This window comes from Nicotiana sylvestris, chromosome 2 (genome assembly GCF_000393655.2).
Source record: "Nicotiana sylvestris chromosome 2, ASM39365v2, whole genome shotgun sequence".
In the NCBI taxonomy this organism is placed as follows: domain Eukaryota; kingdom Viridiplantae; phylum Streptophyta; class Magnoliopsida; order Solanales; family Solanaceae; genus Nicotiana; species Nicotiana sylvestris.
This window is the reverse complement of record NC_091058.1, coordinates 192,418,238-192,490,326: the sequence shown is the minus strand read 5'-3', so window position 1 is coordinate 192,490,326 and position 72,089 is coordinate 192,418,238. Positions and strand designations below refer to the sequence as shown.

The 72,089-nt window shown below is 41.2% G+C and overlaps 2 protein-coding genes across 2 annotated transcripts; both read right to left on the bottom strand.

Moving 5' to 3' along the window:
• Nucleotides 1-23,707: 23,707 nt before the first annotated feature.
• Nucleotides 23,708-31,178, bottom strand: LOC138886101 (uncharacterized). The gene is made up of 2 exons (XM_070167132.1): nt 31,014-31,178; nt 23,708-23,905 (listed from the first exon to the last, which is right to left on the bottom strand). The coding sequence occupies exons 1-2, from the start codon at nt 31,176-31,178 to the stop codon at nt 23,708-23,710; spliced, it is 363 nt and encodes a 120-aa protein (XP_070023233.1).
• Nucleotides 31,179-46,549: 15,371 nt separating this feature from the next.
• LOC138886100 (uncharacterized) lies at nt 46,550-47,548 on the bottom strand. Its single transcript, XM_070167131.1, has one exon. It carries the CDS (start codon nt 47,546-47,548, stop codon nt 46,550-46,552), a length of 999 nt encoding a protein of 332 aa, XP_070023232.1.
• Between the last annotated feature and the right edge of the window lie 24,541 nt (nt 47,549-72,089).

Sequence of the window (72,089 nt, the reverse complement as noted above, 5' to 3'; positions counted from 1 at the left end):
CTATAGGCATGGTATCTAGGTGACTGAATTAGGAACATTAAACAAACCTATAGGCAGGATTTCTAGTAAAATTTAAAGCACAAAAGACCTATAGGCATGATCTCTACCCTTTGATTTATGCAGGCAACATAAACCCCTCCCACACCCCTTACTAATATTTTTCTCGAGTTTCTTTTACAAAGTTATTACAGAACTAGAAGGAAAAGACTAAAAATAAAAACATCAAAACTACAAACAGATCCGAGGAAGCCCAATGCAACCTTAATGTCCAACACATGTGTTTCACCAAATTCAGATTACAGTTCCAAGGCCTTCTCCTTACTCAGAATGTTTTCAAAGTTCCAAGGAGTCATAAGAACTCCAGGCAATGCTTAACACTCTGAGTAATTATAATAGCAACAGAGTAGTGCAGTGCGGAAATGCTAGCCCTTAGGCATCCAAGTTCAGAGGGAGCTCAAGGGTCCCAAAGCATGGCTTACCAAAGGGGGGCAGAACTTAAGGAACTAGGAGTAAGTGTAAAGTGAGGGGAGTTGAGGGAATCAGAGCAAAGGGTGGTCATACCCAGCCATGAGTATAGGCTGGCACATCCCCGACCCTTTACTTGATCCAAACAAATAAAGAGCAGACTTTTTAAAGTCAGACTTGAGCCTGGATGGTGATTAGGACACTACCAGACTCTAGTCAAGGCTCAGCACATAAATGGGGAAGAAGGGAATGGGACTGATTTGAGTAAGGTTCAAGAGTACCGGGTCCCAGGTCATGGATAGCAATGGGATGCTACCCTAACCTAGAACAGTACTCACACATAAGGGGTCAAAGGGAAAGGGTTCACATGGAAAGCATGTATAGAAAAACTTCAAGGAATGACAAGGAAGCATAACAGAACTTAAAGGTGCAGAAACATGAAGAAAGAACATAACAGACTAAAGTATAGATACAGAATGCAGGAAAGCACAATACAAATATATAGTAAGGGACATGTGAAAGGGAGAAGTAAACACATAGTTTTGGACAATGTTATTTAACTTATGGAGACATACCAGTTGCAACTTTCAAACAGCAGAACAAACAAAGCAAGAAAATAGCCAGAGAGTCCACTCAAGCCTCAGCAAACACTTGAGAAAAGCAAGCAAGATTTTATAGTCTTGCCTTGGCTTTCAGCCGACTAGACACAACAGTAGTACTAATAGTGGTAAAGAGAAGAGAGCTTTTAGTGTGTGTGTGTTTTTGAACTCTATTGTTCGTGTGTTTAAAGAAAAAAGAGCAGGGTATTTATAGTTTAAAAACCAGGCAAGTAAGCAAGGCAAAGAATAATTCAGTATCAATTAGAATCAATCAGGAGAAAAGGATTCCTTTAATTAAGAAGTCCGAATTTGAACGGTAAAAGGGCAGAGTTTTATTTAAGGAAAGGGGATCAAGTAACACATTGTGCATAGCATACAAATAAGGGGTAAATACATAGGGGAGGATTTGAAACACACGGTTAAATAAATAAGGCAAGGAGTAAATCAATTAGTACATAGTAAATCAGGAAATTAGAGATTCAAAATCACTAATGAACTGAGAGAGAAAATAGGGGAATCGAAAGGTTAGAGAGGGTCTTCAAATTAAACAAGGAATGAATCAATCAGGCTTACACAAGGAAGTTTGAAATCAGTCCCAAAATCAAAGGTTATTCTGAGTGGGAAATTCTACCTATAAAGAGTGCATAAGCTTTAAACATGCGAGGCTGGATTTCAATCAAAAATCAGTGAGTAGTGGACTATAGGCAAGGGGGAATATCAGAGAGCATGCAGAAGGTCAGGCAAAGATGAAACAACTTCAAGAACTCAGAAATTAGGGATTTGAAACCAAACAAGTTCAGAGATGGGAAGCAAACAAGTCACGTAACAAGTGGCCTCAAGAACTCAAATGAAACCCCCAAATTCTAGGGTTTTTACCATTAATCGAGTGTAGAGACGAAAGCAAGTAAATCAGGCCAGGAATAACAACAAAATAAGTTCAGAAAACCCAAAGGAACTTAAGACCTTACACATTTCATGAAAACATAATAAAAGAACAAGATACAGTAAAAGAAATCATAAGGAAACGGTAGAAGAAAGTATAGTCGAAGAAAAACACACAAGAATTACAGTAGAACAAATACAGTAAGAACACATGAGAGTCACAGTAAAGCAAGTAAAGCTAAAGAAACCCTAAGTCGAAGAAGATGAACGGTTTTGAAAGCAAAGTTTTGAAAGAAACTTCGAGAAATCGTTTGAAAACCTTTAAATAAACATAGATCTAGAATAGATCTAGAGAAATTAGGAGAACCTCGAAAGGCTATGGTTTCGGAAGAACCCTAGAGGCGAGAAAGGCCTGGAAAAGGTCTGATCTGAGTCGGATGAGTCAGAGATAGGATCAGGACATGCCGGAGCAAAGCCGAAGATGACCGTGAAACTTGAATCGGCGGAGATCTGAGCTAAAACCTTCAAGTTCAGACCTCGATTCTTCAAGCAGCAAGTGTACAAGAGCACATGGAGGTGAGTACAGGACACCCAGGGCTTGGGATGCCATGGGTTCCGGTGAAACAGGGTAGAAACCGGTTGGGAAGATTAGGGTTTCGGAGAAGGAAAAGAAAAATGAAAAATTGGGTATCAACAGCTGCCCCTCTTTACCCGAGGAGGATGAAAGAGTTGTCGGGTAAAGACAAGATGGCCGATTTTGACCGGAAACGGTGATTGAAAAAGAACTTTGACTGCGATTTAGTTTCTGAGATGCCTACATATCCCTGGTTTTACAGGAATCAGGCCACATGTAGTTCAGGAACCATTGACAGAAAGTGTCGATGGAGATTCGAAAAGACGGACGTGATGGTCAGATTTAAAAGGTGTTTGGAGTCGAATAGATTGCGGAGAACCGGAGTGGGATCGCTCATGCTGAGGCGGTCATGGTCCAGCCGGTGTACCTGCAAATGAGCAATGCGGCGTATATTGCATAATTAAAACATGATGCAAGTTCCCATTGGACCATGAATGTTGTCTTTGGATGGTTAGGATAACGTCCTCAGACTATGACGTCCTGGGCCATGAAGAGCATAAAAATAAAGATTCGCAGGCCATGAAATGGTGTTCTTGGGCTATACAAGTGGTGCCTCTAAACTATGACGCCTTTGAATAAGTTGGCGATCTTTCAGCCCATGAAAAGGTGGCCATCTTTCAGCCAAATGAATGCAAAGGGTGGCGATCTTTCAGCCCAAAGCGTGAATTTAAATGCAGGTGGCGATATTTCAGCCGTTTGAAAAAATAATGTGGCGATATTTCATCCCAAGTGTGATGGAGACAATGCTTAGTCTCGGAAGGCAGATAGGTAGCCTTATGCAGGATGGAGGTAGAGCTTAACCTCGGAAGGCAGAAGATAGCCATATGCAATGCAGGAAATGCAAATGGAGACAGAGCTTAGTCTCGGAAGGCAGATAAGTAGCCTTATGCAGGTGATGATGGAGGTAGAGCTTAACCTCTAAAGGCAGAAAAGTAGCCTTATGCAAAATGCAGATGGAGGTAGAGCTTAACCTCGAAAGGCAGAAAAGTAGCCTTATGCAAAATGCAGATGGAGGTAGAGCTTAACCTCGAAAGGCAGAAAGGTAGCCTTATGCAATGCAGGAAAGTCCGGATGGAGACAATGCTTAGTCTCGAAAGGCAGATAAGGTAGCCTTATGCAGGTGATGATGGAGGTAGAGCTTAACTTCGGAAGGCAGAAAAGTAGCCTTATGCAAGAATACAGATGGAGACAGACCTTAGTCTCGAAAGGCAGATAAGTAGCCTTATGCAGGATGGAGGTAGAGCTTAACCTCGAAAGGCAGATAAGTAGCCTTATGCAAGAATACAGATGGAGACGGAGCTTAGTCTCAAAAGGTAGATAAGTATCCTTATGCATGATGGAGGTAGAGCTTAACCTCGAAAGGCAGATAAGTAGCCTTACGCAAGAATGCAGATGGAGACAGAGCTTAGTCTCGAAAGGCAGAAAGTAGCCTTATGCAGTGCAGGAATGTAAAGGATAAAATAGTAGTAATTTTCTTAGCTGATAGACGGTTGCGATATCATGGCTGCTGGGGAATGTTGGGTGTAGATAGTAGACCTTTGTGAGTTGAGTGATTGTTTCGGGGGTTTGACTTTGAAGAGTGAATGCGTTTTGCATTGCGATCTGAGTTGTTGCATCCAAAGAAAAATCGTGAGTTCTGTAGAGGGGGAAGGTTAGTTCGTATCCTTTGGCTCCTGACGTTACGTATCATTGGGGTAGCATTGCTAAACAATGGTGATGCAAATGATGTTTATGCATGATTCAGTAAATGTAATGTAAGTATATATATTTTGAAAAAAATGATTTTATTTTGGATGAACCAACAACTGCAACGTGGTTCAAGACACGACAACCTTGCTTGCTCCGAAATTTTGAGGGTCCTCCTCAAAATTCTGCCCCAGTTCACTGGGTTGGCGTTGCTGACCGTTGTGCTGAATAACTGAAAGCAGATCGGTTCCAGAATTTTGAGGGTCCTCCTCAAAATTCTGCCCCAGTTTACTGGGTTGATGTTAATGTGAAAGCCGATAAACTGACTTCGAAATTTTGAGGATCCTCCTCAAAATTCTGCCCCAGTTCTAATAGCGGGGAAAATGGAATTTTTATTAAAATGTGACCGAACCCATAGGGCTGCCTACGTATTCCCTCTTAAATGGGAATCAGGTCAGGCATAGTTCAAATTACATCATAAAGAAAAGCATACGATCAAATGTAGTATATCTTTACTGCGCCTGAGTTGATCGGCTTCGGCCAGACTTCTTCGTCCATTTCTGCAAGAATAAGGGCTCCTCCGGTTAGAACTCGGTGAACCATGTATGGACCCTGCCAATTGGGAGAGAATTTCCCTTTGGCTTCGTCTTGATGTGGAAATATTTTCTTCAACACCAACTGTCCTGGTGTAAACTTCCTTGGTTTAACTCTTTTGTTGAAGGCTCTGGACATTCTGTTCTAGTATAACTGACCGTGACAGACTACATTCATCCTCTTTCCATCTACGAGGGCTAACTGCTCGTAGCGACCTTTTACCCATTATGCGTCATCTAACTCGGCTTCTTGTATGATCCTTAATGATGGAATTTTCGGGAATGACCGCCTCTGTACCATAAACCAGCATGTAGGGAGTTGCCCAGGTTGATGTGCATACTGTGGTACGATAACCCAATAAGGCAAATGACAACTTCTCATGCCATTGTTTGTGCCTCTCGATCATCTTCCTTAGTATCTTCTTGATGTTTTGTTGGCCGCTTCTATGGCTCTATTCATCTGCGGTCTATAAGCTGTAGAGGTCTTGTGTTTGATCTTGAAAGTCTAACACACTGTTTTCATCAGGTCGCTGTTAAGATTGGAACCGTTGTCGGTGATGATTGACTCTGGAATTCTGAACCGACAAATAATACGGTCGCGGACGAAATTTGCTACCACCTTCTTGGTAACTGCTTTGTATGATGCTGCTTTAACCCAATTAGTAAAATAATCAATTGCTACCAAGATGAACCTGTGCCCGTTTGACGCGGTAGGTTCGATTGGACCGATAACATCCATTCCCCAAGCGGCGAACGACCATGGTGAGCTTGTTGTATTAAGCTCGTTTGGAGGCACTTTTATCATATCTGCATGTATCTGACAGCGATGGCACTTTCGGACATATTGGATGCAGTCTGTTTCCATAGTCATCCAGAAATATCCTGCTCGGAGCATCTTCTTTGCTAAAACAAAACCATTCATGTGTGGTCCGCATGTCCCTAAATGTTCTTCCTCCAATAACTTGGTTGCTTCCCTTGCATCGACACACCTTAATAAACCCAAATCAGGAGTCCTCCTGTACAGGATTCCTCTGCTATGAAGGAAATTATTGGATAGTCTCCGAAGCATGCGTTTCTGGGTAGCATTGGCAAGATCTGGATATTCTCCTATGGTCAAATACTCTTTGATGTCGTGGAACCATGGTTTCCCGTCGGCTTCTTCCTCAACATGAGCACAATAAGCTGGTTGGTCATGAATATTGACCTGGATGGGGTCAATGAAATTTGTATCTGGATGCTGAATCATAGTTGACAAAGTGGCAAGTGCATCGGCAAACACATTCTGTACCCTAGGAACATGCTGGAATTCTGTCTTTCTGAACCTCTTTCTCAATTCCTATATGTGATGCGGATAAGGGAGTATCTTGAGATTCTTGGTTGCCCATTCTTCTCGAACCTGATGTATGAGTAGGTCCAAGTCTCCAATTACTAGTAACTCCTAAATGTTCATATCAATGGCCAGTTTAATCCCTAGAATGCAGGCTTCATATTCGGCCATGTTGTTGGTGCATTGGAACCTGAGTTTGGCAAATATCGGGTAATGCTGGCCGATTTCTGATACCGGGACTCCTCTTATGCCAACTCCTTTGAAATTTGCAGCTCTGTCGAAAAACAACCTCCAACCATCATAGGATTCTGCAATATATTCTCCTATGAAAGATACCTCTTCATTGGGAAAATACGTTTTTAGGGGCTCGTATTCTCCGTCTATGGGATTCTCGGCGAGATGGTCTGCCAAGTCTTGCCCTTTGATTGCTTTCGGGGTTACATAAACAATGTCGAATTCACTTAGCAGGATCTTCCACTTGGCGAGCTTGCCAGTGGGCATGGGCTTCTAGAAGATATACGTCAGAGGGTCCATTCTGGATATGAGATAAGTAGCGTAAGCACATAAGTAATGCCTCAACTTCTGCACGACCTAATTCAGAGCACAACAAGTGCATTCTAAAAGAGAATACCGGGCCTCGTACAGTGTGAACTTCTTACTGATATAGTATATGGCTTGCTCCTTTCTCTCTGTTTCATCATGTTGTCCTAAAACACAACCGAATGCTCTATCCGATACCGCAAGGTAAAGCAATAGGGGTCTTCCTGGCTCAGGTGGAACCAAGACCGGCGGCGTTGATAGGTATTCCTTGATTCTGTCAAAAGCTTTCTGACAGTCATCAGTCCATTTGGTAGCAACGTCCTTCTTCAACATTTTGAAGATAGGTTCACAAATGACCGTGGATTGAGCTATGAGCCGGCTGATATAGTTGAATCTTCCCAGGAAACGCATCACGTCCTTCTTGTTCTTTGGTGGCGGCAATTCTTGGATAGCTTTGACCTTTGATGGATCCAATTCTATTCCTCGATGATTCACGATGAAACCCAATAATTTTCCAGCAGGAACCCCGAATGCACACTTGGCAGGATTCAGTTTCAGATTGTACCTCCTCAGTCTGTTGAAGAACTTTCTTAGATCTGCCATGTATCATGTCATGAAAGATGGTAGTCATGGCTCTCATGTAGGTGGCACCAGCATTCTTCAAACTGAATGGCATCATTTTGTAATAGTACATTCCCCACATCGTGACGAAAGCCGTTTTCTCTGTATCTTCCTCATCCATCCATATCTGATGATACCCAGCGAAACAATCAACAAAAGACTACAACTCATGCTTGGCGCAGTTGTCGATAAGAATGTGTATTTTAGGCAAGGGGAAGTCGTCTTTGAGGCTGGCCAGATTAAGATCCCGATAGTCAACACAAACACTAACTTTCCCATCCTTTTTTGGCACTGGCACGATGTTGGCTAACCATGTCGGATACTCTACTACCTTGAGAACCTTGGCTTTGACTTGCTTGGTAACCTCTTCTTTGATTTTCAAACTTATGTCGGGTTTCAATTTCCTGAGCTTCTACTTTACCGGCGGGCATGTTGGATCTGTTGGCAGTTTGTGAGCTACAATGGATGTGCTGAGACAGTCATATCATCATATGACCAGGCGAATATGTCTTCATATTCCTTTAGGAACTCCGTGTACTCTTTCTTTTCTCATGGTGACAAGTGAACACTAATGCGCATTTCTTTGACATTCTCTGCATCTCCCATATTAACGACCTCAGTTTCATCCAAATTAGACTTAGGCCTATTTTCAAAATTCTCAACTCCTCTAACAACATCTTCTGGTATATCATCCTCTTCGGAGTCCGTATCCGTTTGTTGCGTTGTCTCGTTGCAAGTCACAATCAGTGGTTCATCATCAGGGCAAGTAATAGTAATGCTGTTTAAAATAAAGTGAATGATGGGAAAATAATAAGAACGAGATATATAATAAACTGAAATGCTTCGATTAGATTCATAATTATTTTGAATATCAGAGCTCTTTTTAGAATTAAAGACAATGCAGAAATAAAATCAGCTAGTAAAAGTAAAATGCGATGCATGGTGCTTTTGCTTAGCCTTGCTACCCCGAAGCTTTCCGGGCCCTGGTGGTTCTGATTGACCAATTGCTGAGGCACTCTCCTCGGTTCACAACTTGTATAGAAGGGCCTTCCTCCCCTTCCTCCTTGAAAATAACACTGCAATCCATATCAGCATCTTCCAGGAACAGATTCTTCACGGCTGCCAATGCTTCATCTTCCTCCGACCCATATATAGCATCTGCCGGCTGGAAAGTCTGCTCCAGGTGAGGTATTGGGTGCTCCAGTGGGTAGTAGGGACCGCGCCATGGTGGCGACCAGTGATTGAACTCCTCCCAAGTGTACTTATACCCCAAACCAAATGTACTGCCATGTTTCTTCAGCTTGATGGGTTTGGCGATTCCCTGGAGGTTTTTGCCGAGTCCCTTTCCAGGTTCGTATCCACACCAATTCAGGATACTTTCAATCTTGTTATCCCACCATTTATCATTGTCTACAGTGGTGACTTTTTCAATGTGGTGGTATGTTTCTCCTCCTATTCTCCTTCTGCCACCAATTATCGGGATGGTCTGGCGACTATATATGGGATTGCTACCATCGCCATGAATGATCACCTCTTGGTGATTCCATTCGAACTTCACTGCTTGATGTAGGGTTGATGCTACAGCTCCAGCGACATGGATCCACGGTCTTCCCAACAGCAAATTGTAGGATGCTGGGACATCTATCACTTGAAAGTCGACGTCAAACTAGGGTGGCCCCATTTGCAAGCATAGGCTAATCTCTCCGATAGTGGACCTTTGGGACCCATCGAAGGCTTTGACGTTGATGGCCCCATCTTTGATCTCGTGCAGGCTCTTTCCAAATGTTCTGAGAGTTATCAATGGACAGATGTTGAGGCTGGAGCCTCCATCGATCAAGACTCTAGTGATGAAGTAATCCTCGCATTGCACGGTGATGTGTAGGGCCATGTTGTGACTCAGTCCTTCCGGTGGCAGTTCATCTTCGTGGAAGGTGATTTTGTGGCTTTCCAGTATTTATCCTACCATATTTACTATTTCGCCCCCAGTTATGTTGCTGGGCACATAAGCTTTGCTCAATATTTTCATCAAGGCATTTTTGTGTGCGATAGAGCTCTGTAGGAGAGCTAGGATGGAGATCTGTGCTGGTGTTTTGTTCAACTGTTCCACGATCGAATACTCCTTAGCTTGTATTTTCCTCCAAAGATCATTGGGACAAGTTTTAGTAGTCCGTCCCGAGGCTTGCTTATTGGACTCAGCTAGGTGCTCTGTAGTGTAAAACCTGCCTGTTCTGGTCATACCCTGCGCAGCAATTGCTTCTCCCGTCTTGGTCTTTCTTTTCCTCCTTGCTTCAGCTGTATAATCCCATGGTATGGAATTTGAGTGGAACGATGTTACATCTGACATTGTTACAGGCATGGGTACCCTCGGTGGTAACACATCAACTTCAAAGGGTACAGGTGCCTTTGGAACCCAAAACTCAACCTCAATTGGCCCGGCCACCTTCGCAGAAGAAGGTGCTTCAAATTCTAGAGGTATAGACATGTCCACTTCATCGCCCCTGGAGGGCTGGTTCTGTACAACAATCGGGTTAAGTGTGACTATCGGTTTCTTTGGCTCATCATCCTCAACAATCAATCCTATCGATCCCTTGGGGTCCCAGTCATCTTCGATCTCGATCATGTGAATGTCCCCACCTCTGTGATCAGGAAGAGGGTTGTTGCTGACATTAGGAACAGGCTCCTTTGCTATGATAACCTTATTGTCGATCATAGTTTGAATCTTGTCCTTCAACGAGCGGCATTCGTCAATGGTGTGACTTTTCATGCCGGAATGGTACGCACAGGTCTTATTAGGGTTGATCCACTGGGAATGATTTTCTGGAGTTATGGCAGGGATAGGGGAGACGTAACCAGCAGCTTTAAGTTTCTCATACATCTAGTCAATTGGCTAAGCGATGGCTGTATATTGTCTGGGAGGTCTGCAGTCAAAATTTGGTCTGGGTCTAGGGAAATTTTGGCGAGTGGGAGGTGATTGGTAGTGAGAGGGTTGGGCATTATAGGTTTGGTAAACAAGTGTAGGTTGAGAGTATCTGGGTAAAGTGGATTGATATGCGGGAGGTGGAGATGATTGGTAAACGGGTGGTGAATTTTGGTAAGAGGGTGCGGGTGGAGGTGGAGGTGATGGGTAGGTGTGGTATTTTAGTGGTGATTTGGCTCCCTGTGCGACCATCACTACATTGACATCCTTTTTCTTGGAAGTGCCACCAGACTGTAAAGCCTTGTTGGTGGCCTGCAATGCTTCAAGATTAGTAACCATACCATTCTTAATGTCTTATTCAATTCTTTCTCCCAGCTTGATGATATCGGAGAATTTTCGGCCCTCGATCAGCAACAACCTCTCATAATATTGTTGGTCTTGAGCCTGGACGAAGAATCTATTCATCTGTTCCTCTTCTAAGGCCGGCCTGACCTTAGCAGCCTCTGATCTCCAACGGGTAGCATACTCGCGGAATGTCTCGGTAGGCTTCTTCTTCAGATTCTTGATGTAGAATACATCCGGTGCATTCTCTGTATTGAATCGGAACCTATCCATGAAATATGATGCCATTCCTACCCAGCTCGTCCATTTCTTGGGGTCCTGACTGATGTACCAGGATAAAGCATCCCCCTTCAGGCTTCTCATGAAGAGTTTCATATGGATTTTCTCATTCCTTTCGACTCCGACCAGCTTATCACAATATGTCCTCAAATGGACTCTGGGATCTCCCGTGCCATCGAACATTTCGAACTTGGGACGTTTGTATCCCTCAGGAAGTTCAACATCTAGCTGAATGCAGAGGTCCTCATAATTCAGCCCCTCTATGCCTTTGTTTCTTTCCATGCCCTAGACCCGGCTGGTCAGCTTCTTGAGTTCTGCTGCCATGTTTCTGATAAGAGAGTCCTTGTCATCAGACTCAGGTGCACCTGATATTGGTTGAGTGTAGTGGGGTATGGTATCTACGTAGATGGGAGTGTTGTGGAGGTGGTTGTTTGTGGTGTTCAGTGGTTCCGAAATGAACAGTGGAGTGTTGTTTTGAGTGCGGCATATGTTGCAGTGTTGAGTGGGTTGCATCTGTGGTTGTGGGGTGTTCTGTGGAGGTGCGCGATTTTGAGCATTTGGAAAGTTGACATCAGGAGCGGTGAGAGAGAATGACAAATTTGCCAAGTTCCGAACTTGATCCAGTTTTTCTCGGAACTTCAATAGTTTTTGCTCAAGTTGGGCAGCAGTTTCCTTAGCAACCGAGGTACCCTGAGGAATCTCAATTCTTTCAATTTCCTTTCTGGCGCTTGAATCTCCCATTCTACCTTTGCTCTTGTTCCAGATAGGACTTGGAGGAGGAGGAGGTGGAGGTCCCTTTGATCTCGTACTGTATGATGATGGTGCCAGAATGCACGAACTAACCTTTGGGGAGGGGAATAAAAATAAAGAAAGATAAAAAAGGTAACAAGTTAGTGCGGGCTATGAGAAGAAAATGTTGCAATATTTAAACACATTGTGCAAGAATATAAATTGCGTCCTAATTTGGGTGCCTCGTTGTGCCTGAGGTAGGCCTAGCGACAAATTAACTTGGAAAACTTATAATGCTAAATGCCTCATTTTATTGATAAAAAATAAGATGACTCCAAAGCGATGCTAAATAACGGAAAATAAAATGTCACTAGTGGCCCTCGGCCTTATTACATCATTAGAAGCAAAATAAAAGACTCCTAACTACTTGGTCCCAGACGGACCTTCCCCATATTTGGTATCTTTATCCCCCTCGAACAGCTTCACCAGCTCGCGTAGTTCTAGAAATAGATAAGCTTGGGCAAAATGTCCGCCTGCATTCCCTTCAGCGTTTCGACAATCTTCAATCCTCTTGAGGAACTTTCCTTCTAGCTCCACTAGACCCCGCTCCAAATACCCTAGTCGCTTGTTGGCGCTGACAGCCATATCATTCCATTCCTCGATCAATTTCTGATGGGCTTCTTGTATTTCCCGATGCTCACTTTCACACTCTCGAATCCTCTTGCGCAGTTGATTGTACTTAACCCGTGCTTCACCTTTCTCGTCGATGATTCTGTGTCCATGAATGAACCCGGGATGACCCATACCATTGTGATTATCTTCCAACCAACCCGAATAATGTGGCACGCAACCAGCGTGATACCTGTCTGGCTCAATAGATTCTTTCCCCAAAACGAGCTTGCAATGCCACATGTGTTGAGCTTGGCATTTTTGAGGGCTATCATCGTCTTGGAAATCGGCCCTAAAGTGACTCATTTTGTCGACCCTTGGTATGATTTGTTTTCTTCTAGCCTGCCTCATGGCTCGGAGGGGAACATAGGGATAAGTTCCTCTTAGACCAATGAGTATGAGAAATGGTGCATCTCGGGATCGAACAATGAATTCTTCCGTATGGAACCATTCGACCATCCACTGTACCTAGTCTTCTTTTAGATTCTCAAATAGCTCCACCCATCTTCCAGCGTCCTCTGGCTGAGCGAACATGTTAGGCATATAATTCATACGCCTTGGCTGGTGGAAGGCAATGTGATCATCCCAGTCTCTACATAAGATCTCTTGTCGGTATTCTCCTTTCTGGAGGTGCTCCATGAGCCAGAGCTGAAGTAATAAATTGCATCCCTCAAAATGACTAGCCTTTCGCTGACAGTTGTCCAGAGCCCGGTATATCTCAGCAACAATCATGGGCATTATGCTGAAAGGTTGTCCGTTGATTCCTTCCATCAGAGTCTTGGTTACCATGGCCAATCTGGTGTGGATCTTAGCCTTCTTTGTAGGGAACACTATCATCCCCAAGAAACAAAACATGAATACGAAGACCCTTCTGTGAATATGCCCTAGTGAGGTGAGGGCAAATTCATCTGAGTAGGTGCGGTATGACTTGCTATGGCCGTACCTCTCGTACAGATAGTCGAATGGGATGTAGGAGTCTTTCAAACAGGTCAAGTCTGGGTTCTTCTTCAGTCCCATCATCTTAAGGAAACCCCTACCCTTGCGATTCTTTGGCATAAGCAAACCCGGAGTCTCCCAAGGAATAACAGCTAAGCCTCCTATTTCTTCGAGCAAAGGAGTCATTTCAAGGTTCCCGAAGCGGAATACAGAACTGTCACTGTCCCAGAACAGAGTTGTAGCCTCTATGATTTTGTTGTCAGGCTGGATTTCTAGAAGAGAAGGTAGATTCCCTAAGTATTTGCGGACGAGTGTCTGATCACTAGAGTGAAGATCTTCCCACCAATTCAGCAGCCTTGGATGAATGTTGGTTACCATGCCGAATCTGGGGACTTCGTGCCTCATTTTCTGCAAAACAGAGTGTTAGACCCTTACCCCGCCAGACTCGACTATTTAAACCAATAATTAGCATAAAAAAGATTTAGTTCTCCAAATAAATGCACAGAACATGTAAGTGTCCGTTTGGGTTCCAGGGAAATCCGATGGACTTTGGACAAGGCTATCTTAATGAGTCATTATGTGGACAACATAACTGACTCGGCGAGGTTTGACCATGATGCATGCACAGTTAGACAGAGTAAGGATTCTATTGGGTATTAGACAGGTACCCTTGAGCGGACAACTCAAGAGGGAAAGGCACGGAACCATCGACTGCACCGCTGATCGACTGATTTTACCGCAAATACGCCTTTGCCAAATTTAAAGGGTGATAATATTGGAAGAGCGCAACCACTCATTATAAGCGTTGCTATGGTGTTTGTTTGGCACGAGTGGAATATGATGTTGAAGATGTAGTTTACAAGAATGAAACAAATTGACATGTATTTTCACGTTTATAAGATAAATAATTACAATAATTGTAGTAATTATAACAGCATTGAAATAAAGCAATAAAGGAAAGCAACTAAAGGAAAGAAAAGACATGGAGAGCCAAGCCAGTTTCGTAGTGAAAGAATAAAAGATAGTAAATAAAGCAATTAATGAGATAGTAAAGTCACAAGCAACATGCAATGGTAAAAGCCTAAAGAAAATCCCCAGCAGAGTCGCCATGCTGTCGACGCCCCCTTTTTCTCTAACCGTGGGGTCAGAAATCAGGTATACGACATTGGGAGGACAACTCTATTCCCTTTCGAGAATTGGGTTTGGAAGTTGAAGAGTCGCCACCTAATGATTATAGTGCATTAGGACACTTTAAGAAGGGTTTGCGATGAAGAGACCAGAGATTAGGGTAAGGGTTAGAAATTATCCCGAGGGGAAGGTGTTAGGCACCCCTTAAGATCCACTAGTGTGGTTCCCGGCCATGTTGCAATTGTGACTTTACAAGTAAACAATCAAGGCTCAAATAAGGATTCGCACATAAGATTGCAACCAAGTTGAAAATTTTCAAAGATAAGAAGAAAAGGTAGAAATTCATGAAAAAGAGATTTGAACAGTTTTACAAGAAGAGATGAAAGCAAGTAAAGGGAGAGGAGTCCTAAGTTTATAATTAATATGGATCACTTCAATGCAATACCCAGCGATCACTCCTCAGAAGAGGGGTCGCACGTGATATTAGCGCATCGGTCATCATATCCATATCTACCCTTCCCACCCTGTTAAGGTGTTAAGGCGCGAAATGGTATCGTTATTTATTGCATGCTATTATCCATCCCAAACTATCAGTCCCGGGGTATCAGGACTTCTAATCCTAAAGGGGAAAGAAAGGGATGTAGGCATATATGGGGTTCAAAGGTTAAAATTCTAATTGCGACATACAAAACAAGTAACAAATATAAGGATGAACAAACAAATAGGTAAGGCTCAAGTAAACCCCTTAACCAAACAAACACTTAGTTTAGCATGTCTTAGCATATACTGATTTGGTCTTAAGTTAAAAAAAATTAAGTGGCAAGCGGACTAGTTCAACACATACATTTAGACAGAAAGTCTACATTAGGCAACTCGGATCCGATTGTCAGAGATTAAGGTATTTCAAGCGAGTGATTTAAAGGTACTGGTTTCGGGAAAAAGAAGTCCAGTGCAGAGGAGTTTTGAAAAGAAAGTATGGACTGCAGTAAAAATAAAACATAGAAATGGTTGTGATAGAGTTTCAGAGATAGAAATATCTAAGGAAAAGGGTAAGTTGCAACTGTTTTAAAAGACAATTTTAGGGTCTGAGTAAAACATTTAGACAGAATGTTTAGAAAGAAACTGTTTCAGAAAATATGCCGATTTGAGGGATTTAAAAGCATACTGGTTTAAAAGAGTTTTATTGAAAGCATTACATCAAGACATTAAGGACCAGTTAATGGATTGCTACTGCTTAAACAAATCAGACAGGTTTGAGACGAAACCCTATAGGCATGGTATCTATACTTGATTTTAAGGCTTGTTAAAGAGTTGGTAAATAGATGAATGTTTAATTACCCTATAGTTTTCCTAACGCATATGCATTTCCTATAGGCATGGTTTCTATATGCAATTGATTACATGAATGTTAGAATCCTATAGACAGGATCTCTAGTGATTTGCAATATGATTAAACGTTAAACCCTATAGGCATGGTATCTAGGTGGCTGAATTAGGAACATTAAACAAACCTATAGGCAGAATTTCTAGTAAAATTTAAAGCACAAAAGACCTATAGGCATGATCTCTACCCTTTGATTTATGCAGGAAACATAAACCCCTCCCACACCCCTTACTAATATTTTCGTCGAGTTTCTTTTACAAAGTTATTACAGAACTAGAAGGAAAAGACTAAAAATAAATACATCAAAACTACAGACAGATCCGAGGAAGCCCAATGCAACCTTAATGTCCAACACATGTGTTTCACCAAATCCAGATTCCAGTTCCAAGGCCTTCTCCTTACTCAGAATGTTTTCAAAGTTCCAAGGAGTCATAAGAACTCCAGGCAATGCTTAACACTCTGAGTAATTATAATAGCAACAGAGTAGTGCAGTGTGGAAATGCTAGCACTCAGGCATCCAAGTTCAGATGGAGCTCAAGGGTCCCAAAGCATGGCTTACCAAAGGGGGCAGAACTTAAGGAACTAGGAGTAAGTGTAAAGTGAGGGGAGTTGAGGGAATCAGAGCAAAGGGTGGTCATACCCAGCCATGAGTATAGGCTGGCATATCCCTGACCCTTTACTTGATCCAAACAAATAAAGAGCAGACTTTTTAAAGTAAAACTTGAGCCTGGATGGTGATTAGGACACTACCAGACTCTAGTCAAGGCTCAACACATAAATGGGGAAGAAGGGAATGGGACTGATTTGAGTAAGGTTCAAGAGAACCTGGTCCCAAGTCATGGATAGCAATGGGATGCTACCCTAACCTAGAACAGTACTCACACATAAGGGGTCAAAGGGAAATGGTTCACATGGAAATTATGTATAGAAAAACATCAAGGAAGGACAAGGAAGCATAACAGAACTTAAAGGTGCAGAAACATGAAGAAAGAACATAACAGACCAAAGTATAGCTACAGAATCATGGAAAACACAATACAAATATATAGTGAGGGACATGTGAAAGGGAGAAGTAAACATATAGTTTTGGAGAATGTTATTTAACTTATGGAGACATACCAGTTGCAACTTTCAAACAGCAGAACAAACAAAGCAAGAAAACAGCCATAGAGTCCACTCAAGCCTGAGCAAACACTTGAGAAAAGCAAGCAAGATTCTATAGTCTAGTCTTGGCTTTCAGCCGACTAGACACAGTAGTAGTACTAATAGTGGTAAAGAGAAGAGAGCTTTTAGTGTGTGTGTGTTTTTGAACTCTATTGTTCGTGTGTTTAAAGAAAAAAGAGCAGGGTATTTATAGTTTAAAAACCAAGCAAGTAAGCAAGGCACAGAATAATTTAGTATCAATTAGAATCAATCAGGAGAAGGGGATTCCTTTAATTAAGGAGTCCGAATTTGAACGGTAAGACGGCAAAGTTTTATTTAAGGAAAGGGGATCAAGTAACACATTGTGCATAGCATACAAATAAGGGGTAAATACATAGGGGAGGATTTGAAACACACGGTTAAATAAATAAGGCGAGTAAATCAATTAGTACATAGTAAATCAAGGAATCAGAGATTCAAATCATTAATGAACTGAGTCAGAAAATAGGGGAATCGAAAGGTTAGAGAGGGTCTTCAAATTAAACAAGGAATGAATCAATCAGGCTTACACAAGGAAATCTGAAATCAGTCCCAAAATCAGAGGTTATTCTGAGTGGGAAATTCTACCTATAAAGAGTGCATAAGCTTTAAACATGCGAGGCTGGATTTCAATCAAAAATCAGTGAGTAGTGGACTATAAGCAAGAGGGAATATCAGAGAGCATGCAGAAGGTTAGGCAAAGATGAAACAACTTCAGGAACTCAGAAATTAGGGATTTAAAACCAAACAAGTTCAGAGAATTGGAAGCAAACAAGTCACGTAACAAGTGGCCTCAAGAACTCGTATGAAACCCCCAAATTCTAGGGTTTTTACCATTAATCGAGTGTAGAGACGAAAGCAAGTAAATCGGGCAGGAATAACAACAAAATAAGTTCAGAAAACCCAAAGGAACTTAAGACCTTACACATTTCATGAAAACATAATAAAAGAACAAGATACAGTAAAAGAAATCATAAGGAAACGGTAGAAGAAAGTATAGTCGAAGAAAAACACAAAAGAATCACAGTAGAACAAATACAGTAAGAACACATGAGAATCATAGTAGAGCAAGTAAAGCTAAAGAAACCCTAAGTCGAAGAAGATGAACGGTTTTGAAAGCAAAGTTTTGAAAGAAACTTCGAAAAATCATTTGAAAACCTTAAAATAAACATAGATCGAGAATAGATCTAGAGAAATTAGGAGAACCTCGAAAGTCTAGGTTTCGAAAGAACCCTAGAGGCGAGAAAGGCCTGGAAAAGGTCTGATCTGAGTCGGATGAGTCATAGATAGGATCAGGACATGCCGGAGCAAAGCCGGAGATGGCCGTGATACTTGAATCGGCGAAGATCTAAGCGAAAACCTTCAAGGTCAGACCTCGATTCTTCAAGCAGCAAGTGTACAAGAGCACATGGAGGTGAGTACAGGTCACCCAGGGCTTGGGATGCCATGGGTTCCGGTGAAAAATGGTAGAAACCGGTAGGGAAGATTAGGGTTTCGGAGAAGGCTAGATAGAGTTTGAGAGGACGAGGGTTTAGAGTCGGCGTATCTGATAGAAGTGATTTAGGGTTAGGGTGTAAGTGAGAATTAAAAAGGAAAGAACTGATCGTGGCCATTGATCAGAATGATCAACGGCCTGGATTAAAAGGAGAGGCCGGGCGGGTTAGGTTAGTTGGGTCAGTGGCGGGTTAAATTGAAATTGGGTCGTTTGATTTGGGGATTGAAATTGGGTCGAATTGGGGTGCAATTTGGGCTATAATTGAAATGCAACTGGGGCTAGGTTTTAAATAGCCACTTTTCCCCTTTCTATTTTATAAAAATAGTAATAACGATTTTAAAAGCAAATTAAAAACACTAGGTAGGCAAATACTATATAAATATTAATTTAAAAATATTTGAGCAAATTTTATTGTTATAAAATGCTATTATATAGAAAATAGGCTATAATTGCAATTATGTGCAATTTAGCTTTAAAAATGTCAAATAAATTGGTAAAAATATGCAAAAATCACCTTAATTATATTTTGGTGTAAATATGAGAATGCAATAAGTTATTCATCAAAAATGATAATTTTGGGAATGATTTTGGATTTTTGTGGTATTAAAATAGGCAGTAAATTGGTTTAAAAATCACAAAAATACCAAAACTCTTGGGTGTTCTTATATATGCACATATATGCTATTTTGAAAATATTTTGGGTATAAAATACATAGGAAAAAATTGGGTATCAACAACAGGTAGTTGGGTGGTTGGTTTTGCAAAACTAGCACGTGCAAATGGCTCCCTAGCAGCTGAATTAAAAGCACTGCGAGAAGGGCTAAGAACAACAAAGGAATGGAATCTCTACCCACTTGAGATTGAGACAGACTGCTCAGAAGCTATCCAGGCAATACAAAATGGTAATAAATTATTTAACAAAACTGTTAATGATTACAGGTCCTTAATGCACCAGCAGAGGGTTACTCTCCAACACACTTTTATGCAGGGGAATAGGATTACCCACCAGCTAGTAAAAGGGGTCCTAGAATGGGACAGCCAAGCTCAGGGATTAGCAGTAAGAAGCAAAGTAGTGAAGTCCACTAAAACAGTTCTTGTCGTACCACCTTTTGATGTAACAGATTTTGTTGAAAGTGACAAACCTGAATCTACTTGTCACGAAAAACTTCTATGTAATGAATCTTGTAATAAGCTAGCAAGCTTAGGAAACAAATGCATCCTCCGAGTTGCAAGTCATGTCGACTATGTACTAGATGTTCCTTAGTTATTAATATATCTATTTCCTATTTTCTCAAACCAAACAAAGAACAATATCCTATTGTCCATGTCATATGGGCACATTTACGAGAGACATATAGTAGTACAACTATGACTCACTTCATATAGTTGAAAATCAAGTTTGACACATACAAGAAGCTAAATGATCATAGTGTCAAGCAGCACCGTAGGGCGATGTTTAAAATGATTGCTCAAATTAAAAGTGTTGGTCTTATTCTTCCTGATGTGCAACAAGTTTAGGTAGTAATCTCTTTGAAGGTTAATATAACCTATAATAATAACATCAAAACCTTTGTTGATGTTGTACGAAACGTGGAGCTTGAAGATGAGCAGCTTGGAGCAGCTAAAGTTGTACCTAGTACCTACTTAAAAGTATCATGTTGTAAAAAGCTTTCAATCTTCAAGCATAAGAAGAACTAGGAAAAGGCAAAAAGGGAAACCAAAGATGAATCATCCAAGAAAAGTAAGCCGCCAAATTCAAAGAAGAAAAATGTCATAACAAAAGAAAGATAAAAGCGAGATGAAGTGTTGTAATTGTTATTACTTGTTCTTCTCATATAAAGTCTCTTTTCAGTAGCAATATTATTAGAAGTACTCTAGAAAATCTTTTTTATGATTTTGGACTTCGTCATGATGGTTTTATTTTGTTAGATTATAATCCTTCTACGTGTGACTATCATGTTGATCGTTGTATTATGGCATGTGATAAGTTGGTATTTTACCAACTTATCTCTTCTTAATACTTAGGCTTTTGTATGATTTTGATGAGAAGTTAAGGCATTTTCTGAGGTTTATTGGCATTTAGGTATCATATGATTTGGAGAAGATGTAGAAGAAAACAAATAAAAAAGTGCTAAAAAGGAAAAAATGGACCAGTGCCAGCGATTACACTATGCGATAGTAGGGAACTATATGTGATCGCACAAGTCAACAATAGAAAAGCAACATGAATGTGTGTGATTAGGTTCGAACGCAAAGAATAAAGCTTGGTCAGCGGCTGGCCAACTGAGTTATGCGAACGCGTGACACTGTATGCGATCGCATAGCTTGAACAAATCATTCAACGGGAACACATGAGAACTGTCACGACCCCAGTTCGCCCTCCATGAACTGATGTGATGACACCTAATCTCTATGACTATGTAAGCCTAACAAATGCGGAAAGTAACAAAACTTGCGGAAGAAAAAATTAAAAGCCAAAATAACTTAATGAAACAGTATTTAAAATGCCGCTCGACATATAGAATACAACTTCTCAAAAACTACCAACATTTCCCAAAACCAGAAATCTCATGAAACCACAAGCCTTAGAATGTCTACTGGTGTCTAACTCCAGAATATCTAACAAGGAAAAGAAAATACAGAAGGGCTAATACAATAGGAAGAGTAGAAAGGGACTCCTCGGTCTGTGGACGCGGCAGATATACCTCGAAGTCTCTAGAACAGTCGCCTCGCCTCAAGGATGATAGTACTGACTCAAAGTATGTGGATATGCACATGAAAAACATGTGCAGAAAGGGCATGAGTACACCATAGCGGTACTCAGTAAGTGTCAAGCCTAACCTCGGTGGGGTAGTGACGAGGAAGGTCAGGGCCCTACTGAGGTTAAAATAAATATAAAGTTTGACAGTGTAGAATAGATCAGTATAAATAAGTACAATAGTAAAAGTAATACAAGATATAAAAGGGCAACAACAACTATTATAGAGGCAAGGTAAACACAGAAAGCAATAAGGCTCGGCACCAAAATAATAATCGGAGATCTCCCAGGATACCGTCCTGTAGTCCCCATTATACATATCCAGTGGATCTCCTGGGTTCCTGTCCTGTAGTCAAACTCATAGTGCTCGGGGATATACCGGAATCCCCTTCTGTAGTCCCAAATGTAAATACCCAGTACTAGGGGAATCTAACGGGTGCAGTCCCGTAGTTCCATATAACTGTGCATGGGATCTACCGGAATCCCACATACGTAGTCCCAAATAAAAAGATAAGGGGGAGATACCGGAATCCCACATCCATAGTCCCGAATAAACAGACATGGGGCAGCTACCAGAATCCCACATCCGTAGTCCCAAGTGTAATTATAGAGCAACATCACGAAAATATTCAGAAATGTCTATTTTATATCAAAGCAAACAAGTAATTCTAGCCTAGCATGCTGCACGGAATTCAGGTAAAGCAGTTTGAGCAAATAAAGCAATTAAAACACTTAGACATTCTTTCCTAAGCTAACAACATGCTTTAAATGCAGGTAATATAAACAGGAAAAGAAACATACTAGTAATTACTTAATGAAAATCGGATTTTCAACAATTAGCACAAGTACATACTCGTCACCTCACGTACAAGGCATTTCAATTAACAATAATACCAAATCCAAAGGGGAAGGTCCCCCACACAAGGTTAGGCAAGCCACTTACCTAGAACAACCTCAAATCAATTTGCAACCACGTTTTTTCCACGAGTGCTCTACTCCAAATGGCCCAAATCTATTAAATTAAATTGCATAATGTAAATAACACTTCAAGTAACTGATTATACAAAGAAATTCTAAGCAAATACGCGAAATTAGGTAAAATGACCAAAATGCCCCTCTAGACCACGTCTCGAAATCGGATAAAATTTACATTTCTAGAATCCTCACACTCTTATGAGTTCAGTCATACCAAAAGTACCAAAATCGGAGCTCAAATGGTTCCTCAAATCATCACTCAACGGTCTCTAATTAGTCAAGCCCTAACCCCCAAATTACCACTGATTTTCGTTAATTTTTCATGCTTATAATGATAAAATTCACTCCAATAACGAGTTTAGGGACCAAAGACCTTACCCCCTCTGAAAATCCCTCTTGAAAAATGCTCCCCAATCTACTTCCCGTTTGAAAAGAGGTGAAAAATAGCTAAATTTCGCGAAGGTAAGTATTTATATGCTTCTGCCCAGTTAATCCGCTTCTGCGGCCCTGGGACTGCATATGCGGTCCCGCTTCTGCGAGGACATGGTCGCATCTGCGACCTTTCACTTAAAGACCAGCTTTCGCACCTGCGATTACCCATTCGTAGATGCGGTACCGCTTTTGCGGCAAGTCTCCTGCATCTGCGGACCCTGCTAATCCTCCCCTATTCCGCTTCTGTGATTGCTTCGCCGCTTCAGCGGCTCTGCACCTGTGGGACCCAACTGCAGGTGCGGTTATGACAGATATCAGCAGTTTTAGCTGATTCAAACCACTTCCTATTCTTCCGACAACCATCCGAAATCATCCCGAGGCCCCCAAGATTCAAGCCTATGAACTCCAAACTTATACCAATCCTTAAAACATCTAAAACAACATCAAAATGACGAATCAACCATGGATTCAAGCCTAAGAACTCCAAAACTCTCAAAATACGCTTTTGATCAAAAAGTCTATCAAACCTCGTCCGAATGACGTGAAATTTTGCACATACGTCACATTCAACACTACGGAGCTACTCCAACTTCCGGAATTTCATTCAAACCCTTGGATCAAAATCTCACTATCGAACCGGAAACTTCAAAATTCAACTTTCGACATTTCAAGCCTAAATTAGCTACGGACCTCCAAAACATAATCCGAACATGCCCCTAGGCCCGAAATCACCCAACAGAGCTAACAGAACCATCAAAATTCCATTCCGAGGCCGTCTTCACACTGTTCCGACTACAGTCAAATTTCCAACACTTAAACTCTCATTTAGGGACTAGGTGTCCCAAAACTCTCCAAAACTCAAAATCATACATCCCGACAAGTCAAAATAGTAGAAATAAACACGGGGAAAGTAGTTAATAGGGGATCAGAGCATTAATTCTTAAGACGACCGGCCGGGTCGTCACATCCTCCTACACTTAAATATTCGTTCGTCGTCGAACGAGCATAGAGACATATCTGAAGTAGTGAAAAGATAAGGGTAACAACTGCACATATCCTGCTCGGTCTCTCAGGTCGCCTCCTTGATTGGCTGACCCCGCCACTGAACCTTCACTGATGCAATGTTCATTGGCCTCAGCTTTCTAACCTGCCTGTCCAATATTTCACCGGCTCCTCAACATAGGATTGATCCTTGTCCAACTGGACTGAACTGAAATCTAACATGTGCGATAGATCACCGTGATTCCTCTGGAGCATCGAAACATGAAATATCGGATGAACTCCTGCCAAGCTGGGAGGTAAGGCAAGCTCATAAGCAACTTTCCCAACAACCTGCAATATCTCAAAAGGACCAATAAACCTCAGACTCAACTTTTCTTTCTTCCCAAATCTCATAACGCCCTTCATAGGTGAAACCCGAAGTAGAACCCACTCTCCAACCATATAGGAAACATCACGACCTTCCGGTCCGCGTAGCTCTTCTGTCTGGACTGGGCCGTACGGAGTCTATCCTGAATCACCTTAATCTTCTCCAAAGCGTCCTGTACCAAGTATGTTCCAAATAATCTAGCCTCACCCAACTCAAACCAACCCACCCAGGACCTACACAGCCTACCATATAAGGCCTCATATGGTGCCATATGATGCTGGACTTGTCGCGCCCCCTTTTTTCTCGCGAAATCGGGTTTATGACATTTGGGAGGACAACTCGTTGCCTTTCGAGAATTGGGTTTGAAGTGAAGATCGCCACCTAATTATTTGAGTGCATTAGGACACTAGAGAAGGTTTGATTTGAACAACCAGAGATTGGGTAAGGGCTTGAAATTATCTCAAGGGAAAGGTGTTAGGCACCCCTCAAGATCCACTAGTGTGGTTCCCGGTCAAACTATTGTTATGACTTTAGTGAAAATAACACATAGGCAAATAAAGGCTTCAAATAAGAGGGAATTTTCATGTAATGGTTACAAATAAACAAAACTAAGAAAAAGGAACTAAAAGAATTGATTTTCTTAAAAGAAATGGTTTTAAAAAAATTAAAAGAAGCAAAGAAAACAAAGGAAAGGGGGGTACTAGGTTTATTAATAATATGGATCACCCCACACAACATCCGGTAATCAGTCCTCAATGAGGGGCTACCCGTGATGTTATTACGTGGTCATCATATCCATATCTACCCTTTCCCACCCTGTTAAGGTATTAAAGCGCGGAATGGTCTCGTTCACTCATTGCATGCTATTACCCACCCCAATCCTATTAGTCCTGGAGGCATTTAGGACCACTAATCCTAAAAGGAGGAGGTATTGGGCTTATTTGTGATTTCAAAAGATAAAATACTAAGGCGACAGACAAAAACACATATAGCAAGTTTGGGAAAGAATATAAATAAATAAAAGGGCTCAAACAGACCTCCTTTAAACCAATGAAAACACATAATGTAGCATGACTTGCATGTAATGTTTAAGGTCTGCTTAAAACTTAAAGGGTCGAGGTAGACTGATTTATTACATAGTTCAGATAACAAGCTCGAATCAGGCCTGCCTGCTGGTTGTAGCATATAAAATCTGATTCAGTTTATAAACTTTCACCCTATGGCTTGCCTAGGTCTTAGACGAAGACCCTATATGCATGATATCTATTGATTCCAGAAAGAATGAAGTAAACATGAATACATACTGGTTTAAGAAAATCATTTGTTATTAAATAAAGGAGAGTTTTAGCAAAATGGTTTTAAACTTATAAGCAAATGAAGCGGTTCAGATTCGATTGAAGCTCCTATAGGCATGCTTTCTATGTGTTGTCGATTTTGGACACTTTTACAGACATAGCGAGAGTGCAGAAATCCTATTGGCATGGAATCTAAATGTTGTAATTCGTTAAAGCCTATGAACATGATATCTAGATGCATTTAGTTATTTACGCCCTATAAACAGGTTTGCCTAGTGACAGATGTGTATGCAGGATTCGGATTTCCAGTTAACTACGAGCATGGTATCTATATGAAAGATGCAGAAATTTAACTATAGACAGGATATCCATATGAATGCAGAATGTTAGAAAACTATAGGCAGGATATCTATATGGGTGCAAAATTCCTTATAGGCATAGTATCTACATATGAAAGTGCAGAATTCCTATAGGCAGGATATCTATGTGATATGCAGAGATCAAAAATTCCCTATGAGCAGGATATCTACCCCTTTTACATACATAGTTAGTCCCCGCCTTTTTCACTAGCCATCCCTAATAGTTTATTACAAAGTTATTACAGTTCAAAAAAAATAAAGTAAAGAAAATACATCTGAAGTAGAAAATTACAACCAAGGAGAGCCTGATTCAGACTTCCTGTCTGAAGTATGAAGTAAACCAACTCCAAAGATCATGTTTCAAAGCCTTTCTACCACTTGGGTGTGTCAGAGTTCCCTAAAAGTTTCATAAGATCTCCGGGCAGTGATTACATCCAAATGTATCACCATATTAAGCCAAGGTGTAGTGTGGAAGGGCAAGCTCTCAGGTGTCCAAGTTCAGAGGGAACTCAAGGTCCCAAGGCAAGGCTCACAAGGGGGGGGGGGGGCAGAACTTAGGAACTAAGAGAGAGTGCAAGTGCAGAATTTTGAATCGGGGAAAGGGGAAGGGAAACAATACACATAGGGATATAGGGAATGGGGAGTTACAAGAAGTAAAAAGCAGGTTAGTGGGCATAACCCAACAATGGGAGATGCTGGCACACCCATAAGCCTACTGGAACACATTGTTTATAGGTTAGGATCTCATAAGGGATCAAGTTAAAACCATAGACAATAACTTGCATATTACCATGTTTTAAGCTGTAACTCAAAGCACATAAAGGGAAATAGGGAATAGGGATTCATAGTAGAAATAAGCAAAAGGAAATCAACATGCTAGTTTAAGTATTTAACTCTGCAGAAGTAGTAAAGTAGACATAGATGCAGAAAGATGTAAGTAAACACATTGTGGTGATGCTGAAGTTAAATTAGGACATACCAGTTTCAAAGAAACAAACAGGGAAAAGCAGTACTCTTGTGAAAGTCAGAATGTAGACAAGAAGGAAGAATTCTATTATGTGACAGTGAAAATTCAGAAGAGATTGTGAATTGTGAAGTGTCCGTTTGTGAAGAAAGGTCGTGCCTTTAATAGTGTGAAAGTCATGAGGAAACAATGTAAGAAAATATTTGAAGAACTGATTGTCAATCAATTACACAAGACCTCCCTTAATTAAGGGATTCAGATTCAAACGAGTATAAACCAATTAAGAAAAGAAATTAATGAAACACTTTGTGCAAAGTAGGGAATTAGGGGTGAATACATAAAAGTTATTTAAGGACAGGGTTTTAAAATACACGATTTGTGCAAATAAGGTAAGAAGATCAGTTAACAACTAGTAAATCAAAAGGGTCTGAGATTTTGTATGAATGAACCAAGTCAAAAAAGATGAAGAAGGGTTTCACTTAGGTCGCGTCACTGAGAAAATCAGTAAACAATAGAAAGAAATCAATCAGGCTATATTCAGAAGGAAGCTTGAACTAATTGCAAATTTGAAAACCATTTAGAGGAAAATTCATCATATATAAAGAGCATGTGAGCATGTTAAGTATGAAAGAAAACTTTCATGTCACTGTAAAATCAAGAGGAAAAACCAGTGTAGAAGAGTTTTTGTAAAAAGGTCAGAATCATAAGAAAACAAAGAAGTCCAAACTCAATTTAAAGACTCGAAGAGTTAGGGGTTCTAAAATAAAACCCTAGTTCAATCAAATATATGATCAAACCTGGCAGAACCCCCAAATTTTAGGGTTTCCACCTTGAATCAAGTACAGAGATGAGAAGACAAGTGGTCGAAGCAGGCTCAGAGGTTTTAGAGAAGAACCAAAACCTCTTGCATGCTTCTATCAACAGCAAAACTCATGAAAGCATGATATCAATGTAACAGGGAGAACATAGTATAAGCACTCAAAGAAAAATAGAGGAGAAACACTGATAGGAATAGTGAACATGCTTAAGAAGTTTTTCAGAAGAAACATAAATAGGTCTTAGTAGAAGGAAAGTAAGCAAGCTTAAGAACTTAGCGGGAAAGTACAGTAGGAGAAACATGTTGGAACATAGTAGAAGAAAAATACAAGAACATAATAGAAAATCATATGAGAACACAGTACGGAAAACATGGTAGAAGAACATACAACCATGGAGTATATAAAACATAGTAAAAAGAACATACAAGAATGGATTATAAAAAGTCAGTAGAAGAACATACAAGAACAAAACACAGTAGGAGAACATACGAGAACGTAGTAGATAAAAAACATTGGAGCACAGTAGAGGCAAATACACAAAAGAAAAGGGAAAGAAAGTCAGAGAAACACTTAAACATTTTTTTAGAAAACCCTAGATCGGAAAGAAAGTTTTTTTAAAAAAAAAGAAAGAAAAATTAGGGAAATCGTTTGAAAATTCAAGGAGAGCACAGATACACAACGAATCTAATGAAGAAGGGTTATGGCTTCCGAAGAACCCTAGAAATGAGAAAGGCTTTGAAAGGCCACCGATATGAGTCGGAGAGGTCAGAAGTAGGCGCACATAACCTTGGTACGCCGGAGCAAGGCCGGAGATGACCCCAGAACCTCGAATTGATAGAGGTCTGTGTTCACCCCTTCATGGTTAGGCCTCAAATCTTCAGGTATCAGGCGCGTGGGAGCAAGAGGAGGTGGGTATAAGACTTCCATAGCCTGAGAAGCCATGGATCCCGGTGGGTTTTAAGGAAGAAGTGATGGGAGGCGGCTAGGCTTAGAGAAGGTTAGAGAGTGTTTTAAGAGAGGGGAGGGTTTCAGAGGCGACTGGTTAGGTGAAATGATTTAGGGTTAAGGGGTGTTAGTGAATTAAAAAGGAAATGAGAGATTGTGGTCGTTGATCATTTTGATCAATTGCCTGGATTTAATGGGGGGCCGGGTGGGTTGAACTTAATTGGATCAGTGGAAGGTAGTTTAGGAATTGGTCCGATCCATTTGAAATTGAAATTAGGGTTAATTGGGGGGGTCAATTTGGGCAAAAATTTCAATAGTTAGGGCTAGTATTAAATAGCCACTTTTTCCCTCTTTATTTTAAATTAAAGAGTGAAACAAATCAAAATGATTTCTGGAGACAAATTGAAGGTACTAAATTAATTAATAATACACAAATATTAAATTAAAAATACTGGGATCAATTTTGTAATTATAAACGCAATTAAATCTTAAAATAAGCTAAAATTGCAATTTTGTGCAATTTAATTTTTAAATACTCAATAAATTTGTAAAAAAATGTGCAAAATTTACCTTAGCTATATTTTGGTATAAGTATGAGAATACAATAAAGGAGTTACCAAAAAATGATAATTTGGGAAATAATTATTTGTTTTTCTGATAAAATAAGGCGATAAATTGATTTAAAAATCCTTTTTAAATTTGAAAAATAATGAAACACTTGGACATGCTTATATATGCATACATATGATATTTTGAAAGTATTTTGCATAATAAAAATATATAGGGAAAAATTGGGTATCAATAGCTGCCCCTCTTTACCCGGGAAGGATGAAAGAGTTATCGGGTAAAGATATGATGGCCAATTTTTACCTAACGAAATGGTTTGAAAGGTTGACCGTGCCCTGGTTCCTAAGCTGCCTACATATCTCTGGTCTTATAGAATCAGGCCATATGTAGTTCAGGATCCGTCGGCGGACTACGCCAATGGAGGTTTTCCAAGAACGAACGGAATGTTTAAGTTGGGCTGGATGTTTAAGGCCTAATGGGGCTACGGGAACTGGAGCGGGATCGCTCCTACTGAGACAGTTGTTGCTCGCCAGTTTACCTACAAATAAACAATGTATTGCGTGGAAATTTAAATATGATGCAAGTTCCCATCGGACCATGGATGTTGTCTTCGGACGGTTAGGATGACGTCCTGGGCCATGAAGCGTATAGTGAAGGGTTCGCAAGCCATGAAATGATGCTCTCGGGCTATGAGAATGATGCATCCGAACTATGATGCCTTTGAATAATGATATGCAAAAGATAAAAGGGTTCCTCAGGCCATGGCATGGCATTCTTGGGCTATGAAAATGGTGCCTCCGAGCAATGACGCCTTTGGACAAATTGGCGATTTTTCAGCCCATGATGCAGTAGGTGGCGATCTTTCAGCCAGTGCAAATGTAAATAAGGTGGCGATCTTTCAGCCAATGCAAATGTAAATAAGATGGCAATTTTTCAGCCATGCAAGATGTAAATAAAGTGGCGATCTTTCAGCCGATGCAAGGTATAAATGCAGTGGCGATTTTTCCGCTGATGAAAAATGTAAATAAAGTGGTGATCTTTCAACCGATGCAAGATGTAAATGAAGTGGCGATCTTTCAGCCGATGCCAGATGTAAATGAAGTGGCAATATGTCAGCCATGCAAGATGGAGGTATAGCTTAACCTAGGAAGGCAGAATGGTAGCCTTATGCAATGCAGAGAATGCAGATGGAGACAGAGCTTAGTCTCAGAAGGCAGAATGGTAGCCTTATGCAATGCAGAGAATGCAGATGGACACAGAGCTTAGTATCGGAAGGCAGAATGGTAGCCTTATGCAATGCAGAGAATGCAGATGGAGGTAGAGCTTAACCTCGGAAGGCAGAATGGTAGCCTTATGCAATGCAGAGAATGCAGATGGAGACAAAGCTTTGTCTCGGAAGGCAGAATGGTATCTTATGCAGGAAGTAAAAATGGCAAATGGAAATAGAGTTTTCTTAGTTGATAGTGGATTGCTTGACCTACTGGAGACAAATCTTTGTCCCCGCTGGCTTTGCTTGACCTACTCGGTTTTGATCCGGCGATACCGTATATATCACTGGGGTAGCATTTCTAAACAAGACAACTTTAGTAATAAACATGCATGATTTAGTAAAAGCATAACATAAGTACATAATTAAGAATAGTTTTCTTTAGATGAATCGACGACTGCGACGTGGTACAAGACATTGCAACTTCTCTTGCTACGGAATTTTGAGGGTCCTCCACAAAATTCTGCCCCAATTTACTGGGTTGTTGCTTCTGACGGATGTTAATGATAAATGGCTGGAATCGACTTCGGAATATTGAGGGTCCTCCTCAAAATTCTGCCCCAGTTTCCAATAGCGGGGGAAATGGAAATTTTATTGAATTGTGACCGAACCTATAGGGCTGCCTATGTATCCCCTCTTAAACGGGAATCAGGTCAGGCGTAGTTCAAATTACATCATATAAGGAAAGCATAAAGATTACACATAGTATTGCTTGACTGCGTCTGAATTGATCGGCTTTGGCCAAACTTCTCTGTCCATTTCTGCAAGTATGAGGGCTCCTCCTTTCAGAATCCAGTGAACCATACATGGACCCTGCTAGTTGAGAGAGAATTTCCCTTTGACTTCATCTTGATACGGAAAAATTTTCTTTAACACCAACTGCCCCGGTGTGAATTGTCTCGACTTGACTCTTTTGTTGAAGGCTCTGGACATTCTGTTCTGATAGAGCTAACCGTGGCAAACTGTATTCATTCTCTTTCCGTCTATAAGAGCTAGTTGCTCGTAATGACTCTTCACCCATTTTGCGTCGTCGAGCTCTGCTTCCTGTATGATCCTTAAGGAAGGAATTTCTATCTCAGCGGGAATGACTCCCTCTGTACCATAGACCAGCATATAGGGTGTTGCTCCTATCGATGTGCGTACTATGGTGCAGTATCCCAATAAAGCAAATGATAGCTTCTCGTGCCACTACTTATGCTTCTCTATCATTTTTCTTAGTATCTTCTTGATATTCTTGTTGGCGGCCTCTACGGCTTCGTTCATCTGAGGTTTGTAGGCTGTATAATTCTTGTGTTTCATCTTGAAGGTTTCACACATAGATTTCATCAAATCACTATTGAGGTTGGAGCCATTATCAGTAATGATTGACTCTAGAATTCCGAACCAACACACGATACGGTCGCGGATGAAATCTGCCACGACTTTCTTAGTCACTGCCTTGCAAGATACTTCTTCAACCCATTTGGTGAAACAATCAATCGCTACTAGGATAAACTTGTGCCCGTTTGATACAGCGGGTTCGATTGGTCCGATAACATCCATTCCCCAGGCGGCGAACGGCCACGACGAGCTTGTTGGATTAAGCTTATTTGGAGGCACCTTTATCATGTCTGCATGTATCTGGTAGCGGTGGCACTTTTGGACATACTAGATGCAGTCTGTTTCTATAGTTATCCAAAAGTAACCAGCTCGAAGTATTTTATTTGCTAAAACAAAGCCATTCATATGTGGGTCGCAGGTCCCTGCATGAATTTTCTCTAATAGCCTGGATGCTTCCTTTGCATCGACACATCTTAGTAATCCCAAATCAGGAGTCCTCGTGTACAGGATTCCTCTGCTGTGAAAGAAATTGTTGGATAACCTCCGAAGCGTGCGCTTCTGAGTAGCATTTGCGAGTTCTGGGTATTCTCCTTTTGCCAAGTATTCCTTGATATCATGAAACCAAGGCTTTCCATCTGCTTCTTCTTTGAAATTAATGAGCACAGTAAGCGGGCTGATCATGGATCTTTACCGAAATGGGATCAATGAAATTCTTGTCTGGATATTGTATCATGGATGATAGGGTAGTCAGTGCATCGGCAAATTCATTCTGGACCATGGGAACATGCTAGAATTCTGTCTTTGTGAACCTCTTTCTCAACTCATGTACGTGATGCAGATAAGGGAGTATCTTGGCATTCTTGGTCGCTCATTCTTCTCGAACCTGATGTATAAGCAAGTCTGAATCCCCAATTACTAGCAACTCTTGGATGTTCATGTCAATGGCCATTTTGAGCCCTAAGATACAGGCTTCGTACTCGGTTATGTTGTTGGTGCACAGGAACCTAAGTTTGGCAGATACCAGATAATGCTGACAAATTTCTGATACTAGGACTACTCCTATGCCAACTCCTTTGAAATTTGCTGCTACATCGAAAAACATTCTCCAACCGTCATAGGATTCTACAATGTTTTCTCCTATGAATGATACCTTAGATGGATCCAGTTCTATCCCTCGGCAACTTACAATGAACCCAAGTAGTTTTCCGGCAGGAACCCCAAATGCACATTTCTCGGGATTCAGTTTTAGGTTGTATCTTCTCAATCTGTTGAAGAACTTACTCAAATCTTCCATGTGGTCAGTGGCTTTCTTGGACCTTATGATGACATCATCTGCATACACCTCAATCTCCTTGTGTATCATATCATGGATGATAGTATTCATGGCCCTCATGTAGGTGGCCCCTGCATTATTTAACCCGAATAGAATCATCTTGTAGTAGTACATCCTTTACGGCGTAATGAAAGCCATTTTCTCAACATCTTCTTCATCCATCCAGATCTGATGATATTCAGCGAAGCAATCTTCAAATGATTGCAACTCATGCTTGGCGCAATTATCGATCAGGATGTGTACGTTCGGCAAGGGGAAGTCGTCCTTTGGACTGGCCCGATTGAGATCCCGGTAGTCGACACAGACTCTGACCTTCCCATCCTTCTTCGACACTAACACAATATTGGCTAACCATGTCGGATATTCTACTACCCTGAGGACCTTAGCTTTGACATGCTTAATGACTTGTTCCTTGATTTTCAGACTCATGTCGGGTTTAAACTTTCTGAGATTCTATTTTACTGGTGAACATGTCGGATGAGTTGGCAGTTTGTGGGCCACAGTAGATGTGCTCAAACCAATCATGTCATTATATGACCAGGTGAATATGTCCTCATATTCCTTCAGAAATTCTGTGTATTCTTCCTTTTCTAACGGTGACAAATGAACGCTGATCCGAGTTTCTTTTGATATTTTCGGCATCTCCCAGGTTAAAAATCTCGGTCTCGTCTAGGTTGGACTTAGGTCTGTTCTCAAAATTTTCAACCTCTTTAACAATCTCTTCCGGTATATCATTTTCCTCTGAATCTATGTCCGTTTGTTGCGTTGTCTTGTTGTATGTCACAGCCATAGGTTCATCAAGATAGGCAATAGTAATGTTGTATAAGTAACATAATGAGAGAAAATAATAAGAGTAAGATATGTAAGGAAACCGAAATGCTTTAATAAATTTCATAACTGTTTTGAACATTGGACGATCTTATTGTGAAAATTCAAAAATGTGAAATGAAAATCAACTAGTAAAAATAAAAGAAAGTGCATGATGCTTTGTTTAGCCTTGCTACCCCGAGGCTTTTTGAGATCTAGTGGTTCTGCTGGTCCAATTGTTGAGGTGTGCTCCTCGTCTTACGACCTGTATGGAAGGGCCTTCCTTCCCTTCTTCCTCGAAAATGACACAACAATCTATGTCATCTTCTTCTAGGAACAAATTCCTCACTGCTGCCAGTGCTTCCTCTTCTTCTGACCCATAGATAACATCGGCCGGCTGGAAAGTCTGCTCCAAATGTGGTATTGGCTACTCCAGCGGGTAGTATGGGCCGTTCCATGGTGGAGACCAGTTGTTGAATTCCTCCCAAGTATACTCGTATCCCAGACCGAAAGTGGTGCCATGTTTCTTCAGTTTGATCGGCTTGGCGATTCCTTGGAGGTTCTTGCCAAGTCCCTTTCTAGGCTCATATCTGCTCCAGTTCAATATGCTTTCAATTTTATTGTCCCACTATTTGTCTTTGTCAACGACGTTGACTCGCTCGATGTGGTGATAGGTTTCCCCACCTATCTTCCTCCTTCCTCCAATCGCTGGGATGGTTTGGCGACTGTATATGGGATTGCTACAGTCGTCGTGAATGATCATCTCTTGGTAGTTCCACTCAAATTTCACCGCCTGATGCAGTGTTGACGCTACGACCCTAGCGGCATGAATCCACGGTCATCCCAACAACAAGTTGTAAGATGCCAGCACGTCTATAACCTGAAAATCAATGTCGAACCAAGTAGGCCCCCCTTGCAAACACAGGCTGATCGAACCAATAGTGGATCTTTGGGAACCGTCGAAAGGTTTGATGTTGATGGCCCCATCCTTGACCTCATGCAGACCCTTTTTCAATGTTCTGAGTGTTACCAACGAACAAATATTGAGGCTGGACCCTCCATCAATAGGACCCTAGTGATAAAATAATCTTCGTATTGCACGGTGATGTGCAACGCTTTGTTGTGACTCAACCCTTCTGGTGGCAGCTCATCTTCATAAAAAGTGATCTTGTGATTTTCCAATACCTGCCCTACCATGTTTGCCATTTCTCCTCCAGTGATGTTGCTTGATACATATGCCTCACTCATCACCTTTAACAAGGCATACTTATATGCATCGGAACTTTGCAGCAAAGCAAGGATAGAAATCTGTGCCGGTGTTTTGTTCAGCTGATCAATGACGGAGTATTCCTTGGCTTGTATCTTTCTCCATAGATCATTGGGCCCAGTTTCAATGATGGTCGGCCGAACAAAGGCCTGCTTACTTGACTCAGCTAAATGCTCCGGAGTATAAACCCTACCGATTCTTATCATACCCTGTACCACAACTATTTCCCCGAATTTAGCTTTCACTTTCCTTCTTGCCTCGGCTGTGTAATCCCAAGGTATGGCATTTGTATGGAACGGTGTTACAGCCGACATTGCTACTGGGATGGGCACCTTTACTCCGAATAGAGCATGTGTTTTGGAAGGTAAAATAGTAATTTCAAACGGTGTGTGTGCATTTGCTGGAGACCTAAACTCAACTTCAATTAGTGTTGGAGTCTTTGTAGGGGTGGTGCTTCAAATTCAAGTGGTACAGACATGTTTACCTCGGCATCCCCATAAGGCTGAGTCTGGACTACAATCAGATTGAGGGTGACTATTGGCTTCTTTGGTTCATCACCTTCTGTGATTAAACCGATCGATCCCTTGGGATCCTAATCATCCTCTATTTCAATCATGTGAACACATCCACCCTTATGGTCCGGCAGAGGGTTGTTGCGGATGTTCGAAGTAGGCTCCTTTGCTGTAATGATCTTGTTATCGATCAGAGTCTGGATCTTATCTTTCAAAGAGCGTCATTCATCAATGGTATGTCCCTTCATGCCAGAATGGTATGCACATGATTTATTTGGATTGACCCACTGAGAAGGGTTTTTAGGGGTTATAACAGGGCTAAGGGTGACATAACCAGAAGCATTGAGCCTTTCGTATAGTTGGTCGATCGGTTCAGCAATGGCAGTATACTATTTGGGGGGTCTGCGATCGAAATTTGGTCGAGGTCTAGGAAAGTTTTGATGTGTGGGAGGTGATTGATAGTGGGATGGCTGAGCATTTTAGGTTTGGTAGACATGTGCGGATTGGGAATATCTGGGTGAAGAAGGTTGATATGTGGGAGGTGGGGGTGATTGGTAAGTAGGTGGTGGAGTTTGGTAAGAGGGTGAGAGTGCTTGGTAATTCGGGGTAGGCTGATCTATGAGTGGAGGTATCAGATAGGCTTGGTATTTGATAGGGGATTTATCTCTTTGTGCAACCATTACGGCACCTACGTCCCTTTTCTTGGACGTACCACCAGGCTGTAAATCCTTATTGGTAGGTTGCAAGGCTTCAAAGTTTGTAACCATAACACTTTTGATGCCCTCTTCAATCCTTTCACCCAGCTTGATAATGTCGGAAAATTTCTTGCTCTCAATCAACATCAGCCTTTCATAATACTGCGGGTCTTGAGCCCAAATGAAAAACTTGTTCATTTGTTCTTCTTCTAAAGTAGGTCTGACCATAGCAGCTTCTGATCTCCAACGAGTGGCATACTCACGGAATGTTTCCGCAGGCTTCTTCTTTAAGTTCTGCATGTAGAACACATCTGGTGCATTTTCTGTGTTGAACCTGAACCTGTCCATAAAGTCGGATGTCATACTCACCCAATTCGACCATTCATTTGGGTCTTTGCTAATGTACCAAGACAGAGCATCTCCCTTCAGACTCCTCATAAAAAGCTTCATGCGAATCCTTTCGTCTTTCCCTTCTTCGACCAGCTTGTTGCAGTATGTTCTCAAGTGGACTCTCGGATCCCCTATACCATCAAACATTTCGAACTTAGGAGGTTTGTACCCCTCGGGCAGTTCGACATCCGATTGTATGCAAAGATCTTCGTAGTTCAACCCATTAGTCCCCTTACTTCCTTCGACGCCCTGAATTCGACTAATCAATTTCTTGAGTTTCGCAGCCAGGTTCCTGATGAGTGAGTCTTCATCATCAGACCCAGGTGTGCTTGAGTCAGGTTGGGGGGAGTGGGGCATAGTTTCCACATAGATGGGGGTGGTATGGTGGAAATGGTCATTCGTGGAATTCAGAGGTTCTTGGATGAGCAATGGAGTATTGCTGGATGGGTGGCATGTATTGCAGTGGTGGTGAGAAGCGGGATAGTTTTGTGATTTTGGGATGTTTTGTGGACGCGTGGGGTTTGGAGCATTTGGAAAATTGATATATGGAGTGGTGAGGGAAAATGACAAGTTTGCCAGATTCCGAACCTGATCAAGTTCCTCCTAAAATTTCAACAGTTTTTGCTCGAGTTGGGACGTGTTTTGTTTGGAGACCTGAGCATTATGAGTGACCTCTAACCGTTCAGTTGAGTTTTCCTTTCTGGTGTTATTCAAATTCCATCTTTTCTTTGTTCCTGCTTATGATGGGACTTGGAGGAGGAGTGGGTGGAGGCCCCTTTGATATGATGACGATGCTAGAGTGCACGAACTAATCTTTGGGGAGGGGAGTAAATAAACAAAAAGTAAAAACAAAAAAGTAACAAATTAGTGGGGATTATAAGAAGGTGTTGCGATATTTAAACACATAGTGCAAGAATGTAAACCGCGTCCTAATTTAGGAGCCTCATTGTGCCCGAGGTAGGCCTAGCGACAAATTGATTTGGAGAACTTAGAATGATAAATGCCTTATTTTATTGATAAAAGGTAGAAGAATCCCGAAACGACACTAAGTAACGAGGAATAAAATGTCACTAGTGGCCATTGGCCTTATTACATTTCATAGGTGCGCCACCACTCATAGGCGGCTCCTCAAAGCTGGAAAGTAGTGGAGGAAACCACGCTCGATCCTGATATACCCATGGTACGGAGAATACGGTAACACACATCTAGAAATCCTAGAGCATCATCTGATGCTAGACCACTAAATATAGGAGGCTTGTACTTCTTGAACCTCTCAAGCCTCAGCTGCTCGTCCTCAGAAATCGCTGCCATATCCTCGGGCTGATCTCGGACTACAAGCTGTAAAGGAATAATCTCAGGGACCTGCTCAACATTCACTGGCTACTCAGGAGTGCGGGTGGCGGGAGTTTGTGCTCCTCCCTTGGCCTGATATATAGCTACAGCAAGAGGAAGCAACCATGTCTGAGCCAAAGTGGTGTACATGCTCATGGACTATGCCAGAGTCTCCTGAAGTTTTGGAGTAGTAGTAGTAGTAGGCGTATCAGGTGCCTGGACTCCGGCTGGAACTGTTGGTGGTACCTCAGTGGCAGCTCGCATAGGTGCTCTGGCTGCACCACGTGCTCATCCTCGGCCTCTACCCCAGCCCCGGCCTCTATTGGCTGCAGTAGCGGGTGCAAATGCTTCATCATCTCGAGTAGCGCATGTCCTCACAATATGTGAGAGAATAGAAGACAGAAGTTTAGAATTATGACATTAAATCTCGCATGACAAGGAAATCAAATGAAGTAGAAATTTTCCTAATGGTTACATAGTCTCTCAAATATAAGTAGAGATGTCTCCGTACCGATCAGCGAGACTATAATAAACCGGCATGTGATTCATGACACCTATGAACCTAGAGCTTTGATACTAACTTGTCACGACCCTAGTTCGCCCTCCGTGAACTGTCGTGATGGCACCTAGTCTCTACGACTAGGTAAGCCTAACAAATGCGAAAAATAACAAAGCTTGCGGAAGAAATAATAAAAAGCCAAAATAACCGAATGAAACAGTATTTAAAATACCGCTCAGCATATACAATACAACTTCTCAAAAACTAACAACATTTCCTAAAGCTCGGAATCTCATGAAACCACAAGCCTTGGAATGTTTACTAGTGTCTAACTCCAGAATATCTAACAAGGAAAAGAAAATACAGAAGGGCTAATACAATAGGGAAAGTAGAAAGTGACTCCTTGGTCTGCGAACGGGGCAGATATACCTTGAAGTCTCCGAAACAGTCGCCTCGTTTCAAGGGTGATAGGACTGAGTCAAAGTACCTAGATCTGCACATGAAAAACATGCGCAGAAATGGCATTAGTACACCACAGCGGTACTTAGTAAGTGCCAAGCCTAACCTCGGTCGAGTAGTGACGAGGAAGGTTAGAGCCCTACTAAGGATAAAATACATATAAAGTTCGATAGTGTAGAACAGAACAATATAAATAAGTACATCAGTAAAAGTAACACAACATATAAAAGGGCAATAACAACTATTACAGAGGCAAGGTAAACACAGAAAGCAATAACGCTATGCACCAAAATAACAATCGGGGATCTCCTAGGATACCGTCTTATAGTCCCAATGATACATATCCAATGGATCTCTAGGGATCCCGTCCAGTAGTCCAACTCATAGTGCACGGGGATCTACCAGAATCCTGTTCCGTACGCCCAAATGTAAATACCTAGTACTAGGGGAATCTACCGGGTGCAATCCCGTAGTTCCATATAATTGTGCAGGGGAATCTACCGGAATCCCACATCCGTAGTCACAAATAAATAGACAAGGGGGAGCTACCGGAATCCCACATCTGTAGTCCCAAATAAACAAAGAAGGGGGAGCTACCGAAATCCCACATCCGTAGTCCCAAATGTAATTACATAGCAGCATCAGGAAAATATTTAGAAATGTCAATTTCATATCAAGCCTAGCATGCTGCACGGAATTCAGGTAAAGCAGTTTGAGCAAATAAGGCAATTAAAACACTTAGACATGCTTTCCTAAGCTAACAACAGGCTTTAAATGCAGATAATATAAATAGGAAAAGAAACATACTAGTAATTACTTAATGAAAACCAGATTTTCAAAAATTAGGATAAGTACACACTCATCACCTCACGTACAAGGCATTTCAATTAACAGTAATACCAAATCCTATGGGGATGGTCCCCCACACAAGGTTAGGCAAGCCACTTACCTCGAACCAGCTCAAATCAATCCAAAACCACGCTCTTGCCACGAGTACTCGACTTCAAATCTATTCAATTCAATTGCATAATGTAAATGACACTTCAAGTAACTGATTCTACAAAGAAATTGTAAGCTAATACGTGAAATTAGATAAAATGACCAAAATGCCCATTGGGTCCATGTCTTATCGGGTAAAATTTACATTTCCAGAACCCTCACACTCTCACGAGTTCAGTCATATTAAAAGTACCAAAATCGAACCTTAAATGGTCCCTCAAATCATCACTCAAAGGTCTCTAATTTGTCAAGCCCTAACCACAAATTACCACTAATTTTCCTTAATTTTTCATGCTTATACTAATAAAAATCACTCCAATAACGAGTTTAGGGAAGAAAGACCTTACCCCAAGAACTCCTTAGAAAATCCCTCTTGAAAAATGCTCCTCAAGCTTCTTCCTGTTTGAAAAGAGGTGAAAATAGGTAAATTTCGCGAAGGCAATTATTTATATATTTCTGCCTAGTTAATCTGCTTTCGCGGCCCTGGGACCGCATCTGCGGTACCGCTTCTGCGAGGACATGGTCACATCTGCGACTTTTCACTTAAAGACCAGCTTCCGCACCTGCGATTACCCATTTGCAGATGCGGTACCATTTCTGCAGTAAGTCTCCCACATCTGCAGACCCTGCTGATCCTCTCCAATTCCGCTTCTGTGATTGCTCTGCCGCTTTTGCTGCTCCGCACCTGCAGGACCCAACCGCAGGTGCGGTTATGACAGATATAAGCAACTTCAGCTGCTTCAAACCACTTCCAATTCTTTCGACAACCATCCGAAATAATCCCAAGGCCTCCGGGACCTCAACCAAAAGCACAAAAAAGTCTAATACCAATGTCCAAACTTATACCAATTCTTAAAACACCTAAAACAATATTGTAATGACGAATCAACCACAGATTCAAGCCTAAGAACTCCAAAACTCTAAAAATATGCTTTCGATCAAAAAGTCTATCAAACCTCGTCTGAATGACCTGAAATTTTGCACATATGTCACATTCAACACTACAAAGCTACTTCAACTTTCGGAATTTCATTCTGACCCTCAGATCAAAATCTCACTATCGAACAGGAAACTTCAAAATTTGACTTTCGGCATTTCAAGTTTAAATTAGCTACGGACCTCCAAAATACAATCCGAACATGACCCTAGGCTCGAAATCACCCAATGGAGCTAATGCAACCATTGGAATTCCATTCCGAGGCTGTCTTCATACTGTTCCGACTACGATCAAATTTCCATCACTTAAGCTTTCATTAGGGACTAAGTGCCCAAAAACTCTCCGAAACTCAAAACCGAACATCTCGGCAAATCAAAATAGCAAAAATAAACACGAAGAAAGTAGTTTTAATTCTTAAGACGACCGGCCGGGTCGTCACAAGCATATGCGAACGCATAGTGTATTTTCTGGGCAGTTCTGGGCAAAAGTGGAATTTTACGTTTTGAATCCCCAAACCCTTTAATACACGAGATACCAGATCTTTGGGAGATCTTTGGCTTATTTTCAGTTTCAAAAACACTAGAGATAACAAGGTGGAAGCTAGGGCTTTGCACACACACTTTGGTTTTGAAGATTTCATGCTTGTGGTTAAGGATTTCTTACCTATTATGTTTATTTCTTCATTTCCTTGCTTTGTATTGAATACTTAAGTGTGTAGTATTTATTTCCAACACTTGAATCTTGTTTATGGAAATATTCATAGTTAAAATGTGGATTAAATACTTTGTTGTGCTTATTTATTTAATGATTTTCATTTATTTAGGAAGTGAGTTGTTATTTCTTTAATTATTCTTGTTTTTTAATGTTACCAAAAGTATTAGCTAACCCTTGGACTCACCCATTAACTCAGAATTAATTTTGGAAAAGATAATTTGGGGGTGGGAAAGATTAATTAACAAGAACTTGAGGTTTTAACCCTCATTTTATAGATTCTACCTAGGGATAGGATTGAACTACTTGTAGCCATATCTGGGTGTGCTTATCCTCTTAATTGGGTTAGGAATAATTCAATTAGGAAGAAGCTAATTAAGAATATTATGTTACGCCCCAACCTAGGGAGGCGCGACCAGCGCTCAATCGAGTGAACCCAACTGAGCATGCCTTATTGACACTTGCTACCCAACTCAGCATGATTAAGGAATTCGACTTTCTATTAATTAGACAATAGCAAAATCGAGCATTCAACGTTTTTAATTCATTTTTATATTACAAATCGTAAACCATAGCTAAGCTTTCAAGATTTTACCTAGTCATAACATAGACGAACTAGAGGATAGAGTTATATCACAGATCATTAACCCATCCAACACCCATACATAACCCACACATCGTCTACGAAGCTTCTATGGATACAAAATACAACATATGACCATGCCGGCAACAAGGCCCCGGCTATACCTTAAAAGTGGAAGTCTACCACAAAAGATGTACAACATAACCCCTTGAAGGAAAAAGGGGCTCACCAACTCTTCAAGAGTAGGACACCCCGCTACGCGCAATCGGTACTGTCCGTTAAAGAGCCACCTACATTCAATTAAAAATGTAGCGCCCCCGGCAAAAAGGACATTAGTACCATGGAATAGTACTAGTATGTATAACTAAACACTATCTAGTTAGAAAGAACTTTCGTAAAAGAGTAAGAAATCACAAGTATAACTTAAAACTTTCGACGATCACCATATTATCAAATAAAAGAATCATACAATTTCCACATCATTTTTCCATAGCTTTTCGTTTGGGGCATTTCACACTATTCATCATTGTTCACAATACCATCGCTATCTTGAGCGGAGTCCAATGTCGACCCGATCGGCAGGCGATTCCAGGACGGATCCATCCGGGCCCAAGGCGGAAAGCATGGGCTATAGCAGGACTCACGCGGATTTCCAGTTTTATGGCTATAAAATGCCATAAAATATTAGGCGATTCCAGGACGGATCCATCCGGGCCCAAGGCGGAAGGCATGGGCTATAGCACATAAAAATTTGGGACTCGCATGAATTTTCAGTTTTATAGCTGTAAAATGCAAAAAATATAATTTGGTCATGGCGGGGCGGTGACAATAGTTTCGTAGGCTTTTCCAAGAACTCAATTGTTAATAACTTATTTAAATAGAAGGTTCAAAATTATAGATTATGAAACAAGTTCTTACCTTTTTAGGGTGAAGACCTAGCAACTCTCTTGACAATCTTCAAGATTTTGGGGTAAGAGTTGGGTGGGGATTAGATGAAGGTCACTCCTTCTCTCTCTAGAACTCCTCTTCTCACTATATTTTCAGTAAAAATAACATGGGGAAGGTCGAACGGGGTGTTTTTAATAGGATGGGGTCGGGTTTTAAACATTAGAAAATAGGAGCTCCGACTCAGATCTGCGATCGTATATGCGATAACATAGCTGACATGTGGCCTGCAAAGTGGACCGCAAAAATGGTCCCAAAAACTGAACACACTGCCCGGGTATGCGATAAGAGTGCGGTCTGCATACTTGTTCTGTGGTTGCATAATGCACCGCAGAACTGCCCTTTCAAAAATCCCAAGGGGATTATGCGATGACCATACAGCCCGCATATCAAGTATGCGATCGCATAATTAGCCGCATAGTTGACCTCAAAATTACCGATCACACAGTTTGATTCTGCACTGACTATGCAGTCCGCATACCTGTTATGTGACTGCACTATGGACCGCAGAATCGCACTTCTTTGGAAAACATTGATCCTTGACTTTTTAATGCACAGATCAATCTTAAAGAATTTTTATGAATTTCTAACACATGATCCTAACTTGGCACTACGAGATTCGGGTTTTTGCGTAGGGAATTCATGAGGCCTTACATCCTCCCCCACTTAAGATTATTCGTCCTCAAATGAGGGCCAAGGTTCACTTATTAGAAGTCGTTATGTAATCTAATCTTTGCACACATGAAATATTTCAATATCCCCAATTTGGCTAACTCCCTACATTTCCAAAAATTTCGCCAGAGTTTCTTTTATATCTAGGCCTATCCACCTATCAGCGAGCCCCAGAAACATATCCTAATAACATAAACATATTCCATAGACATTATACAACTTGTACAACATTATCCATGGTCGTATAGGCAACATATATAACTGAAATGGAACAGTTTTTTCATGGATCAAAACAAAGATAAGAGTTCGTATTAACCAAATGCATAATAGCTATTTCATGTCTATTCAAACAAGTGTGGGTGTTTCTTTATCATTTCTTCCTCGGCTTGCCAAGTGGCTTCCTCAACCTGCGGGTTCTACCATAACACTTTTACGGAGGTAATTTCCTTATTTCTCACCTTCCGGACTTGCTTATCAAGAATGGAAACTGGAACTTCTTCATAAGACAGTTTTACATTAATCTCAATAGTTTCCACTGGCACAATAGTGGACGGATCTCCCACTACTTTTTTCAACATAGACACATGAAAGACCGGATGTACCAATGACATTTCGGGTGACAACTCAAGCTTGTATGCCACCTGACCAATCCGTTAGATGATTCTATACGGTTCAATATACCTTGGGCTCAATTTTCCTTTCTTCCCAAACCGCATGATACCCTTCATGGGGGAAACCTTCAAGAATACCCGATCATCTTCCTTGAATTCCAAATCCCTGCGACGTATGTCCGAATAAGACTTTTGGCGACTCTGAGCAGTTTTCAACCTTTACTTAATAATCTTGACTTTCTCCATGGCCTGGTGCACAAGGTCCGGCCGTATCAGTTCAGCTTTTCTAACCTCGAACCACCCAATGGGAGACTTACATCTTCTACCATACATTGCCTCCAATGGTGCCATCTGGATACTATCATGGAAGCTATTGTTGAAAGCAAACTCTATATGTGGCAAATGATCATCCCAGCTACATTTGAAATCATGGGTACAAGCACACAACATGTCCTCAAACATCTGAATAGTTCGCTCCGCTTGCCCGTCGGTCTGGGGGTGAAAAACTGTGCTAAGATTTACCTGCGTGCCCAAACCTTGCTAAAATTTCTTCCAAAAGTTTGCCATGAACTAAGCCCCTTGATCCGAAATGATTGAGACAAGAGTACTATGCATCCTGACTATTTCCTTGACATATAACTGAGCATACTATTCCGTTGTGTCGGTAGATTTGACTGGCAAGAAGTGTGCTTATTTTGTGAGCCGATCCACGATCACCCCACCACAAAATCAATGTTGGAAATTTCCCATTTCCACATTCGAATTTCTATGCTTTGAGCCAATCTATCGGGCCTTTGATGTTCGGCCTTCATTATTGACAGTTCGGACACCTTGCCACAAAGTTCGCCACATCCATTTTCATGTTTTTCTACCAATAAACTTCTTTAATATCATGATACATTTTTGAAGAACCTGGGGGCACTAAATACCTGGAAGTGTGAGCTTCTGCCATGATCCTTCCCCGAAGATCGTCAATATCTGGAACACATAGGTGGCCTTGGTACCGTAGGGTACCATCATCCGTGCCAAAGGAAAAAGTTGTGGTCTTGTGTTTATGAATCCCCTCTTTCAGCTGTGCTAACAATGGATTATTGAATTGCTTCTCTTCCACCTCCACCACGAGCGATGATTTAGCCCCATTCCGCACAATTATCCCTCCTTCACTAGGGTCCTCAAGACGAACTTCCAAACTAGCCAACTGACGAACCTCCCGGGCCAACAGCCTTAGATGCGCCTTCGAATGAGCCAAACATCCCATAGATTTTCAACTAAGAGCATCTGCCACAACGTTAGCCTTTCCCGGGTGATAGAGAATATCAATGTCGTAGTCTTTGAGTTACTCTAGCCATCTTCTCTACCTCAGATTCAACTACTTCTGTTTGGAAATATATTTGAGGCTCTTGTGGTCTGTGAACACACCCACATGGACCCCATATAGATAATGCCACCAAATCTTTAGCGCAAACACCACTGCTGCAAGCTCTAAGTCATGGGCCGGGTAGTTATTTTCATGAATCTTGAGTTGCTTGGAAGTGTAGGCTATAACCTTGTCATGTTGCATCAACACACCCGAGCCCGATCCTTGAAGCATCGCAATACACCACAAACCCTCTGTATCCTCTGGCAGGGTTAATACCGGTGCTGAAGTCAATCTTGATTTCAATTCTTGGAAGCTCTTCTCACAAGCATCTGACCACTGAAACTTAACTGCTTTCTGGTCAATTTAGTCAATGGAGAGGTAAGAGTAGAAAACTCCTCCACAAATCTTCTACAGTACCCGGCCAAACCTAAGAAATTATAAATCTCCGTTGGAGTGGTAGGTCTAGGCCAATTTTTCACTGCTACAACCTTTTGAGGATCAACCATAATTCCTTCCCTAGAGACGACATGACCCAAGAATGCGAAAGATTCAAGCCAAAATTCACATTTCAAAAATTTTGCATACCATCGATGCTGCTGAAGAGTCTGCAAAACTGTCCTGAGATGGTTAGCATGATCCTCCCGACTCCGGGAATACACAAGAATATCGTCAATGAACACTATGACAAAGAGTCTAGAAAAAAGCCTTGAAGACTCGATTCATAAGATACATGAAAGCTGCCAGGGCATTTGTTAGCCCAAAAGACATCACCAGAAATTCAATGTACCCATACTGAGTCCTGAAAGTTGTTTTTGGAATATCCTACTCCCTTATCTTCAATTGGTGATACTCGTACCGCAAGTCAACCTTTGAAAAACACATAACACCCTTCAATTGGTCAAACAAGTCATCTATTCTGGGTAGAGGGTATTTATTTTTGATGGTGGCCATGTTAAGCTGTCAGTAGTCAATACACATCCGCAACGACCCATATTTCTTCCTTACAAACAAGACCAGCGCGCCCCATGGTGACACACTTGGCCGGATGAAACCCTTTTCTAGCAAATCCTTCAATTGCTCTTTTAGTTCCTTCAATTCTGTCGGTGCCATTCTGTAAGGTGGAATTGATATAGGCTGCGTGCCTGGCATCACATCGATCCCAAAATCAATCTCCCTGTCTAGTGGGATCCTAGGGAGCTCATCTGGAAAGACATATGGAAATTCGTTCACAACTGGAACAGACTCAAGGCTAAGTGCCTCGGCATTGTTATCCGTAACCCGAACTAAATGGCAGGTACACCCCTTCTTGATCATCTTTGCAGCCTTAAGGTAAGAAATAAACCGACCTTTAAGCGCCACATTATACACCTTCCATTCAACAACGAGCCCATTAGGAAACTCAAGCCTCATAGTTCTAGTTCGACAATCAAGCTTGGCAAAACATGAATAAAGCCAATCCATTCCCATTATTACATCAAAATCCACCATCCCCAATTCAATAATATCAACCCTGGTATCCCTACCACACACTGTGACAACAAAACCTCTATAAGCTAGAGTAGCCAAAAGTGACTCAACAACTGGAGTAGACACCGATAATGGTTCATGAAGTTGTTCTAGTTCTTTCCCGAATTCCATAGCAAAAAAAGGGGTAACATAGGACAGGGTGGAACCGGGGTCAATAAGTGCATACACATCATGAGATTGGACAGTCAGAATACTTGTAACAACATCTGGAGAAGCCTCTGCAGTCTGGTGACCACTCATAGCATAGAACCGGCTAGGTCCTCCCGAACTCTGCGCACCACCCCTAGCTGCACCACACCTTGCGGGTGCTAGGGTACCTCGAGCTGGAGAGGGGGTTGAAGATGTAGCAGCTACTGGGCTGGCTAGCTGTGTTGTGCCCCTACCTGCTCCCTGGCGGGATACACGACAATACCTATGAATATGACCCCTCATCCCACATCCATAACATATGGGCAACTCCATGTAGCAAATCCCCGAGTGCATCTTCCCGCATCTGGGGCACGGGGACCTCTATTGTAGTTGGGATCTCTCTCCTGACCGACCCCACTGGTGGGATCCTCTGTTGCCTTGACTGGGCCTGAAACAACTCCATTGCTACTGTTGGTTGGGCCCTGATGGTAGTGCATTGGCTGAAGACTATGCAATAGACTAGTATGGTCCTGATGATCCTCCCCGAAAAGATGATCTTCCCCACCTAGTGACTCATTCATGTTGCCCACAGACCGGGTCTTTCTGTTACCCTCTCTCTCCATTCTGTTCTTTAGTTTACGGTTCTCTATGGCCTGGGTGACTGCTACCATCTTCCTATAATTCATGTCAGAATTCAAGGAAGCTGTAGAAGCCTTATTAATAGTCATAGGATTAAGGCCCTGAACAAACCGATGCACCCTAGCCTCCATTGTGGGCAATAACATATTTGGACAGGCGGGCAAACTCTATATGGTACTCCCATACACTTCTACTACCTTGTTTCAGATTCTCAAACTCAGTTGCACGGGTTGCCCTTGTCTCGGTATGTAGGAAATGATCTATAAATGCATCGGCAAACTTGATCCACCTCGCCGGAGAGCTCCGCTCCCCACGGGAATCTTCCCACAACCCAAACCACGAATAGGCCACCCCTTTCAGTCGGTAGGCAGCTAAATCTACTCCCTCTGTCTCAGTTGCACGCATAACCTTAAGGGTCTTGTGCATCTCATCAATAAAATCTTGAGGGTCCTCTTCTAGATTGGCACCCGTAAACACTAGAAGGTCTAACTTAAGAAATCTATTCACCCTGGAACTTGTGGAATCCCCTTGCTGGCTAGATAAACCGTGTGGGGCATTTGACCTCTAGGCCTAAGAGGCTACTGGTTGAGTCAACATCTAAATAGCTTCCCTAAGATCCCCATCAGAAATAGCAAAACCAAAATATGGGGCTGGAGGCGGAACAAGAGTATCAATGGGAGCAACAGTGGTACCCCCTGTAGATGCAGGAACCGAGGTAGTCTTTTTCGAAACGGAAGAATTTGGCAGGGTCATAGCAGGGCGATTATCCTCACCCGCAGTATTAAGTAGTGAATCATTGGCCACTCCTGGGGTGGCACTGGCTCTTTGGCCAATTCTGGCTTTCTTCTTAGGCGCCATATATTGAAAATTGAACGAATGCACTAGTTAGAGGAGGAATAGTTTCACAATTGCCGCACGATCCAGAATATCAAAGGAGGGTGTTATTCCTAATGCCCAAATAGCCTCCAACTTATAGATGTGGTCGACATCACACCGATAAGAAAGACTCGACTAGACATGGCTTCGAGACGTCCTAGGACAATTTAAAACCTTAGGCTCTGATACCAAGTTTGTCACGCCCTAACCTCGGGAGGCGCGATCGGCGCTCAATCGAGTGAACCCAACTGAGAAAGCCTTATTGACACTTGCTACCCAACTCGGCATGATTATGGAATTCGACTTTCTATTAATTTGACAATAGCAAAATCAAGCATTCAACATTTTTAATTCATTTTTATATTACAAATCATAAACCATACCTAAAATTTCAAGATTTTACATAGTCATAGCTTAGACGAACTAAAGGATAGAGTTATAACATAGATCATTAACCTATCCAACACCCATACATAACCTACACATCGTCTACAGAGCCTCTATAGATATAAAAGACGACTTATGACCATGCTGGCAACAAGGCCATGGCTATACCTCAAAAGTTGAAGTCTACCACAAAAGATGTACAACATAACCCCTTGAAGGAAAAAGAGGCTCACCAAGACTTCGAGATGAGGACACCCCGCTGCGCGCGATCGGTATTGTCCGTTAAAGAGCCACCTACATTCATTTAAAAATGTAGCGCCCTTGGCAAAAGGGACATTAGTACCATGGAATAGTACTAGTATGTATAACTAAACACCATCTAGTTAGAAAGAACTTTCATACAAGAGTAATAAATCACAAGAAAAACTCAAAACTTTCGACGATCCCCACATTATCAAATAAAAGAATCATACAACTTCCACATCATTTTTCCATAGCTTTTAGTTTGGGGCATTTCACACTATTCATCATTGTTCACAATACCACCGCTATCTTGAGCGGAGTCCGATCTCGACCCGTCCGGCTAGGTTGCCTCGTTTGAGGCATATACTTCAATCACAAACTCATTTTCCTTTCTTCCGAAATTCATTCACAATACCACCACTATCTTGAGCGGAGTTCGATCCCGACCCGATCGGCTAGGCCGCATTTCCAAGGCATTGTTCCCTTTGCATTAATCATTTTGTTTCACATATATCATTTCATAGGAACTTGGGGCCACAACTTGTCATATTATCCTTGGCACAAGGCTACATTTTTACATCGTTCCCAATTTCAATATTAGCTTTGCCATTTAGGACAGAAGGTGCACATAAGAGCATTTAAATTGTAAGTGTAGATAAGACTTCCCGTAATTGGCACAACAATGCAACTTCAATCAAAATTTAAAGTACAGGAATTCCAATACATAATTCATATCCTTGCCCTTACAAAATTTCGGGACTCTTAGCACTTCAATATGTAGTATAAGAATTACAAATCGAACCAAGAATTAGTGACATGGTTAAGATTTTAGCTCGTTCAGGTATACTATCAAGCACCAAGTGTGCATGGTGATCTTAGGTCCCTTTTTGAAAGAAATTTCTTCAATGTTATACTTTAATTGTTGTCTCTTTAGTTCTCATCCTCCCCATACCCCATTATCTCTTATGCATGCAAGATTATTAGTCATTTTCCCCAATAAATCAATTGTTAATCACTTATTTTAATTAGAAAATTCAAAAATACAAATTATGGAACAAGTTCTTACCTTTTTAGGGTGAAGACCTAGCAACTCTCTTAACAATCTTCAAGATTTTGGGGTAAGAGTTGGGTGGGGATTAGATTAAGGTCGCTCCATCTCTCTCTAGAACTCCTCTTCTCACTCTATTTTTAGTAAAGTTAACACTGGGAAGGTCGGATGGGGTGTTTTAATGGTATGGGTCGGGTTTTAAAAATTAAAAAATAGGAGCCCCAACTCATATCTATGATCGCATATGCGATCACATAGCTGACATGCGGCCCGCAAAGTGGGCCGCAAAAATGGTCCCAAAAACTGAACACACTACCCGGGTATGCGACAAGAATGCGGTCCGCATACCTATTCTGCGGTCGCATAATGCACCGTAGAACTGCCCCTTGCAAAAATCCCAAGGGGATTATGCGACGACTATGCGACCCGCATATCGAGTATGAGATCGCATAATTGGCCGCATAGTTGATCTCCAAATTACCTATCACACTGCTTGATTTTGTGGTGACTCTGCGGTCTGCATACCTGTTATGCGACCGCATTCTGGACCGCAGAATCGCACATTTCTGGAAAACATTGATCCTTGACTTTTTAATGCACAGATCAATCCAAAAGAATTTTTATGAATTTCTGACACATAATCCTAACTTGGCACTACGAGATTCGGGTTTTTGAGTAAGAAATTCACGGGGCCTTACATATTATCTGTGGCTAATTAACATAAACTCGCTCATATTTGTAAAATCATGAAATGCATTAGATCGTTACTTGAGTGTAATTCCCGATGCATCCATACTTATAGCCATTGATCATTTTACTTTCTTTCTATGTTAGTTTACATTTTCGCATTTAGGTATAGATATTTTCTTAAATCATTTCTAAGTGTTTGGCATTGCATAACAAGTGATAATTCTCTTACATTCCTAATCGTATACATATTATTCCCTGTGGGATTTGACCCCGACTTATAGTTGAGTAAGTTATATTGCATGCGACCGTGTGCATTTACTTTTTAATAGTGGATTTGGATGTTATCAAAATTGGCGCCGTTGCCGGGGAACAATTTGGCGTAATTTAGGTTTGAGAAATAAGCGTAAGTGCTTTGGTCCAAACTTATGAATATTTGTGTAATTAATTTTTCTTACCTTGGTCTATTTTTCTTGTTTGTTTCTTGTTTATTTTCTTGTTTTTGAAAAATGGCATCATTTTATGAAAATTGGTCAGATGGTAGTTGTTCATACTTTGATGACCCTTGTCCTTATTGTGGAGGACCAAACTCGTGGAAAAATTGTTTAAATTCTCCCTGGGGTGGATTGTGCGCACAATCTCAAACCCATGAGTGGAGTATTTGTGATAAATGTGGTTTCCAAAATGGTCATTGGGAGTATTGTGCTTATTTGTCCTTCCTTTCCCCAAGCATCTGCTATGATGATTCTACTTTTTGTGATTACAATTATACGGCTATGGAAGTTGAAGAAGTTGAGCATGGTCAAAAAGGAGAGTCTAAGCTCATGTTAGAATGCCTACTTGAAGGAGGAAACAAAGAGCAAAGTGCCTTGGAAGAGCTTTTGGAAAATAGTCTCCAAAATAACTTGGCACTTGAAAGGTTGCACTCACAAATGGGAGAAATGCTTGAAGCTTTAGAGGTCCAAAAAGCCTTGGAAGTTATGCTCATGTTGGAGACCATTCTTGAAAATGAGGAGAAACATAACTTGGCACTCGAGGACTTGAAACAAGGCTTGGCTCACAATGATGAACATATCCGCACTTTGGTAGACCAAATGGAAATATTGGTTGAGGCTCACTATGCCCACCAACTTGAGAGTGTGGAAGGAAGCCAGGAAGAGTCCGATTTCGAGGAAGAAAGTAAGCTATATTTTGAGGAATCAAGAATTAAACATCCTCCAACCGACTTCATAAGTGTTAATTATGCCAAGAAAAATATGGAATTAGAGTTATCCGGTTTAAATGAAAATTTGGTTGAAATTGACTCTAGTTCGGGGGAAAAAGAGGATGTCAAAATCCGGAAAGAGTTGCAATTTGGAGGGTTGATGTCACATTCCAAACATCTTTCAACATTGGAATTGTATGGTGATATGGGAATTGAACTACACGAGTTAATGAGGGACTGCGATGAGAAAATACAAAAACCAGCCATCTTACAATTCGAGGGAACAAGAAGGTAAAATGACACTCCTCACATGGAAGCCAAGAAGTGCAAAATGAAGAATTTAAGCCTTGGTTTGATCATCAATTTACCACCCCCACCGCTCGTGGTCACAAGCTTGATTCCAAGTTGGGTGCCCAATTCATATCGTCCATGTGGCGAGAAAAGTGGTAAAGTTGACTTGCGTCATGCCACGATGTTAAATGCGGTGCTTGGTGGGAGGCAACCCATCGTTTTTCAAAAAAAAAAATTTAGTCATTTTTGAATTTTTCTTTTTTAGAATAGCTTATTACATTGTTTCTAACCAATCTGTCAAGTTTCAAAATTTTTGGAGTTGATTTGAGCAGGTCGGGGCGACCGGGAAGCCAAAAACCAATAGCTGGTGCAAAATTACAGTGCAACACACTATTGCACATAGCGATCGCTGCATTAACAATGTGATCGCATTTCAGAAGGTAGCAGGTACACTATGCGACTACATAAATGAAAAAAGCCATCGCAAATTTTCAAGACTTTTACACTATGCGATCGCAGTTGTGCTCTCGCGATCGTATAGGTCCAGGTAAGTCACAATAACTCTAAACATTGGATATCGAAACTAGCCTACTCTTCTACCCAAAACGAGCTTTCTAACCCCTGGCCCTCAAAAATCATCTCAAGGATTTTCTTTCTTCAATTCCTTCTCAATAATCAAGTTTAATCTCAAAGATATGTGCTTCGTCACTCTAATCTCTCTTAAATTTCCATCTTGGTGCTACAAATGTGAATGAACAACACTTTTTCTTCCTTCTTCTTCTCTACTTCATGTCTAGGGATGCAATTTTAGAGTATTCGTTGTGAATATTGTGCTTGAATGTGTGCTTGCTTGCCGGGTAAAGTTGGTTGAGAGAGTGAGTTCTTAACTCTTGAAAAATTTGGGGTTAGATCTATGTTTAATTTCTTTGAAACTTCTATGATAACCTGATGGCCATCATGTGTTTGGAAAAATGGCCAAAAGAACTTAAACTTGGCGAGGCAGGAGACCTTCACGGTCGCGATGCCCAATTCTACGATCTCATAGGTCTAATTGTGCTTGTGGGAAAAATGCCTTATGCGATCACGTTGACTATTCCATGATCGCAAAGCTTTAAGTTCTGAGAAAAAAATGCACTTTGCGATCGCATGTGTATCTCCGCGATCATATAGCTTCAGCTTCAGTAGTCCAAAAATAGTAGCTCTGCAGAATTTTTCCCTGATTCTTTCTGATCCTTTTCTTTGGACTAAGTGCATCATAATACAGTGTATAAAGTACTTGTTCATGCGTTTAACATTTGGTCTCCATTTGTAGGTACTTTGTGTATAAAATGGCCTCAGAAAATGTTGAAAATGTGCAAAATGTGCAAGAATATGTTCCCCCAGCTATGGAAGAATAGTATTTTGATTCGACGATATTCATGGTGGCTGAGTGTGAAAGGAATTATGACAAACTCATGTCAAAAAGCATTGTCAAAGAACGGGTCATCCATTTGGACAACGTAGAGGCTAACATGAAGGATTTTTTCCGAAGATTAACTGACAGTGGATGGATATGCTTTGCTCCTGAACCAATCAAAGCAAACTACACAATAGTTTGTGAGTTTTAGGCCAATGCCCTGAAGACTAATTTCCAGGGAGGTGTATTCACTTTTGTCATGGGTAAGCGGGTTGACTTTGGCCCCGAGGAAATAAATTCACACTACAGGCTTCCCAGTGCTGACAATGAGATATACAGAGCTAAAGAAAGAGAGAGAGGAACACAGTGGTTAGTGGAAAAGCTTCATGACGGGGTGCAACTGACTTGGGAAAGAATACATAAAGGGGTTGATTCTTATGATTTCACTGTGGAAGCCAAGCTTTGGCTATCCATTATTTGTGCCAGGATTGTTCTATCTATAAATGAGAATGAAGTGACGACTAAGAAGGCATTGATGATTGATGGCATTATGGATGGCTTGCCAGTAAACGTGGGCCAGCACATCATGAGTGAAATTGAGGAAGCATGCAAAGGAAGGTATAGAAGCCTGTTATTTCCCTCATTGATCACACAGTTGTGCTATGATGTTAAGGTGCTATCGAGCCCGACTGATGTTGAGAAGGACCCTACCGCAGCAATCTATCCATTGCTTCAAAAAGGGCCAACTGGCAAGAAGAAGAAGAGAAGGATTGATGTGCTATCTCTTTCATTTGGGCAGTTTGATGAGTCCGCCGAGGGATCTAGTGGTGCCTCTACAGCTACAGCAGGATCACATGATGCCATGTTCACTTCCTTATGGACACCCCTCTATGTTCCGCATTTCCCATCATATCTATGGTGTAGATGCTCATATTCGACATCTTGTCGCGGGTCCTCCATGTGGTCCATCTGGTGAGGGCACTTTGACTGGGTCTGGTAAGAAGCCAGTGACCTTTAATGATGTAGTGTTGGAGCAAAAGGCAATCAAAACTAGGTTAGAAGATATGAGTAGGAGACAAGGAAAAGTTGAAAGGCGACAGATGAAGTTCAAGGAGCATTAGAAGAAGAAAAACATGTTTCTGTCGAGGATGATGCACAAGTTGAGTTCACTATATGGCTCACAGTATTCTGAGTATGATGATGATGAGGATTTGGAGCTCAAATTTTCCACCACCTCCAGCTCCGAGTGATGCAGTTTTAGGGAGCACCTCCTTCATTTTATCTTGTTTTGATTAGTTGCATTAAGGACAGTACAACACATTAGGTTAGGGGTGGCTCATATTTGATATATGTGGTAGAGCATTATGTGGAGCATGGACATTTTTTTTTTGTGAGCTTATGTGGAATGGTTAACATTGTTAGTTTATTAGTAATATTTTGTAGAATTAGCATTTTCTTATTGGCTCTTTTATTTTTCTTGTTTTTTTATTTGTGTTTATTCCGGTTTCTATTTTTTTTATATAGTAGTGTTAGTTAAACTCCTTGATTTTTCTTTATACCGCGGTTCTTTTCCAAGGAATTTATTTGTGTTGAACCGGGTGACTTTTCCCTATGATGGATGGCGTGACAACTTTCTTAAGGGATTAGTCTTGTTTAGTTTTCTTTACTTTTTTTAGAAAGTGCATATTTTTTTAATTAGTTTAGTAGCTAGTTGTGAATAAAGTGGTTATTGGATGTAATGTTTTGTCCATAAACCAATATTTGTCTTGTTTGGTACGAACATAATTTAAATTTTTGCATATGAAGTTTTGATCTTCAAAATGAAAAATGATTGAAGTGATAATTCTTGTTGTGACTTTTAGGTTCTTTTTTGGCTATTTGATTCATTAAATAGTCTTTTAGGCTATATGTGATTTTCTTCGGGTTCATTGGTTTTAATTGGATTTTGAATTTATATGTCACTCGAGTTTGCATGTGCCATGTGTGGTGAGATTTGTTGTGAATTCTTTTGCATTACTTGTAGTCTAGAATTTGCCCGGAATGTGCTTCAAGGTGAAATCATAGACTAACTTGGTTTGAAAATTATATTAGGCCTTCCTTGGACCGCTATTGTGCCTTAAATTTCCTACCCTTTAATATTTTCCCTTGTCAACCCATTTTGAGCCTTTAACCTTGTTCTTTGGCAACCATGTTACAAACTTTAAACCTTTATTTTTTATTGATCTAGCTTTTGGCACCCCACCGGCACGACCCCGGTTCGCCCTCTATGATCCATCGTGATGACACCTAGTCTCTATGACTCGGTAAGCCTAAACTTGCGGAAGTAAAACAATTTAAAAACAGAAATAAGGCAATCACGGTTTTAAATGTGCCGCTCGGCATACACCATATTTATATAGATCTCAAAACCAATATCTAAATCTAAGACCAGAAAACCCACGAATCACAAGCTAAGAAAAAGAAATACTCTATAGCTCTAACTCCGAAATTTTGTCTAATAAGAACAGAAGTACAAAAGGGCTAAATACTAAAAGCATGAATAGAAAGGGACTTCTCGGTCTGCGGACGCGGCAGATGTACCTCGAAGTCCCTAGCTGTCGCCTCTCGCAAGGATGGTAGGCCTGAGTAGTGGTACCTGGATCTGCACATGAGAAACATGCACAGAAGCGGCATGAGTACACCACAGTAGTACTCAGTAAGTGCCAAGCCTAACCTCGATAGGGTAGTAATGAGGAAGGTCAGGGCCCTACTGAGATTAAATAAATATAAAGATGACATGATAAGATAAACAGTACAATTGAGAATCTATAGTAATAATCTACACAGGATAATAAGAGTACAATAATGGAAACAGAGATGAAAGGAAACCACAAGGAAGTAACCGGGGATCTCTCAGTATCCCGAGGATCTCTTCGTACCCTCAATATATGCCATGGACCTCTTGGTATCACGAGGATCTCTCGGTATCCTCAATATATGCTAGGGATCTCTTGGTATCCCGAGTATCTTTTGGTATCCTCAATATACGTGCCAAGGATCTCTTGGTATCCCGCACCTTAGTCCAGATCATAAATACATGCAGGGGATCTCCCGGGAATCCATCCCATAGTCCCAAAGTAAAAACACACAACAGCAACACAAGAATACTCGATTAAGCTAATTTTCGTACCAAGTAAATAGTTAATTCTAGCCTAACATGCTTCACGTAATGCAATTAAGGCAGTTTAAGCAAATAGGAAATTAAGTCAACTAAACATGCTTTTCTAAACTAGCAACATGCTAAATTCACAGGTAGAATAAAACAGGAAAAAACCTCAATTGAAATACTTAAGGAAAATCCGGATTTTCAACAATTAGCTTAAGTACGCGCTCGTCACCTCACGTACAAGGCATTCCAATTATCAAATATATCATATCCTAAGGGGAAGGTCCCCCACACAAGGTTAGACAAGCCACTAAACTCGAACCGGCTCAAAGTCAACCCGAAACCATGCTTTTGACACGAGTACTCGACTTCAAATGGCCCAAATAACACTTCAAGTAACTAATTCTTCAATTAAAGTCTAAGCTAATACGCAAAATTATGTAAAATGACCAAAACACCCCTAGGACCACGTCTCAAAATCAGGTGAAATTTACATTTTTGGAAACCTTGTACTCTCACGACTCTATATATAACAAGAACACTGAAATCGGAGTCCAAATGACCCCTCAAATCCTCATTTAAAGGCCTCTTAAACTCAAGCCCTAATTAACCATTTTTTCCAAATTATCACAACTAATTGGGTCTTTAATCACATAAAAACGGGTTATAAAGTCAAGGATGGTACCTCCAAGCAATTCCGCTTTGTTTTCCTAAAAAATCTCTCTCAAAAGCTTCAAACCTGGATGAAAGTGGTGAAAGAGTAGCTCAAATTCGCGAAGGTAACTATTTATATGTTCTGCCCAGCGATTTTTGCATTTGCGACCCTGGGACCGCATCTGCAGTCCCGTTTCTGCGGAAACTTCGTTGCATCTGTGACTTTCATTTAAATACCAAAAACCGCATCTGCGATTACATTTTTGCAGATGCGACACCGATTCAGCGGTGTCCCTTCCGCATCTGCGAAACCTGAAGGAAAGGTCAAAACTTGCTTCTGCGGCGTCGCATCTGCGGTCCCTAAACCGCAACAAAAATACCAGAAGCAGCAAAAATACAGCAGCTGCAACATTTTCTAAATTTTCTTGTTAACCATCCAAAATCACCCAGAGGCCCGTGGGACCTCAACTAAAGGCATCAACATATCCTAAAACCTTATTCAAACTTATACCAATCTTCAAAACACCTCAAACAACATCAAAACAGCCAAAACACATCGGATTCAAGCCTATGTTTCTAAAATCTTCCGAATTCTGCTTTTGATCAAAAACCCAACTAGACCACGTCCGAATGACCTGAAATTTTGCATACACATCCCAAATGACACAATAGAACTACTGCAACTCTCAGAATTCCATTCCGACCCTCGGAAAAAAACTCGCTATCGAACCGGAAACATCAAAAATTCAACTTTCGGCATTTCAAGCCTAAATTAGCTACGGACCTCCAAAACACAATCCGAACACGCTCCTAACCCCAAAATCACCCAACGTAGCTAACAAGACCATCAAATTTCCATTCTGAGGCCGTCTTTACACTGTTCCGACTACGATCAACTTTCCAACACTTACGCTCTCATTTAGGGACTAAGTGTCCCAAAAGTATCTGAACTTAAAACCGAACATCCTCGCAAATCAAAATAGCAAAAATAAACTCGGGGAAAGCAGTTAATAGTGGATCGGGGCGTTAATTCTTACGACGACCGGCTGGGCCGTCGCATCCTCCTACACTTAAACATTCGTTCGTCCTTGAACCAGCATAAAGACATACCTGAAGTAGTGAAAAAATGAGGGTAACGGCTACGCATATCCTGCTCGTCTCCTAGGTCGTCTCCTCGACCGGCTGACCCCGCCATTGGACCTTTACTAATGCAATGTTCTTTGACCTCAGATTTCTAACCTACCTATCCAATTTATTCACTGGCTCCTCAATATAATATAGATCCTTGTCCAACTGGACTGAACTGAAATCCAACACGTGCGATGGATCACCGTGATACCTCCGGAGCATCGAAACATGAAATACCGGATGAACTCCTACAAAGTTGGGAGGTAAGGCAAGCTCATAAGCAACCTCCCCAACATGCCTCAATATCTCAAAAGGGCCAATAAACCTTGAACTCAACTTCTCCTTCTTCCCAAATCTTATAACGCCCTTCATAGGCGAAACCCGAAGCAGAACCCGCTCACTAACCAGATAGGAAACATCACGAACCTTCCGATCCACGTAACTCTTCTGTTGGGACTGGGCTGTACGGAGTCTTTCTTGAATCACCTCAACCTTCTCCAAGGCATCTTGAACCAAGTCTGTGCCCAATAGCCTAGCCTCACCCGGTTCAAACCAACCCACCAGAGATCTACACTACCTACCATATAAAGCCTCATAGGTGCCATCTGAATGCTGGACTGATAGTTGTTGTTGTAAGAAAACTCTGCCAATTGCAAGAACTGATCCCAAGACCCTCCAAACTCAATCACATATGCATGGAACATATCCTCAAGAATTTGAATAGTGCGGTCGGATTGTCCGTCCGTCTGAGGGTGAAATGTTGTAGTCAACTCCTCCCGAGTACCCAACTCATGCTGAACGGCTCTCCAGAACCGTGATGTGAACTGAGTACCTCTATCTGAAATGATGGACACTGGAATACCATGCAAAGGAACAATCTCCACGATATAAATTTCCGCTAGTCGCTCCGAAGAATAAATAGTACACATAGGAATGAAATGAGAGGACTTGGTCAGCTGATCCACAATCACCCAAATAGCATCAAACTTCCTCAAAGTCCGTGGGAGCCCAACTACAAAGTCCATGGTGATCCGCTCCCACTTCCACTCCGGAATCTCTATCTGCTGAAGCAACCCATCCGGTCTCTGGTGCTCATACTTCACCTGTTGATAGTTGAGACACCAAGCTACGAATCCAACTATATATTTCTTCATTCGCCTCCACCAACAGTGCTGACTCAAATCCTGATACATCTTCGCGGCACACGAATGGATGAAATATCACAAACTATGGGCCTCATCTAGAATCAACTCTCGCAACCCATCAATATTAGGAACACAAATCCAACCCTGCATCCCCAATACCCCATCATGAACAATAGTCACATCTCTGGCCTCACCGTGCTGAACCTTGTCCTTGAAGACAAGTAAATGAGGGTATCATATTGTCGCTCCGTGATACAATCAAATAAGGAAGACGGAAAAACCACGCAAGCTAGAACCCGACTAGGCTACGAAAGATCCAATCTCACAAATTGGTTGGCTAAGGCCTGAACATCCATCGCCAAATGCCTCTCCGATGCTGGTAAATAAGCTAAACTCTCCAAACTCTCTACCCAGTGACTCAAAGCATCGGCCACCACATTGGCCTTGCTCGGGTGATATAAAATAGTGATATAATAGTCCTTCAGCAACTCCAACCACCTCTGCTAGCGCAAATTTAGATCCTTTTACTTGAACAAATGCTGCAAGCTCCGATGGTTAGTATAAATCTTATAGGGAACACCGTAAAAGTAATGGTGTCAAATCTTCTGGACGTGAAAAATGGAAGCTAACTCAAGGTCGTGAACAGGGTACTTCTTCTCATATATCTTCAATTGTCTGGATGCATAGGCAATCATCCTACCGTCCTGCATCAACACCACTCTGAGGCCAACCCTCGAGGCATCACAACAGACCGTATAAGACCCCGAACTTGTAGGCAGTATCAAAATTGGGGTTGTGGTCAAAGCTATCTTGAGCTTCTGAAAGCTCACCTCACACTCCTCCGTCTACTGAAACGGAGCACCCTTCTGGGTCAACCTAGTCATAGGGCTGCAATCGATGAAAACCCCTCCACAAAACGACGGTAGTAGCCAGCCAAACCAAGGAAACTGCGGATCTCGGTAGCTGAGGATGGTCTGGGCCAACTCTGCACGACCTCTATCTTCTTCGGATCCACCTAAATACCCTCACTTGATACCACGTGGCCTAAGAAGGCCACTGAATCCAACCAAAACTCACATTTCGAGAATTTTGCATATAACTTCTTCTCTCTCAAAGTCTGAAGCACAGTCCTCGGGTGCTGCTCATAATCTTCCCGACTCCGGGAATATACCAGGATATCATCAATAAATACAATGACGAATGAGTCAAGATAAGGCCGGAACACATTGTGCATCAAATGCATAAAGGCAGATGGGGCATTGGTCAACCCAAATGACATGACAAGGAACTCATAATGACCATACCGAGTCCTGAAAGTAGTCTTCGGGATGTCTGGATCCCGAATCTTCAACTGATGGTAACCTGAGCGCAAATCAATCTTAGAAAACACTCGTGCGCCCTGAAGCTGGTCAAATAGATTATCGATACAAGGGAAAGGATAATGGTTCTTCACTGTAACCTTGTTAAACTGGTGGTAATCAATACACATACACATAGAACCATCTTTTTTCTTCACAAATAAGACAGGAGCACCCCAAGGTGAAACACTAGGCCGAATAAAACCCTTATCAAGCCATTCTTACAACTGATCCTTCAGCTCCTTCAACTCAGGAAGAGCCATATGATATGGAGGAATAGAAACGGGCTGAGTTCCCGGCAACAGATCAATGCCACAATTAATATCTCTATCAGGCGGCATGCCTTGAAGATCAGCTGGAAACACATCGGGAAAATCCCGTACTATTGAAACTGAATCAACTGAAGGGGTATCAATACTGACATCTCTCACATAAGCTAAATATGTGTCACACCCCTTCTCAACCATACGATGAGCTCTAAGGAAAGAAATAACTCTACTGGGAGTGTAATCTAAAGTACCTCTCCACTTAACACGTGGTACACCTGGCATAGCCAAAGTCACAGTTTTGGCTTGACAATCAAGAATAGCATAATGGGGCGACAACCAGTCCATGCCCAAGATAATATCGAAGTCAACCACACTGATTAACAATAAATCGGCTCTGGTTTCAAAACTACTAAGAGCAACCAAACACGACCGATAAACGTGATCCACAATGAAAGAATCTCCCACAGGAGTAGAAACATAAATAGGGGAACTTAAAGTATCCCGAGGTACACCCAAATGCGGAGCAAAATAAGAAGACACATAAGAGTAAGTAGAGCCTGGTTCGAATAGAACAGATACATCTTTGTGGCAAACCAATATAATACCTGTGATGACAGAATTGGAGGCAACAACCTCGGTACGGGCAGAAGGGCATAGTATCTGGATTGGCTTCCCCCTCTAGGGCGACCTCTACCTCCCCGACCTCCATCTCTAGCTAGATGAGCAGGTTTGGTAGCAACTGGAGCTGTAATCATAGCTTGAGAACTCTATGGGGCATGCTGTAGCTGAGAAGTCATTGGAGGTGCACTTCTCCCAAGTCTAGGGCAATCTCTCACCACGTGGCGTGTGTCACCATACTCAAAACCGGAGATGCATAATAAGGCTCTTGATATCTAGGAGGAGCTGGAGCACTATTGGCTGCTGGAAGAGCTAAATGAATAGGGCGACTCATATAGCCCCTACCATGGTGACCTGTAGTTGGTGTACGGGCAACAGAATAATGGCCCAACTCTCACGACCTCTTGGACTCCTTCTCCTCTCTCTCCCTAGCATGCATACCCTCAATCCTCCTAGAAATGCTCACCACCCGCTAATACGAAATATCCATCTCCAACTCTTGAACCATGCTAGATTTGATGCTAGGAAATAAGACCCTCAATAAACCGGCGAACCCTCTCGTGGATAGTAGAAACCAAGGCGGGCGCATGCCTAGCCAAACTGGTGTAGCGGACAGCATACTCTGAAACAGTCATAGCACCCTAGCGCAAAAGCTCAAACTCTGCACACCATGCGTCCCTGAGGCTCGAAGAACATACTCCCTCAGGAACAGATGTTAAAACTAGGCCCAAGTCAGTGAAGCAGCCTCATCTGGACTGTCTAACTCATAGGTGCGCCACCACTCATAGGCGGCTCCTCGAAGCTGGAATGTAGTGAAAGAAACCCCGCTCGATCCTGAGATACCCATGGTATAGATAATGTAGTAACACTCATCAAGAAATCCTAGGGCATCCTCCAATGCTAGACAACTAAATATAGAGGGCTTGTACTTCTTGAACCTCTCAAGCCTCAACTACTCATCCTCGGAAGTTGCTGCCCTGTCCTTGGGCTGAATTGGCACTGCAGGCGGTACAGGAATAATCTCAGGGACCTGCTCAACATGCACTCGCTGCTCAGTAGTGCAGGCGGTGGGAGTCTGTGCTCCTCCCCTGGCCTAAGATGTAGTTGCAGCAAGGGGAAGCAACCTGCCTGAGCTAGAGTGGTGTACATGATCATGAACTGTGTTAGAGTCTCCTGAAGATCTGGAGTAGTGGTAGAGGTAGGCGTATCAGGTGCATGGTCTCTAGCTGGATCTACTGGTGGTACCTCGGCGGCAGCTCGCGCATGTGCTCTGGCTCCACCATGTGGGCGTCATCGGCCTCTACCCCGGCCCCGGCCTTTGATGGCTACAGTAGGGGGCGCGGGTTCCTGATCATCTCGAGTAGCACATGTCCTCACCATCTGTGAGAGAATAGAAGATAGAAGTTTAGAATTGTGATGTCAAAATATCGCATGACAAGGAAATCAAATGGAGTGGAATTTTCCTAACAGTTACATAGCCTCTCGTAGATAAGTACAGACGTCTCCGAACCGATCAGCGAGACTCTAATAAACTGCCTTGTGATCCATGACTCCTATGAACCTAGAGCTCTGATACCAACTTGTCACGGTTCCGTGAACCATCGTGACGGCACCTACTCTCTACGACTAGGTCAGCCTAAACTTGCGGAAGTAAAAAAATTTAAAAACAGAAATAAGACAATAGCAGTGTTAAATGTGCCACTTGGCATACACCATATTTATATATATCTCAAAACCAATATCTAAATCCAAGACCCGGAAACCTACGAATCACAAGCTAAGAAAAAGAAATACTACATAGCTTTAACTCTGGAATATTGTCTAATAAGAACAGAAGTACAGAAGGGCTAAATACTAAAAGCACGAATAGAACGGGAGTTCTCGGTCAGCGGATGCGACAGATGTACCTCGAAATCTCTAAGTGGTCGCCTCTCTCAAGGATGGTAGGCCTGAGTAGCTGTACCTCGATCTGCACATGAAAAACATGCGTAGAAGGGGCATGAGTACACCACAGCGGTACTCAGTATGTGTCAAGCCTAACCTCGGTTGGATAGTGACGAGGAAGGTCAGGGCCCTACTAAGATTAAATAAATATAAAGATGACAGGATAAGATAAACAGTACAATTGAGAATCTACACAGGATAATAAGAGTACAATAACGGAAATAGAGATGAAGGCAAACCACAAGGAATTAACCGGGGATCTCTTAGTATCCCGAGGATCTCTTAGGACCCTCAATATATGCCAGGGATCTCTTGGTATCTCGAGGATCTCTCGGTATCATAAATATATGATAGGGATCTCTTGGTATCCTAAGGATCTCTCGGTATCCTCAATATATGCTAGGGATCTCTTGGTATCCTGAGGATCTATTGGTATCCTCAATATACGTGCCAGGGATCTCTTGGTATCCCGCACCTTAGTCCAGATCATAAATACGTACAAGGGATTTCTCGGGATGTCGTCCCGTAGTCCCAAAGTAAAAACACACAACAATAACACAAGAATACCCAATTAAGCTAAATTTCGTACCAAGTAAACAGTTAATTCTAGCCTAACATGCTTCACGTAATGCAATTAGGGTAGTTTAAGCAAATAGGCAATTAAGTCAACTAAACATGTTTTTCTAAACTAGCAACATGCTAAATTCACAAGTAGAATAAAACAGGAAAAAGAACTCAATTCAAATACTTAAGGAAAGATCGTATTTTTAACAATTAGCTCAAGTACGCGCTCGTCACCTCACATACAAGGCATTTCAATTATCAAATATATCATATCCTAAGGGGAAGGTCCCCCACACAAGGTTAGACAAGCCACTTACCTCGAACCGGCTCAAAGTCAACCCAAAACCACCCTTTTGACACGAGTACTCGACATCAAATGGCCCAAATCTATTCCATTCAATTGCATAATGTAAATAACACTTCAAGTAATTGATTCTACAATTAAAGTCTAAGCTAATACGCGAAATTATGTAAAATGACCAAAACGCACCCTGGCCCACGTCTCGGAATTGGGTGAAATTTATATTTTCAAAAACCTCGTAATCTCACGACTATATACATAACAAGAACACTGAAATTGGAGTCCAAATAACCCCTCAAATCCTCATTTAATGGTCTCTTAAACTCAAGCCCTAATTAATCATTTTTTCCCAATTTCACACCACTAATTAGGTCTTTAATGACATAAAAATGAGTTATGAAGTCAAGGATGTTACCTCCACGCGATTCCCCTTTGTTTTCCTCAAAAATATCTCTCAGAAGCTTCAAACCCGGATGAAAATGGTGAAAGAGTAGCTCAAATTCACGAAGGTAACTATTTATATATTCTGCCCAGCGATTTCCGTATTTGCGACCCTGGGACCGCATCTGCGGTCTCGCTTCTATGGAAACTTTATCCCATCTGTGACTTTCATTTAAATACCAGAAACCGCATCTGCGATTACAGTTTTGCACATGCGACACTGCTTCTGTGGTGTCCCTTCTGCATCTGCGGAACCTAAAGGAAAGTCCAAAATCCACTTCTGCAGTCCCTTAGCCGCTTCTGCGGCGCCGCATCTGCGGTCCCCAAACCGCAGATGTGAAAATACCAGAAGCAACAAAAATACAGCAGCTGCGACATTTTCTAAATTTTCTCGTTAACCATCCAAAAACGCCTCGAGGCCCCCAGGACCTCAAGCAAAGGCATCAACATATCCTAAAACCTTATTCAAACTTTTACCAATCTTCAAAACACCTCAAACAATATCAAAACAATCAAAACACATCGGATTCACGCCTAAGTTTTGAAAATCTTCTAAATTCCGTTTTTAATCAACAACCCAACTAGACCACGTTCGAATGACCTAAAATTTTGCACACACATCCCAAATAACAAAATGGAACTACTGGAACTCTCAGAATTCCATTCCGACCCTCGGATAAAAAGCTTGATATCGAACCGGAAACTTCAAAAATTCAACCTTCGTCATTTCAAGCCTAAATTAGCTACGGACCTCCAAAACACAATCTGAACACACTGCTAACATCAAAATCACCCAACGGAGCTAACAGAACCATTGGATTTCCATTCCGAGGCTGTCTTCACATTGTTCTGACTACAGTCAACTTTCCAACACTTAAGCTCTCATTTACGGACTAAGTGTCCCAAAACTCTCCGAACTTAAAACCGAACATCCCGGCAAATCAAAATAGCAGAAATAAACTCGGGGAAAGCAATTAATAGGGTATCGGGGCATTAATTCTTATGATGACCTGCCGGGTCATCACACCTACCTCCCTAAGTACTTTGAAAGTGTAAACATAGGCTGAAAGCCTAAGTTTGGGGTGAAGGTTGGAAAAGTTGTAATATGAAAGTCGTTTAAAAGGTGGAAGGTTGAAAAAAATATTGATAAAAATTGAAACCTTCTTGATTTTGAAAAGGAAGGAAGAAAAAAAAAATAATAAGAAGTTTTGAATAAAGGGAAGATTAGGTGTTGAATGAAAAGTGAAGTTTTGAAGGAAGTGGACTTTAATTGAAAATTTTGTAGTGCTTGGGGAGGTTTTGAGTCACTCTAACCAAAATTGTGTGCTACCTTAACCAAAAGCCTAAACTACAACCCTTTCAGTCCTAATTGATTTTGAACCAAGTTGTCTACATTAGTGGAGAAATACATGGGCAAGCCTATGGCATTACTTTTGTGCATTTGAACATCTTTGAGAGAGTGTGAGTAAATTCTTTCCATTTGATATCCCATGTGAGTTTAAATTTTAATTTATAAGTTGGGATTCTCTCTTAAGTGTGAGGGCACATGAAAATTTTGAGTTGTGAACTTAATCCAATCTCCAATTGGGAGGAATGAACAAAAGAAATTTTTTTGTGATAATGGGCAAATTTTGAAGCTTTAGTGTCATGACTTGGTTGCCACTTTGATTAATGTAGTATTTGAGCACATAAATTGAAATAAAATTTGTGAGAAGTTGGTGATTCATATGCTTTGGATTAATTGTTGGAACCAACCAAAGTCATTAAATTGTGTTTAATTTGAACTTTTTTTACTTGAATGTTTGGCATGCCATTGATCTTAATTGATGATTTTAGTGAAGGATGTTCATAGTCTTTGAATTGCTTGAGGACAACCAATAGTTTAAGTTTGGGGGTTTGATAAGTTGGTATTTTACCAACTTACCTCTTTTTAATACTCAGGCTTTTATATGATTTTGATGAGAAGTTAAGGCATTTTTTGAGGTTTATTGGCATATTTCAGTTATCATATGTTTTGGAGAAGATATAGAAGAAAACAAGTCAAAAAGTGCTAAAAAATGGACCACTACCAGCGATTACAGTATGAGATCGCAGGGAATTGTATGCGATCGCATAAGTCAACAGTAGCAAAGCTACACGAACGCGTGTGATTAGGTGCGAACGCAAAGAAGAAAGCCTGGTCAGCGGCTGGTCAACTGAGCTATGCGAACGCCTGACAATGTATGCGATCGCATAGCTTGAAGATATCATTCAACGCGAACGCGTGAGAACATATGCGAACGCATAGTGTATTTTCTAAGCAGTTCTGGGTAAAAATTGGATTTTATGTTTTTAATCCACAAACCCTTTAATACACGAGCTAGCAGATCTTTGGGGGATCTTTGGCTTATTTTCAGTTTCAAAACACTAGAGAGAACAAGGTGGAATCTAGAGTTTTCCACACACACTTTGGTTTTGAGGATTTCAAGCTTGTGGTTAAGGATTTCTTGCACATTTATGTTTATTTCTTCATTTCCTTGCTTTGTATTGAATACTTTAGTGTGTAATATTTATTTCCAACACTTGAATCTTGTTTATGGAAATATTCATAGTTAAAGTGTGGATTAAATATGTTGTTGTGCTTATGTAGTGAATGATTTTCATTTATTTATGAAGTGAGTTGTTGTTTCTTTAATTATTCTTGTTCTTTAATGTTTCCAAAGGGATTATCTAACCCTAGGACTCTCCCGTTAACTCTGAATTAATTCTAGAAAAGATAATTTGGGGTCGGGAAAGATTAATTAACAAGAACAGAAGATTTTAACCCTTATTTTATAGATTTTACCTAGGTATAGGATTGAACTACTTGTAGCCATATCCGGGTGTGCTTATCCTCTTAATTAGGTTAGGAATAATTCAATTAGGATGTCTTGTTAGTCTTCAGGAGAAGCTAATTAAGAATTATTATCCATGGCTAATTAACATAAACTCGCTCATATTTGTAAAATTGTAAAATACATTGGATCGTTACTTGTGTGTAATTCTCGATGCATCCATAATTGTAGCCATAGATCATTTTGCTTGCTTTCTAGGTTAGTTTACATTTCCGCATTTAGGTATAGATATTTTCTCAAATTAATTCTAAGTGTTTGGCATTGTATAACAAGTGATAATTCTCTTACATTCCTAATCGCCTACATATTGTTCTATATGGGATTCGACTCCGACTCATAGTTGGGTAAATTATATTGCATGTGACCGTTTCCATTTAGTTTTTAGTAGTGGATTTGGACGTCATCAGTATGTTATTCTAATAAATATGATACTGTTTTTATTACACAACATGCAAGATTGGGTCATATAGGGCAAGATAGATTGGATATTGTCACGACCTAAAATCCCACCAAGTCATGATGGCACCTAAACCAACCCGCTAGGTAAGCCAACCAATAGTTAACACAATTCTAATGAAAAATCATAAATAATTGTAAATAGAATAGTTGAATTTCATACAATATCTCAAGGATTGGTAGTGCAAGCCATGAGCTACTAAGCTTTAGATTTACAAAGCTAGTTCAAGGAATAAATACAACCTCTATTTGAATATACATAATCGGGAGTACAAATCCTAAATTACCAAGAACAAGTGGTTGCTTATTGGAATGCAGGTACATCTTCTATGCAGGCCTTCACTATCCATAGCAGCTTAGCTACAAGATTTGCATGCAAGGTGCAGAAATGTAGTATGAGTACAACCGACCATATGTACTCAGTAAGTATCCTAACTAATTATGTTGAAGTAGTGACGAAGTTTTTAAGTAAAAAGGTGTTATGACCCAAAAGGTCATCTCTTGTTTTAAAAGTCAAATCTGTGTTCCGAGTCCTTAAAAACCTTCTTTTGCCTCACTTCGATTTTCATGCGCAGTCCGGGCGCATTTCCGAAAAGCTTTTATGTGAAATTTAAGAAAAATATTGATTTTGACCTTTAAAATTGATTAAAGTTGACTTTGGTCAATATTCTTGATAAACAGACCCGGACCCGTGATTTGACGGTCCTGTAGGGCCTGTAGTAAAATATGGGACTTGGGTGCATGCCCGAAATTGAATTCTGAGGTCCCTAGCCCGAAAAAAGAATTTTTAAAGAAAATTATTTGCTGGATAATGTAAAGACTTTTGGAAATGAAATGGTGCATGTTCTTGATGGTATCAGGCCCGTATTTTGGTTCAGGAGCCCGGTACAGGATTAAAATAATATTTAAGTAGAACCTATGAAATTTAGTAAGAATCGGAATTGATTTAATATAAATCGGACCTTATGTTGAGAAAATGGAAAATTTAAACCATCTTATGAATTTCATGAATTTGAGATTAAATTCGTAGTTGTTGATGTTATTTTGATGATTTGATCGCAAGAGCAAGTCCGTATGATATTTTTAGACTTGTGTGCATGGTTGGTTTAGAGCCCCGAGGGTTTGAGTGAGTTTTGGATAGGACACGGAGTGAGTTTGGACTTAGAAAATTTCTGATTTGCATCTTGTATTTGTTGCAGGCTCGGATCACGCAATTGCGAGGTCAGGCTTTGCAATTGCGAGCTTGTCAGGTTTGGTAATTGTGAGGGGCTGATCGCAATTGCAATGAATGCCCGGCCAAACTTTGTTCGCATTTGCAAGCTTTTCTTCGCAATTGCGAAGGAAACAGGACAAGGAGAGACTTCGCATTTGCGACCAAAAGGTCGCATTTGCGATTGCAGCAGAGATGTGAGGAGTTCGCAATTGCGATACATTCCTCGCATTTGCAAGCTTTGCAAATGCGAAACTCTGGTCGCAAATGCGACATCTACAGCAGTTAAGTTGGGACTTGGTCGGAATTTTCACTTCATTCTTCAAAATTTCAAAACCTACACTCCTAATGGCGATTTTTCTAGGGCAAGTTCTTCCCCAAATAATAGGTAAATGAGTCTTAACTATTTTTCTTCAATCTACTTCATCTTTTTACATGATTTCACTTCAAAATCTATGGCATTTCATGTAAAATTTGGTGTTCTTGGGTAGTGTCAACGCCCCCTTTTTCTATATGTGGGTCGAAATAGGGTATACGACATTGGGAGGACAACTCTATTCCCTTTCGAGAATTGGGTCTTAGAAGTTGAAGAGTAGCCACCTAATGATTATAGTGCATTATAACACTTTAAGAAAGGTTTGAGTTGGAAAAACCAGAGTTCGGGTAAGGGCTAGAAATTATCTCGAGGGGAAGGTGTTAGGCACACCTCAAGATCCATTAGCTTGGTCCCGACCATGTTACAATTGTGACTTTACAAGTAAACAATCAAGCCTCAAATAAGGACTTGCATACAACATTGCAATTAGGTTGAAAACATTTGAAGGTAAGTAGAGAGGACAAAAATTTATGAAAAAAAGATTTGAATGGTCTCACGAGAAGAGATGAAAGCAAATGAGGGGGGGGGGGTCCTAGGTTTACGATTAATATGGATCACTTCAATGCAATACCCAGCAATCAATCCTCAAAAAGAGGGGTCGCACGTGATATTATCACATCGGTCATCATCTTCATATTCTACCCATCCCACCCCATTAAGGTATTAAAGCGCGGAAAGTTTCGTTACTTATTGCATGCTAGTACCCGTCCCAATCCTATCAGTCCCGGAGGCATTGAGACTACTAATCCTAAAGGGGAGGGAGTTGGGGCTTTTTAGAGTTAAAAAGGGTAAAAGTCTAAGGCGACAAACAAAAAAAACACATAAGCAGTTAGGGGAAAACAAATAGCAGTTAAAGGCTCAAACAAACCTCCTCATATAAAGACAAATTGTTTAGCATGTCTTGCATGTACTGATTAGGTCTGAATTCAAATTAGAAAAAAATGCATGAGGCAGACTGATTTATTACATATTTCAGAGAAGAAATCCGAATTAGACATGCCTGCTGGTTGGAAGTATCAAAGACTGACGCAATTATGGTTTTACCCTAAAGCTTGCCTAGGTGAAACCTATAGGCATGATATCTAACAATGCAGGAGAGATATTCATTACAGGAACATGAGTTCTGTAGATGTTCAAGCATTGCTATTTACCGATTTTAGACTTATAAGCGAGTTGAACGATTCTGATTTAGTTGATAGCTCCTATAGGCATGCTTTCTAGGCGTTATTAATTTTAAACGTTTATAGAAGTGCAAAATTCCTATAGACATGGTATCTAAAATACTTATTGTAATTTAAACCTATATGCACGTTTGCCTAATGATAGATGCATATGCAGAATTCAGGAAGCTCTATAGGTATGTCCTCTATATGATAGGCAGAAATGTAGAAAACCTATAAGCATGGTCTCTATATGAGATGCAGAAGATATAGACATGATATCTATATATGAAATGCAGAGACCTATAGACATGATTTCTAGAATGCAAAGTGCAGAAGTTTATATATAGGATTTCTACATGAAAATGTAGAAGTGCAGAACCTAAAACAGGATTTCCGAAATGCAGAACTTGCCATGATTTGCAGAAATA

Coding starts and splice junctions, on each gene's coding strand:
- LOC138886101 (XM_070167132.1), bottom strand. CDS start 31,178: ATGGGTGAAGAGTCATTACGAGCAACTAGCTCTTATAGACGGAAAGAG. Junction 23,906..31,013: donor GTGTTAAAGAAAATTTTTCC/GTATCAAGATGA, acceptor GAGATATTGCAG/GTTGTTGGGAAAGTTGCTTA.
- LOC138886100 (XM_070167131.1), bottom strand. CDS start 47,548: ATGAGGGGTCATATTCATAGGTATTGTCGTGTATCCCGCCAGGGAGCA.